Here is a 57,207-nt window from a genome sequence, read left to right as displayed (position 1 = left end):
ATTAGTGGCATTAAAATGCAGCATTTGTAGAGTTTAATCAATCATGATAGGCATGGAATTATTTTTGGAATAATATGAATGCTCATCGTTAAGTCCTGATGCATTTTAGTTTTCTTCTACCCTGTTGGTTCTCACGTTTTAGACTTGGTTCTTCTTCACGGATGGAATGATAAGACTTGAGTCAAAATAATAGTTGGACCATTATTTGCTAATTTACGTGGGTTGTATGGTCACTTGGTCTAATTCAATTGAATAAGTAGTTGTACTACATTTCTAGGCCATGGCATGTTAGTCAAGGCAGTGGAGATGTTTGTTTGTCTTTGAAAATCAGAAATTGGATTAGATAGGAGTATCCGTAGGTGACTTTAGTTGAGTACAATCTTTTGAAATAGTTGGAGGCGTGCCATGTTAAATAAGCTTAGCTATGGCCCACGAATAATAAAATCCTTTGAAATTAGAAATCGAGGTTTGCCATTTAGCGAATTTTCATGGCCCTCACAAAGTTAACAACGTGTTAGTTGCTTTAGGCGCGTTATTTTTAATAATATTAACTTCCTAAACTCAAGTGTGCATTTATGTGACCCAAATCCAAATCTCGACAATGTTATATAAAATGTGTTGAGAACTACGAGTGCATTTATGTGACGCGGTTCAAAACGCATTTTATGTGACATTGAATTTTTCTTAAAATCAAATGAAAGTGGTTTAAAGTTAAAATTGCACTTAGGTTCAAAAATGTTTAAAATCAGATAATTAAGCCAATTATAATAGTTGAGCGACCGTGCTAGAACCACGGAACTCGGGAATGCCTAATACTTTCTCCCGGGTTAACAGAATTCCTTACTCGGATTTTTGGTTCGCGGACTGTTAAACAGAGTCAAGCTTTTCCTCGATTCGGGAGTCAACCGGTGACTTGGGACACCATAAAATTATCCCAAGTGGCGACTCTGGATTTTTTAAAACAATAAATTCCGTTTCGATTGTCCTTTAATTGGAAAAACTCCTTTATTTATACTCTTCCGGTGTGTAAGGAAAAAAGGAGGTGTGACAATCATAAGACTAACTTTTTCCTCACTCTTAGTCTCTTTTCTCTCACTAAAGTTTTTTTTTCTACACTCAAACCCTCCTGTTTTCCTCTCTCTACCTCACTGACTTTTAGTATCTCATTGATTTCTCTCTTTTCTTTTCCCTCAAGCTCATTCTTTTTCTCACTTGACATCCATTTCTCTTCACTTAACACACCCTCTCTTTTTTCCTCTCTTGGGATGTCGACCAGCACTCCCTTACTCCTCTCATTTTTTTTCTCTCCCAAATTTTTCCATATTCTCTTTAACAGTCGTTTCATCTTCACAAATTTGTGAGGGAACCAAAGGTCCAAGAATGAATTTCTTCTCATTAACCTCAAAATAGTATCTATTTTTTCCATGTTATATGAAGCTCTTACGTAGACATACTATGGCTTTCCCAACAAGATGTAATAATTATTCATGGGAATCACATCACACCAGATCACATCCTCATACCTTCCAATAGAGAATAGTAATAACACTCTTTTATCTACCTTTACTCCTCTCAACATGTAGGGTTCAATATGCTCAACACAAGGCAAGTTCAATTTTTCAACCATATAAGTGCTAATTGAGTTATAGCCAAACTCTTTGTCAATTCTAAGGGCACAAATCGCAGACATCACTTTACCTCTTGTTTAAAAAATAACTGTACCATTGTCTTCCTTCCATTAGGTATATTGTAAGTTTGACTTTTCAAGTCGTTGAGTCATAGCTTGCCTCTTTTCACTATAACTACCTGTTTGAAACATCTTGAAAAAGGATGAGAAGAATTATGTATCTCTCAAATTTGGCTTTTTCCTTCTAATACTCTCACCGCTCTTGCCTTTTTTTAATCAAAGCAACTCTTGGTCGTTAATCTTCAGATTTATTAATAAACCTAACAAGTCATAACCTTTTAGTGATAAGAATAAGGAGTTAGAAAAAGATAAGGAAAGTAGAAGACCAAACCTAGAAAGAATATTCGATGTGCCGTTGTATATCGCATATTGTAAATAAAGTATATTGTACTAGTAAAAGAATCTTTACGGTACAAGTGCTTATACACCTTTTCAGTTGAACAAGACAATGCGTGAATTTAATTTGTGCCATTTCTGAAATATGCACATTAAAATTTGTGGTGTCGTTGCATAGTACATCTTGTACATGCACCATGTTGTACAAGTAAAAGAATATTTATGGTACAAGTGCTTATACACCATTTCAATTAGACAAGACTAGGCACAAATTTAATTTGTACCGTTTTTGAAGTACGTACGATAATATTTGTGCTACCATTGAATAGTGCATCTTGTACATGTGCCATGTCATACTATCTATATTTTTTATCTTGATAAATAGAACCAAATTATTTTTGAAGTTATTCGTTTAACTAAGCCTTTCCAAAATGCAACTTACCTTTAATGAATATTTTAAGAAGAGACAAAAGGGTTAAGGTAGCTCAAAAGATCCACATGCCATGGGTGAGAAAGTGAACACAATGATCGCTTTCTTAGAAAATAAGTTAGGTTGCTATCTTGTTTTTTTAGATGATAAGTGGTTTACATCTCTTAGAAAATAAACTCATTCATATACATATAGATCTAAAAATTGCATAACACATTATGGGGGGGAGGCGCATTCTACTATGACGACCCGCCCAGTTGTCTCATGAGTTACTGCTTCGTTTCTCCCATTTCTGCTTCTTATTGCTTTGTCTATCGGTTCTATGAGTGATCGGGTTGGTTGACTCGGGTTCAAAAAGGATATGGTAAGGTTTGAGACACTTGATCTCCTTTGAGAAAGCTTAAGTTGGAAAAGTCAACCGAATGTTGACTTATGTGTTAGAGGGCTCGGATGTGAGTTTCGATGGTTTGGATAGCTATGGGAGGTGATTTGAGACTTAGGAGCGTGATCGGAATGTATTTTGGAGGTCCGAAGTAGATTTAGGCTTGAATTGACGAAGTTGGTATTTTGGCGATTTCCGATTGATGGGTGAGATTTTGATATAGGGATCAAAATGGAATTATGAGAGTTGCAGTAGTTCCGTTGTGTCATTTGGGATGTGTGTGCAAAATTTTAGGTCATTCGGATATGGTTTGGTTGAGTTTTTTATCAAAAGCATAATTTAGAAGATTTTGGAATTCTTAGGCTTGAATCCGATGCGAATTTGGTATTTTGATGTTGTTTTGAGCATTCCGAAGGTTGGAACAAGTTTGAATGAGGTTATGGGATATGTTGGCATGTTTGGTTGAGGTCCCGGGGGCCTCGGGTGAGTTTCGGGTGGCCAATCAGACCATTTCATAATGTTTAGAATTGTAGAAAATTGCAGATCAGTGTTGCAGAGAAATGACCTTCGCATTCACGAGTAGGTCCTCGCGTTCGCAAAGGGTCAATTGGTGAAGGCTGGGATTTAAGCCTTCGCATTGGCGAGGAAGGCTCCGCATTCACGAAGGGCTGGGTGTACATTCGCATGAAGTGGACCGCGTTCGCATAGAGGAATTTGGTCACCTGGACTTGATGTATTTTATTCATCGCGTTCGCGAGAGGGGTAACGTGATCGCAAAGAGTGGTCTGAGGAAAGCATCGCATTCGTGATGGGAAGGTCGCGATCATGAAGAGTAATTTTTGGTCAAAGTTGATTTGTGTTTCGCGAATGCGAGGCGTTGACCGCGTTCACGAAGAAGGATTTTAGGCCTGAGCAGAATGTTTAAATAGTTATCTTGTCCGCGATTTTGGGGTTTATTTTCACCATTGTTGAGAGTTTTTAGAGATTTTTGAAGAGGATTGAAGAGTGATTCAAGGGGAATCACTTGGAGGTAAGATTCATGGACTTATAACTCGATTCTAATGTGAAATCTACCTAATTAATCATGAAAATTAAGCCTAAAATGGAAGAACTAGAGCTTGAAATTGGAGACCTAGAAATGGGTATTTGAGGGGACATTTGTGGTTGGATTTTGATGCTTTTGGTATGTATGAACTCGGGGAGTGATAAGAAATCCATTGATGTAATTTTTATCGGGATCCGAGACGTGGGCCCAGGGGTCAGATTTTGGTAATTTCGGGATATATGTTGTAAAGTGCATATTTTTGCTTGGGCTTCGTTCCCTTAGAATATTTTGATACCGTGATTCTTATTTTGGATAGATTCCACACGAGTGGAGGCCGATTCGAGGGGCAAAGGCATCGTGGGCTAGAGATTTGACCGGATTGAGGTGAGTAATGATTGTAAATAATATCCTGAGGGTATGAAACCCCGGATTTGCGCAACGTTGTGCTATATTGAGATGATGCACATGCTAGATGATGAGTGTGGGGTCGTTCACTATTGGGGATTGTGACTTAGTCCTTCCCGAATGATTGTTTTACCGCGTATTTGGCTGAAAACTATTTGTTATCATCATGTTTTAGGCTGAATGTCATATTTGGGCTTCGTGCCAACTATTTGAACCCTTAGGGGATTTTTATTGATATTTCCTCACTGTTTTGACTTTATACTTGAACTCAGTCATGCTATATTCTACTATTTTTCATAATTCAGCCATGTTTACTCTGCTTTAACACTTAAATGATGTTTTAAATGATATTTTGGGCTGAGCACTATGTTTTACTGTTGCCCGAGTGGTTGTGAGGTTCTGACTGAGTAAGGTCGAGGGCCTATGTTGTGAGGAAACATTGATTATGATTATGAGGCCGAGGGCCTGAGATTTATACGCCACGAGATGGCTTGTTGATATGAGGCTGAGGGCCTAGTGATGATACCACGAGATGACTTAATATTGCACTTGGGCCATAAGGGGGCCCTCCAAGAGTCTGCACACCCCTAGTGAGCGCGGGTAACCATTGTGATGTTAGATAAAACTCGAGGGGCTGGTATTGTTCTGAGATATTGCCCGAGTGGTGGATTTGTTGATACTGTGCCCGAGGGGCAAACCTTTATGTGTTTATTTTCCTTAATTACCTATCATTTACCTGCTTAAATTGTTGAAAAAGGTTTTCGTGAAGTTTAATTCGAGTTAAATGACTTTCACATATCTTTCACTTGTTTTACTGCTTCATTATAGTCTGCAAATGTGCTTTACGTGATTTCCTACTTTCAGTCCTTATTTATGATTATTACTCCATGAGTTGGAGTACTCACTCTACTCCATGCACCCCGTGTGCAGATTCAGGCGCATCTGGCCCCGCTCCCGAGTGCTGATCTTTCCAGCTTAGGCAGATCCTAGGAGTCTCTAGGTAACTGTCGGCGTTCGCAGCTCGGAGCTTCTTCCCTATCTTATTCTCCATGTTATTAGTTACTGTATTAAACTCTGTAGATTTCTCTGAGTATTTCAGATTGTTTAGATGCTCATGACTAGTGACACCCCAGCATCAGGCTATGTTGGGTTTATCTTCCATAACTGTACTGTTAATTGTTCACTCTTGGATCAATTATCATGTTTTAGACTTAATTTTTAATGTTTGATTGCTTTAAAACTGAAGGAAGTGTCGGCTGGCCTTGTCTTCACGAGAGGTGCCATCACGACCGAGTTCGGGTTTAAGGTCGTGACAAATTGGTATCAGAGCCTAGGTTACATAGGTCTCACAAGTCATGAGAAGGTTTAGTAGAGTCTCACGAATCGGTACGGAGACGTCTGTATTTATCCTCGAGAGGTTGCAGAACCTTTAGGAAACAACTTCATATTCTTGAAATTCTTGTCGTGCGACTTTGTTGATCCGAGTACTAAACTTCTGTTATTCTATTCTATCACAGATGGTGAGGACACGCACTACCGGCCAGGATGGACGACCACCAGTACCACCAGCTATGGCCACTAGAGGCCGATGACGCGGTCATGGTTGCGGTAGGGGCAGAGGTGTGGCCCGCACAGTAGCTAGGGTAGCAGCTGCAGATCCACCAGCCACCCCAGTTCACGATCAGGTCCCAGCTGTGGATGCTCCAGCAACACCAGCTCAGGTACCAGTTGTGCCCATTGTGATTCTGGGTCTTTAAGAGGCCTTGGATAAGATTCTATCAGTTTGCACTAGCCTAGCTCAGGCGGTTTCAGTCACTACAGCCGCAACTACTTCTCAGGCCGGGGGAGGTAATCAGACTCCCGCCACTCGCACACTTGAGCAGGTCGTGCAGGAACTTCAGACACCGAGGGCACATCTAGCCCAGCTGGTTGTAGCTGCTCAGGACTATGTAGTTCCTGCCATGCCAGAGGACGAGCAGCGTAGGTTGGAGAGGTTTGGTAGACTTCAGCCTCCGACCTTCAGTGGTGCAAAGGGCGAGGATGCCCATGGCTTCTTGGATAAGTGTCAGAGGATGCTTCATACAATGGGTATTTTGGCGACCAGCGGGGTCGCTTTCGCTACTTATCAGTTTTCTGGAGCTTCCTTCACTTAGTGGGAGGCTTTTGAGAGACGTAGGTCTGTTGGTGCAACACCCCTTACCTAGCAGCGGTTCTCCGTTCTCTTTCTGGAGAAGTATGTGCCACAGTCCCGCAGAGAGGAGCTGCGTAGGGAGTTTGAGTGATTGCATCAGGGAGAGATGATTATGACGCAGTATGAGATAAAGTTCTCCGAGTTAGATCATCATGCTATTTGGTTGGTTCCGATAGATAGAGAGAGGATTAGGAGGTTTGTTGATGGCCTCACTTATCAGCTTTGTATTCTCATGACCAGGGAGAGGGTGATTGGTGCTACCTTTGAGGAGGTTGTAGACATTGCTCGGGAGATCGAGTCTATTTGTCGCCAGGAGCACGAGGAGAGGGAGGCCAAGAGGCCTTAAGGATCTGCTAGTTATAGTAGTACTCCTTTGAGAGGTCAGTTTCAGCACGGCAGAGGCCATCCATTCAAGCATGCTCAGCCAGCTCGCCCAGGTTATCATGGGGCATCATCGGGTCATGGTTCTCACAATTCTCATCAGGGTCAGTCATCACTTAGTGCCTTTCCAGCTCAGAGTTTGTCCCGTGCTACATCAGTTTAGGGCTCTTCTATGCTAGGTGCATCTGCTAGTCACTTCGTGCGAGGGGTTCCCTTTAGTCCCCTTTTCCAGCACCTGAGAGTTGTTATGAGTGTGGTGAGATAGGTCATATATGGAGGTAGTGCCCTCATCGTCCTGTGAGTTCGTCTCAGCAGAGGGGTTAGTTATCGACTTCAGCGCCAGTTACTTCACCACCACCCGCCCAACCAGCTAAGGGTGGAGGATAGTTAGCTAGGGGTCGTCCCGGAGGGGGAGGTCGATCAGGTGGCGGTCAGGCCCATTTCTATGCACTTCTAACTAGTCCCGATGCTATTGCTTCTGATGCTGTCATTACAGGTATTGTTTTAGTCTACCACAGAGATACCTCTGTATTATTGATCCTGGTTCCACCTTTTCTTATGTGTCATCATACTTTGGTCATTATTTGGGTACGCCCCGTGAGTCTTTTGCTTCACTTGTTCATGTATCTACCCTGGTGGGCGATACTGTTGTTGTAAACCGTGTTTACCGGTCATGTGTGGTGACTATTAGGGGTCTGGAGACCTGAGTGGATCTTTTATTATTGTATATGGTGGATTTCGATGTCATTTTGGGCATGGATTGGCTATCTCCATGTCGTGCTATTCTAGATTGTCATGCTAAGACAGTCACATTGGCTATACCGGATGTGCCACGGATTGAGTGGTGAGGTGTGACTGATTATGTTCCTAGTAGAGTGATCTCATTCTTGAAAGCCCGGCGTATAGTTGGGAAGGGTTGTCTGTCATATCTAGCCTTTGTAAGGGATGTCGGTGCAGAGACTCCCAGTATTGATTCTATTCCAGTTGTGAGGGATTTTCCTGATGTATTTCCTATAGACCTACAGGGCATGCCACCGGACAGGGATATCGATTTTGGTATTGACCTGGTGTCGGGCACTCAGCCCATTTATATTCCGCCATATCGTATGGCACCAACGGAATTGAAAGAGTTAAAAGAGCAACTTCAGGAACTCCTTGATAAAGGGTTCATTCGGCCTAGTGTGTCACCTTGGGGTGCGCCGGTTCTATTTGTGAAGAAAAAGGATGGCACTATGAGGATGTGCATTGATTATAGGCAATTGAACAAGGTAACAATTAAGAACAAGTATCCTTTGCCTCACATTAATGATTTATTCGACCAGCTTCAGGGAGCGAGAGTGTTCTCCAATATTGATCTCCGTTCAGGTTATCACCAGTTGAAGATCAGGGACTCGGATATTCTTAAGACAGCTTTCAGGACCCGATATGGTCATTATGAGTTCATGGGGATGTCTTTTAGGCTGACCAATGCCCCAGTAGTGTTCATGCATCTGATGAACAATGTATTTCGGCCTTATCTCGACTCGTTTGTCATAGTTTTCATTGATGATATTCTGGTGTACTCACGTAGCCAGGAGGAGCACGCGGAGCATTTGAGAGTTGTGTTGCAGAGATTGAGGGAGGAGAAGCTTTATGCAAAATTCTCCAAGTGTGAGTTTTGGCTAAGTTCAGTGGCTTTCTTGGGCCACGTGGTGTCTAGCGAGGGTATTCAAGTTGATCCGAAGAAGATAGAGGCGGTTCAGAGTTGGCCCAGACCATCCTCAGCCATAATGATTTGCAGCTTTCTTGGTATGGCAGGCTATTATCGTCGGTTTGTTCAGGGATTCTCATCTATCGCATCGCCCTTGACCAAGTTGACTCAGAAGGGTGTTTCATTTGTATGGTCGGACGAGTGTGAGGAGAGCTTTCCGAAGCTCAAGACTGCCTTGACCACAGCTCCAGTGTTGGTTTTGCCATCAGCTTCAGGTTCATATACCGTGTATTATGATGCTTCGAGAGTTGGTATTGGTTGTGTTTTGATGTAGGAGGGTAGAGTTATTGCTTATGCTTCCCGTCAGTTAAAGCCTCATGAGAAGAACTACCCCGTTCATGATTTGGAGTTGGCTTCCATAGTTCACGCGTTGAAGATTTGGAGGCATTACTTGTATGGTGTGTCTTGTGAGGTGTTTACTGCTCATCGTAGCTTCCAACACTTGTACAAACAGAAGTATCTCAATTTGAGGTAGTGGAGGTGGTTGTAGTTGCTTAAGGATTATTATATCACTATATTATGCCATCCAGGAAAGGCCAATGTGGTTGTCGATGCCTTGAGCCGAAAGGCAATGAGTATGGGGAGTTTGGTATATATTCCAGTTTAGGAGAGACCTCTTGTAGTTAATGTTCAGGCCTTGGCCAATCGGTTCGTCAGGTTAGATATTTCGGAGCCCGATCGGGTATTGGCTTGTGTGGTTTCTCGGTCTTCCTTATATAATTGCATCAGAAAGCGCTAGTATGATGATCCATATTTGCTTTGAAGGACAGAGTTTAGCACGATGATGCTAGAGATATGACTATTGGTGATGATGGGGTGTTGAGGATGTATGGCTGGATTTATGTGCCCAATGTGGATAGGCTTCGGGAGTTGATTCTAGAGGAGGCTCATAGCTCGCGGTATTCCATTCATCCGGGTGACGCGAAGATGTATCAGGATTTGAGGAAGCACTATTGGTTGAGGAGAATGAAGAAAGACATTGTGGGATTTGTAGCTCGGTGTCTCGATTCTCAACAGGTGAAATATGAGCATCAAAGACCGGGTGGCTTGCTTTAGAGGATGGATATTCCAGAGTGGAAGTGGGAGGGGATCACTATGAACTTTGTAGTTGGACTTCCACGGACTTTGAAGAAGTTCGATGCTATTTGGGTGATTGTGGATCGGCTGACCAAGTTCGCACACTTCATTCCTGTGTGTACTACCTATTCTTCAGAGCGGTTGGCAGAGATCTATATCCGAGAGATTGTTCATTTGTATGGTGTCCCAGTTTCTATCATTTCGGATAGGGGCACTCAGTTTACTTTGCAGTTTTAGAGGTCTATGCAGCGAGAGTTAGGTACTCAGGTTGAGTTGAGCATAACTTTTCATCCTCAGATGGACGGGCAGACCGAGCACACTATTCAGATATTGGAGGACATGTTGCATGTTTGTGTCATTGACTTTGTAAGGTCATGAGATCAGTTTCTACCGCTTGCAGAGTTTGCTTATAACAACAGCTACCAGTCAAGTATTCAGATGGCTACATATGAGGCTTTGTATGAGAGGCGGTGTAGATTTCTAGTTGGTTAGTTTGAGCCGGGTGAGGCTAGGCTATTGGGGACAGACTTGGTGCAGGATGCTTTAGAAAAGGTGAAGGTAATTCAGGAGAGGCTTCATACGGCGCAATCGAGGCAAAAGAGTTATGTTGGTAGGAAGGTTCGGGATGTGTCCTACATGGTTGGTAAGAAGGTTCTATTGAAGGTTTTGCCCATGAAGGGTGTTATGAGATTTGGGAAGAAAGGTAAATTGAGTCCTCGGTTCATTGGGCCTTTTGAGGTGCTTCAGAGGATTGGGGAGGTAGCTTATGAGCTTGTTTTGCCACCCAGCTTGTCGAGTGTGCATCCGGTATTTCATATTTCTATGCTTCGGAAGTATATTGGGGATCCATCTCATGTTCTGGATCTCAGCACGGTGCAATTAGATGGTGATTTCACTTATGATGTAGAGCCAGTAGCTATTTTGGAGCGTCAGGTTATAAAGTTAAGGTCAAAGGATATAGCTTTAGTAAAAGTGCAGCGGAGAGGTCGGCCCATGGAGGAGGCTACCTGGGAGACCGAGCAGGAGATGCGGAGCAGATATCCTCACTTGTTTGAGGCTTCAGGTATGTTTCTTGACTCGTTCGAGGACGAACGTTTGTTAAAGTTGGGGAGGATGTGACGACCCGGCCAGTCATCTCATGAGTTACTGCTCCGTTTCCCCCATTTCTGCTTCTTATTGCTTTGTATATCGATTTTATGAGTGATCGGGTTGGTTGGCTCGGGTTCGGAAAGGATATGGTAAGGTTTGAGACACTTAGTCTCTTTTGAGGAAGCTTAAGTTGGAAAAGTCAACCAGATGTTGACTTATGTGTTAGATGGATCGGATGTGAGTTTCGATAGTACGAATAGCTTCGGGAGGTGATTTGGGACTTAGGAGCGTGATCGGAATGTATTTTGTAGGTCCGGAGCAGATTTTGGCCTGAATTGGCAAAGTTGGTATTTTGGCGATTTCCGATTGATGGATGAGATTTTGATATAGGGATCAGAATGGAATTTCGAGAGTTGCAGTAGTTCTGTTGTATCATTTGGGATGTGTGTGCAAAATTTCAGGTCATTCGGATATGGTTTGGTTGGGTTTTTGATCAAAAGCGTAATTTAGAAGATTTTGGAATTCTTAGGCTTGAATCCGATGCGAATTTGGTGTTTTGATGTTGTTTTGAGCATTCCGAAGGTTGGAACAAGTTTGAATGAGGTTATGGGATATGTTGTCATGTTTGGTTGAGGTCTCGGGGGCCTCGGGTGGTCAATTGGACCATTTCATGATGTTTGGAATTGCAGAAAATTGCAGATCAGTGTTGCAGAGAAATGACCTTCGCATTCGCGAGTAGGTCCTCGCGTTCGCAAAGGGTCAGTTGATAAAGGCTGGGATTTAAGCCTTCGCATTGGCGAGGAAGGATCCGCGTTCACGAAGGCTGGGTGTTTGGTCATCGCGTTCGTGTGAAGTGGACCGCGTTCGCATAGAGGAATTTGGTCAGCTGGACTTGATGTATTTTATTCATCACGTTCACGAGAGGGATAACATGATCGCAAAGAGTGGTCTGAGGAAAGCATCGTGTTCGCGATGGGAAGGTCGCGATTGCGAAGAGTAATTTTTGGTCAAAGTTTATTTGTGCTTCGCGAACGCGAGGCGTTGACCGCATTCGTGAAGAAGGATTTCAGGCCTGGGCAGAATATTTAAATTGTCGTCTTGTCCGGGATTTTAGGGTTTATTTTCACCACTGTTGAGCATTTTTGGAGTTTTTCGAAGAGGATTGAAGAGGGATTCAAGGGTAATCACTTGGAGGTAAGATTCATGGACTTATAACTCGATTCTAATGTGAAATCTACCTAATTAATCATGAAAATTAAGCCTAAAATGAAAAAACTAAGGCTTGAAATTGGAGACCTAGAAATGGGTATTTGAGGGGTCATTTGTGGTTGGTTTTTGATGCTTTTGGTATGTATGAACTCGGGGAGTTATAAGGAATCCATTGATGTGATTTTTACCAGGATTCGAGACGTGGGCCCAGGGGTCGGGTTTTGGTAATTTCTGGATTTATGTTGTAAATTGCATAATTTCGCTTGGGCTTTGTTCCCTTAGCATATTTTGACGCCGTGATTCTTATTTTGGGTAAATTCGACACGAGTGGAGGCCGATTCGAGGGGCAAAGGCGTCGGGGGCTAGAGATTTGACCGGATTGAGGTGAGTAATTGTTGTAAATAATGTCTCGAGGGTATGAAACCCCAGATTTGCACATCATTGTGCTATATTGAGGTGACACACACGCTAGATGACGAGCGTGGGGTCGTGCACTATTGGGATTATAATTTAGTCCATCCTGAATGATTGTTTTACCGCGTATTTGGCTGAAAACTATTTGCTATCATCATGTTTGGGGTTGAATGCCATATTTGGGCTTCGTGCCAACTGTAAGCACGTGATTTTTGCCCTATGAAAGAATTACTCCCAAAAATTCAAAATAAAATAATTTTCCTTGTGTGCAATTTTTGTGTTCTTCGTGGCATTTCTGTGTAATTATTTGCATTTTGTCTTTGCATGTTTATTTGTTAGGTTAATAAAAAATATAAAAAATATGTCGCATTTGCGTTTAATATTTAATTAAGTTTGTTTACAAAATGAAAAAATCATAAAAATAATGTACTCTGCATTTTTAGCACTTAATGTCCAAATTGGGTGATTCTCTTGTTAGTCGCTATTTAATTGTGTGTTAACTATTATTAAGATTAATTAGTATTTCCAGATAATTTTGGGTTTTATAATTTAATCTTAGCATTCTAGCTTTATTATTATTTAGGAAATTGAATAAATAGAAAATGATAAAAATAGAAGAGATCGGATTGGGTCTTTTCTTCAATTGTAAGTCACAGGCCCAAAGAGACCCAATCTTCCCAAACGACCCAGTCCATTTCGAACTGGGTCGACCCGGTCCATAACCCAAAAAGACCCAAACCCCATTTTCATTTTTTTTCTTTCATTTTTCACAAAAAACAAAAAAACAAAAAAAACAAAACAAAAACAAAAATCAAAAGAAAAACCTAAGACTACCCGTAACCCCCCCCCCCCCTCTCTTTTCTTCTTCCTCTCTTTCTCTCTTTCTTCTCCAAATATCCTCCCATGGCAGCCCCTCCCCCTCACACCCCTTCTCCCTCACGTCACACACAGCACATATACACACACATACGCGACGCATACACACACAACTCGTCGATCTCCCTCTCTTGTCCGCCATGGTTGCGTCTTTAAGATCTTGCCACTGCATCCATTGCTTTGCTTCTTCTTCCTCGTCACATGCTGCCCGCCATGGCTGCGTTTATAGCTCTTCAAAATGATCAAAAGATCTCATCATTGCTGTCCGCCATGGCTGAGTCTCCAAGCTCTTCAAACGAGCACGAGATCCCGTCGTATTGTTGCCCGTTGTTTCTTCTTCTTCGCCCGTCGCTACTGCTGCTTCTCCTTCTTCATCCGGCGAGTTGCTCCAGCCATGGCTGCTGCCACGCTGCCATGGACAACCACCAAACGACACCTAAACAAGAGGACCATCTAGCTTCGGACTGATGCTGCGTTCTTCACTGTCCATTTGCTGCTGCCCGCGCTCCTTATCCTCCAAGATCACGTTGGATTCTTCTTCTCCAAGATCATGTCATTGTTGCTGTTGCGTTTCTTCATTGTTCGCGTTGCTGCCATGCTTCCTTCTCCGTCCTTTTCCAAACAACCAAACTACTTTCCGTTGGAGTTCGTCGTCGCTTCGATCCGGTTAGTAGATTTGAGTTTCATGTTGCCCATATTTTTGTTTTGATATTCTCGGATCTAAAATCGATAAATGTTCGATTCTTGTTTTGTTCGTGTCTATTGTTGAATTAATTTTCTAGTTTGTTCATATGTTTTGTTGATTTAATTTTCAGATTTAAATGGAACTTTGATTAATTAGTTTTTCAGTTTATTTCATGTGCTTTTATTTATTTTTGTAAAAAGAAATTGTTAGTTTAATTTTAATGTTGTTAGATTCAAAAAGAAAATTGTTAGTTTAATTCTAATGTTGTTAAATTCAAGTTAAAATTGTTAGTATGTAAAAGAATTTGTTAGCTTAATTTTAGTTTAATTTGTAAAAGAAATTGTTAGTTTAATTTTAATGTTGTGAGATTCAAAAAGAAAATTGTTGGTTTAATTTTAATGTTGATAGATTCAAATTGAAATTGATAGTATGTAAAAGAAATTGTTAGCTTAATTTTAGTTTAATTTATAAAAGAAATTGTTAGTTTGATTTTAATGTTGTTAGATTCGATTTGAAATTTAATTAATTATTTTTCAGTTTATTTCATGTGTTTTATTTGTTTTTGTAAAAGAAATTGTTAGTTTAATTTTTAATATTGTTATAATCAATTGAAATTTAATTACTTATTTTGGTTTGTTTCATGTGTTTTTATTTATTTTTGTAAAAGAAATTGTTAGTTTAATTTTAATATGGTTAGATTCAAGTTGAAATTCAATCAATTATTTCTTCTTCGGTTTATTTTATTCGTTTAAAAGAATTAAGTTGTAATATAGAAATATGTTAGTTTAATCGCTTGAATCCGTTCTTTGTTGTTTAATTTAGATTTAATTCGTGTTTATTGATTGTTTGAAGTTCGTTTTAATCTAGTGAATTAATGTGAGTTTATGTTTTGGTTTGTAATTTTTGATTTTGTTTGAATCATGAATCTTTGTTATAATATTGTTGGATTTAATTTGAAGATTAATTGATTAGTTGAGTTTTAGTGATTTGAATCTGTTCATTTATTTTGTTTAATTTGAATATATTTGTTTGTTAATATTGTTGAATATGCAAATATATGTGTTGTTAAAAAATATCGTTCAGTCAAAATAATTCCGATTGTTGATTCGTTGTTCATAGTTTAAGTTGGAATTCGTTGATTGAACTGGATTAAGGATTGGTTATAGCTGGTAATTTAATTTTAGGTTCTTAGATAATTTTGAAGTTAAACAGATTTTGAATCGGGGCGTAACAGTAGTTTTAGGGGTAAAACGGGAATTAACCAATTATGGATTATTTAATTATGGTGAGGACCAGACATAATGATAAAAGCAAAAAGGAAAAGGCGCGTAATGATGTCTACTTTGCAAAAAGAGGGAACATGAGGGCCCACTTTGACTACTTTTCAAAAAGAGAGAACACGGAGGGCCCACGTTGACTACTTTTACTAAAGTAAAAGTGTGAGTAATAATAAAAGTTAAAGGGTGCACATAGTGGAAGGATTGGGTCTTGCTTGGATATATAAGAGACTCATTTGACACTTAATAGAAGGAGAATTTTTTGGGAGAGATAAAAATTTCAGAACTAAAGAGGAGATAAGAATATACTTTTAATCTTGAAGAAGAGGATTTCTAAAATATCTGAATACTATTTTCCGTATATTCCTGAGTGTAATTTCTGCCTACTGTTTGCTTCCGGGATTTTCAATTGGTTTCTTGAGTTAACTGTTGGTCCTTTGTTATTGCTTTATTGGGTGGTTGCTGGAATTTCTGTTCGGTTTTCAAGTCTACTACTGGGTTTTCTGACTGTTGATTGTTTGTTGTTGCCGCGCTGTTGCTACTGCTGCTGATCCTATTCTTCCTTTCTTTGTATTCAAATACCAGGTACACTACTTTGAATCATTTCAACATATGTATTGAAGATGAAATAAAATGGCCGGAAGATTTAAGTTTTTTTTAATAGAATATTCGCATTTTTAGTTAAATATTCATTATGTGTCTCATGTTATGTAGATGGTAGAAGTATTTATTATGTGAAGTATTAAACTGCGGGACTAGTGGATGGGTGTCAGTATGAACACCATAAGTATTAGTTTCGGCTTTGTTAAATTTTTAGCTTAAAATCGCATTCAAATCGTTAGTAAATATTCAATACGGGAAACCGACTTAATTTGAGGGAAGGTTAGTAACTCTAGATTTAAATTTGCAAATTTTGAAATAGAAGCAATTTGAGTTTTCTTTCTATCTTTAAATTTTGTTAATAACAAAGGCTCGCAAATATTAGGCAAACATAATAGGCCAATAATTTTGTAGAATCTGCAGGCTTACAAATATTTTCGTTTTTTTATTATTATTATTTTATTTTTTTCGTCATTTATTCAGTTTTTTTTTTGAAAAAAAAACTTGAAAAAAAAAATTTGTAAAAAATAAAAAAAATATTTTTTTTTACAAAATATTTTCATTTTTTAAGAAAACAAACTGAGTGATGTTTTAATGGGTGATTCAACGTTGCAAGGCTAAGAGCATTAATCCATTAGGCGCGAGTTTGAGCAAGATGAGTCAACATTTAAGTTTAATAAACTTTTTAATAAGCTTTAGTAATTATGGTTAAATCTAGTTTTAAATGGTTTTGAAAAACTAATTTCAATAGTTTTTTTTATAACAATGTAAGCTTTAAGTTAGCTATAATCAGGATCTTTTGATTTTTAATTGTCGAACTTCGTAAATTTTTTACAATTTCGAAATATTTTTAATTTATTTTTAGTAAAATTCCTTTCTATTAATATTTGTCTTAATCTAGTAATTAGTATGTTATGTGTTATTATTTTTAAGCTCGTAATTAATTAGGATTTTCCTTCTTTATTTTAGAGACTAATTTTAATAGAAAAATGTAGTCGCTTTAGGATTTGTCCACTTAAAATAAATGAGATGAGCCTCGCCTAGTAAAATGTATAGATTGTGGGGCCCTCACAAATGTATGCATTAAATACTTAGAACATCGGAGTTGGCCGTCTAGAGAAATTTTACGGCCTTTCCCAAAACAACAATACGCTAGTCGTTCTAGGCGTGTCTTTAACAAATCATTTTCTTAAATATGGGTGTGCATTTATGTAACCCAAATCCAAATCTCAACGGAGTCGAAATGTGTCGATAACCATGGGTGCATTGATTGCGACGTGGTCTGAAATACATTTTCACAATGTTGCAATTCTCCGTAAAATAATAATAATAAATAATAATAATAAAAGCGGCTAAGGGTTAAAATTTGCACATAAGTTCATAATTGTATAAAATCAGATAATCAAGTCGAATATGATTGTTGAGCGACCGTGCTAGAACCACGGAACTCGGGAATGCCTAACACCTTCTCCCGGGTTAACAGAATTCCTTATCCAGATTTTTGGTGCGCAGACTGTTAAATAGAGTCATTCTTTTCCTCGATTCGGGATTAAATCGGTGACTTGGGACACCCTAAATCTCCCAAGTGGCGACTCTGAAATAAATAAACAAATCCCGTTTCGATTGTCCTTTAATTGGAAAAACTCCCTCTGCGCCCCTGCGGGTGCCGGAAAAAGGAGGTGTGACAGCTCTGGCGACTCTGCTGGGGAATTTTACCCAGAACCACTGGTTCAGGGTTAGAAATTCGAGCCTTTGATAAACTGTTATAATGTTGCTTTATTATCTGATATTTTCATATGATACATGCTTAATGTGCAAAATGATGTCTTGTTACCGCTTTGATATTATCTGACTGTATATATAAATTGTGTTGAACCCTTCTCTCCTCACCACTGGGGATGTGCTTACTGGTTGAGACTCCCTATTCTGTTAGTGTCATACCCTAAAATAAAAAAGAGGCTCGGACAAGTTACTAAGCCGGATGGCCTTTTGGTTCCCAGAAAGTTGCCCCCTCCTCGACTCGAGTTGTCCGCTCAGGTAAGCCAGGTTTAGAACAAAAAACCCAGGTTTGAAACTTAATATAACAAAACTTCATGTCGGATCCCTAGTAGGAACGATTATTTGCATCATGTTGCATTTGACTTAGGGGACTCAACACAGGGGTTGGGTCCGTCTAGGATTAGCAACCCGAAATGAAAAGACCATCCTGATGTATCCTATTTATGTTGTGCATTTATTTGTTCCAAACCCGCATGTTGACCGGCTTTAATCTTGGGAACGTTGGAAAATTGAAAAAAAAGGGAGAAAAGAGAGAAATAACAAATAGGGAGTTAATTGATTCTTTTAGAAAACCGAGTGTCCAAGTACTATCAGAACTCTCCCGAATTTTTAAAAAAAATATTTTACTTTTTAATTTTTTATTTACCCATAATAAAAAAAATAGAGAGAAATAAAAGCATTCAGTGTAGGAAAGAATCCTTTATTTTAGTTTGCTTTGTTTTCAAAAAACAAACAGGAAGGAAAAATAGTGTCTTTTGCTAAAAAATGGAAAATATATTTGTTTTCAAAATTAATTGGTTTATTGGCCCGAACTACGCTGGTTTGATTCTCACTGGGTGTGAGATACGTAGGCAACCCTCATCGGGTCCAACCTTCCTTTTTGTAAAAAATATCCAAAAAGACTATTTTAATTTTCGTTATAAATAAGTCGGATGATGCCGTTTTTTGCAAAAATAGCCGAATGTTCCTAAACAGGACGCCGGAAGGCTGACATTGCATAAACGGACATCTTTGGTCATCATTTTTGATTTTTGACCAGTTGACTCTCGCAACCTTAAATGCTTCGTTCTCGAAGTGCTAAAAGGCCGCATTTGAAAACCGAGCCCATCGTTTTGAAAAAAAAATCTTGGAAAAGAATATAGATAGTTTTATTTTGAGTCAAATAAAAGTTTTTCGTTGGCATAATCACCTTAATAAATGCGCAGGATGAGCACAATACAAAACGAACCCTTTTCAATAATGACCAAGATCCCTTTTGAGTTGCGATTATGGTGGAATGACCTAGGCAAGGAAGGGCAAGACAAAGTAAAGAAGTATCTGAAAGATCTCCCGGATTTGCTAAACATCCAGCCTCGGGGTGATATTATCAGATCATTGGTCACTTGCTGGGATTCAGCACATAATGTATTCCACTTCTCGGACTTTGAGCTCACCCCGACATTGGAAGAAATAGCGGGATACATCGGAAATGATGAAGCTCCGTTAAGGTTCAAGTACTTGATTGCACCCAGGGCCGTCACTGTACACCGGTTTTTGGATTCCATAAAAATACCCCGAACATTTCACCATCCAGATTTTGCAAAAGGTTTCTGCAGTCTCCGCCTCATATATGCTAGATTCGGCCACGTGGGCGGGTTCAATAAGCCAGACTTCAAACTATGCAGTAGAGATAACCGACAAAAGTGGGATGAACACAGGCTAGTAGCTTTTATGATAGCTTTTTGGGTCTTATAGTATTCCCAAGGAAAGACGAAAACATTGATTTGAAAGTAGCTGGGGTCGTCAGTACCTTGCTCACCCAAGATAAAAGCACTCTGGCGCCTATGATTATGGCTGACATATTCCGGGCTCTCACTGCTTGCCGAGCCGGGGGCAACTTTTTCGAGGGATGTAACCTATTGTTGCAAATGTGGATGACCGATCATTTATGCCACCGCTCCCAGCTCTTGGGTTACGGTTCGCCCGAGAAGACTTGCATTGGAGAATTTTACACAAGAATCAAAGGGGTTAGTCTACCCGAGGGAGTCACAGCTTGGACGTCATTCTTCCGAACTCTCACTGCCAACCAAATCCAGTGGACGCTCGGATGGTTGCCTGTTGAGGAAATCCTATACATGTCGGCAACCAGGCCCCACTTTTTGTTAATGGGACTCAAAAGCATCCAACCCTATGCACCGTATCGGGTTTTGAGGCAACTTGGGAGATATCAAGTAGTTCCGAAAGATGAAGACTTGAGTACCCAGGTGGTTGAAATCAGTCATGACGGTCGGTTCCCCGAAAAAGAAGTTCGCCAGACCTGGAGTGAGTGTCAACATTTGACGGCAAATACTTGCGTGTTGGATACGGCTAAAGGAGAAGTTTCCCCGGGGTATCACGCTTGGTTCAGAGGTGACACGTCCTGCGAAAGACCAGCTAAAAGACCTCATCTCATAGATTTTGCTGAGTCATCCCAGGAGCAATGGAACTGGTTAGCAAAGGAAAAAGGGTTATCGGGTGGAGATCGGTGAGTTGAAGCAACAGGTTGAAAGTCTGAAATTCAATAACAGTGTGCAAGTTGCTGCGGATCGAGGTGAAAGGAATAGATTGACCCAAGAAAATGAAGAACTTAGGGCCCAAATCCAGAAATTGAGAATGGCTCCTGATAAACAACCAAGGAGTCGATCAGATGAGCAGTTGATAAAAGGGCTGAAAAATGAAGTCAGGGAATGGCGGGATGGTTTAGAAAAATCTGAGAACATAATGGCAAAACTCAAAGCACAGTGGGGTACAAGAGCAGATAAGCGTCGCCGATACTTGAATCAATTGAAACACGACCACGAGAAAGCTCTTGCCAACATGAAGAGAAATGTGGCTACACTTGAGGGTAAAGCAGTTAAGCAGGCTGAGGATTTCCAAATTGAAAGCGGACACTGTTACGACTTGTTGGCCCAAATGGAGGTAGAAGTGCGGCAACTGAAAAATCAGCATATGCAGGATTCTCAGGCATTGAAAACATGCAGTGATCAGATAAAACGCCTGATTCTAGAAAAGAAGCGAGCAAGGGACAGGATTAGAGCCATTGCCCGCGCCATTTTTAGAAGATGTCGCGCTTGTGAAGACATGACCCATGCTACTTTTGTCTCAGCAGTGCTGATCTATGTGAAACGGACCATGAATGAATTAGAGCAACTCAAAAGGGACTTGGAACCTAGGCCCGCGGCGAGGCCGAACGATGCCCCGCGGGCATCCATATTTGAAGCTTTAGAGTATGCGTAGTTCGTGTCTGTATTTCTTTATATATTTTTTTAGCCTATGGTTTGTCTGTCCATTGTCTTTTCACATCAAAGTGTTTCCGTAGTATTGGAACTTGTATCTGACCTTAGTTTGCGTTTGTCATTTTCTTTCTGCAAAAAGGATTTTAGTTTGTAATGTTTGTTTTAAGTAGTGAAAAATTGAAAATCTTTCTGCATGAACTACGCTTGGTCTGATTCGTGCGGGGTCACGATGCGTAGGCAATCTCTATAGGATTCTACCGTAATTGTTAAATAAAAAAAAATGGGAGAGAGAGAGGGAGAAGAAGAAAAAGGAGATTCTGGAACACTCGAAAGAGGTAAATAAAATAAGCCGGGATGATGCGTGCAGTCAGAGCAAAAACATGTTAGAAATGGTTAACTGCCTAGGAACATTGCATCCCAATGTGCAATTACAATATTTGTTAAGACGCTAACACTGACAAGTTTGTTGTTTTTCAATCCAATACCAGTTAGTTTGTTAGGGCGTGCTGGCATAGTACCATTATCAAACAAGATCGAAAGGTCCTATACCAGAAAGCATGACTGGGTCAGACAACAGCGTTGAGTCAGAAAAGACGGCCAATCAGATGCTGAAGGATGCCTTGGAGAAAATGGAAAAAATGAGGCTAGAAATGAATAAAATGCGGATAGCCTTATCTAGAGCCCAGAAGGGGTAGGAACTACCCGTTACTCCTACCCTCCAACCAATAAACATGCCGGAATACCTTTCCACCGGCCCTTCAACGAGTTTCCCAAGCCATCACTACTATCAGGGAAGAGAGGCCTATGATCACCAAGCCCCACCACCCAGTCAAAACCCTCCTCCACCAAATGTTCCCGTCTTTGTAGCACCTCCCCCAGCCCCATTGCACAGATCATCTAGCGAGCCGATGTTTCAGGCTCACGACACACAATATTACCCTCCTGAACTCACATTCAAAGCACCCGAGCCACATACCTATAATCCCCACTTTGAGGTCCCGGCGGAGATTGAAAAGCCGGCAAAGAGCCCAGAGCAGGATGAGGTGATGCGGAAATTTAAAAGCCTGGAGCAGTCCTTCAGGAACATACACGGGTTAGGCAACCAGGTCAGCGTGGCCTACAAGGATCTATGCCCTTTCCCTGACGTCCAATTACCAGCAGGGTTCAAGATGCCCAAGTTCGATTTGTACGAAGGGCATGGCGATCCTATGGCACATCTACGGGGCTTTTGCAGCAGTCGAGCATGCCCGCCCTTTAGCACTTCCCTTCCCGAAGTGGGAGTAGGAGTCGCTCAAAAATGATTTGGCAAATTCCAAAACATGACTTATAATAAATGGGGGGAGCAGGGGGAAAAGATGAGCTACTGATAGCTTACTTTGGCCAGAGTTTGAGTGGGTCGGCACTGGAGTGGTACACAAGACAAGATCCGAGCAGGTGGTACACCTGGGATAACTTGGCACAGGCTTTCGCAGGACATTTCCAGTACAGCCTTGAGATAGTCCCAGACCGTCTCACATTGCTAAAGCTCGAAAAGAAATCTGGGGAGAGCTTCCGGGAATTTGGTTTCCGATAGAGGGAACAGGCAGCCAGAGTTGATCCTCCGATGAGAGAGGGGGAAATGGTAGATTACTTTCTACAAACTCTAGAGCCAACTTACTTCGGTCACTTGGTAACGTCAGTTGGCAAATCCTTCAATGAAGTGGTGAAAATGGGAAGCAAGATAGAAGAGGGACTTAAGTCCAATAAGATCGTAAGTTACTCGGCAATTAAGGTAACGACTCAAGCCATTCAGAGCGGCACGGGAGGTGCGCTCGGAAAGAAAAGGAGAGAAGAGGTAACGACAACAGAAGTCGGCAATTGGTCCAGATCTAGAGGTCCTTCCCCTCATTACCAACCCAGACCCCATCATCTAAACTACCCACACATTCCAAATTACCCACCACAACCCTACTACCCACCACAAGAACAACACTTCTCCGTCCATCAAGCCCAGACATACACCCAACTTCCGGTTCGCCCACAATGGCGCGCGCCGGCTCCCCACAATACATACCCACCTCCACATAACACCTACCCCCACCACAAAACCCCTATCCACCGCCAAGAGCCTATAGGAACCCTCCAGGGATAGGTTTCAGGGGAAATCCGGCCTCCAGAAATGAAAGATTGCAGAGGCAAAGAACTTTTACTGAGTTGGGGGAAACTTATATTGCCTTGTTCCACAAATTGAGGCAGTTGGGTTTATTAAATCCTGTGGAGCCTAGATTGCCAAATCCCTTACCCCAAAATATGGATCACTCGGTAAGATATGAATATTGTTCGGGAGCTCCCGGACATGATACCGAGAAATGTTGGAGGCTGAAACATGCGATACAAGATCTTATTGATACCAACAAGATCGAGGTACAGGCACCGGAGGCACCCAACATTAACCAGAACCCATTGCCAAAGCACCCCGAAGCCCACATGATCGAGCTTGTGCACGAAGGAGGGGAGCCGAAGAAACCCTCACAGACAGTGATGATGATCCGTGCCACTCCGAAAGAAAAATCGATCGATGAGGAAGCAGGGGTACAGTTGAAGGGGGAAGATGCCAAGCCAGTGGTGATATTGGGGAAGAATCCATCTGTCGCTACAAGGAAACCAGAACCAGCCAAGTTGGTAATAACGGGAGCATCATCTACACCCGTGGTTGTTGTGAAGGGGGTCTGCAGCGAACCAGTCATCATAAAGATAGTAGTCCAAACACCAGTGATTGATAGCAAGGCCGTGCCTTGGAAGTACGAGAAGGCAGTGGTGATGTACAAGGGACAAAAAGTGGAGGAGAATAGTTGTGAGGTGCATGGACTGACTCGATCAGGACGGTGTTTTGCTCCGGCGGAGTTGAGAAGACCCAATCCAGCTGCAACAAAGAAACCTGTGTCAGAAGAAAAAGCTGAGGAATTCTTAAAGAAGATGAAAGTGCAGGATTACTCCGTGGTCGAACAGTTGAAGAAAACACCGGCCCAGATCTTGCTGCTATCATTACTCATCCATTCGGATGAACATCGTCGGGCCCTGATGAAGATACTAAATGAAGCTCATGTGCCAAATGAGATTTTTGTAAATCACCTGGAAATGATTGCCAACAAAATTTTCGAGGTGAACAGGGTAACATTTTCAAATGATGATCTGCCAGTGGAGGGCACGGAGCATAATAAAGCTCTCTACCTAACTGTCAAATGTGAAGATTCGGCAGTTACTCGGGCATTGGTGGATAATGGCTCAAGCGCCAATATTTGTCCATTATCCACCCTGAACCAGTTGAAGATCGACCACGGAAGAATCCACAAGAATAGCATTTGCGTCCGAGGATTTGACGGAAATGGAACAGCCACCGTGGGGGATATTGTACTTGAGTTGACCATCGGTCCAGTCGAGTTTACTATGGAGTTCCAGGTATTGGATGTCGCGGTATCTTATAACCTTTTGTTGGGACGACCGTGGATCCACGCGGCCAAAGCAGTGCCATCCACATTGCATCAAATGGTCAAGTTTGAATGGGACAGACAAGATGTGGTGCTGCATGGGGAAGACGTTGCATGCACTATAGGAGGTGCCATTGTGCCATTCATAGAAACCAACGATGACAAAGGCCCTTGGGTTTACCAGATTTTTGATGCAGTGTCAGCAAACAAGATCCCCGAGGGTACAAGCATTCCACACCCCAGAATAGCTTCTGCCACCGTCATGATAGTTTCAGAGATGCTGAGTAACGGGTTCGTGCCAGGAAAAGGTCTGGGGGCTGAACTTCAAGGTATTGTCCAACCTGTCTCTTTACCCAAGAATGTAGAGACCTTTGGGCTGGGATTCAAGCCCACATCAGCAGATGTCAGACATGCCCGTAAGATGAAGAAGAAAGTGTGGGTTCTTCCCTAGCCAGTCCCGTGCCTGTCTAGATCCTTTGTCAGAGCAGGTACTAGAAAGTTGTCGGTCCCGAAAGTTCTCGGACCAATGATTGGGCCAGATGGAGATTTAGATGAGGGCTTTGAAAGGTTGTTCGCCGGTGTCAACATGGTAGAAGCTGGAGAAGGTTCCAGTAGGGTGGATATACAATTTGTGGGGCCTAGGGCCAAGATCAACAGTTGGACAGCTACTCCTCTTCCTACCCGGAGGGAGTCTTGGTAGTAGGCTTTGGATTTTCTTTCTTGTTTCCTGGATTATTCCAGAGTTGTAATCCAGTTTTGATTTTTATTCAGTAAAAGTGTGAAACTCTGTTATCCTGCATTTTAATAAAGAGTGAAAGTTTCCTTTTCTTGTTTTGTTTTAATTTTGTTTCTTTTTCTTTTATTTCTGAACAGTTCTCTTTGCACTGGTACTAACTATGTGGCATGCACAACGGATCTTCAACCCAGTCTAAATAATCAATCTGATTCTGAATTAATCGTACAAGAGATTGATTACGATGATGAATCGGAATACAAGGAGGATGATGCCTTCGAAGAGATAAACAGAGAGTTGAGCCAGTTCGAAGAGAAACCTAAGCCCAATTTGAGTGACATTGAAGCAGTCAATTTGGGGGATGTCGACATTGTCAGGGAAACCAAAATCAGCATCCACATTGAGCCTAGCATCAGGGAAGAACTAATCAAAGCACTCACTGAGTTTAAAGACGTTTTTGCGTGGTCGTATGATGACATGCCTGGTTTAAGCACTAAGCTAGTGGTTCACAAATTACCCACTGACCCGGGATGCCCTCCCGTCAAGCAGAAATTGAGGAATTTCAAGACAGATGTGAGTGTGAAGATTAAAGAAGAAGTAACCAAGCAGTTGCAAGCAAAGGTTATTCGGGTCACTCGATATCCTGATTGGTTAGCTAAAGTTGTGCCAGTATCAAAGAAAGATGGGAAGATCAGGGTATGCGTCGACTACCGCAATCTGAACAGGGCCAGCCTAAAAGATAACTTTCCCTTACCCAATATCCATATCTTGATCGACAATTGCGCCGGACGAGAAATCGGATCTTTTATGGATTGCTATGCCGGGTATCATCAGATTCTGATGGATAAAGAAGATGCAGAGAAGACAACTTTTATTACGCCATGGGGGACTTATTGCTATCGGGTAATGCCATTCGGTTTAAAGAACGCTGGGGCAACGTACATGAGAGCAATGACTACTGTGTTCCATGATATGATGTACAAAGAGATTGAGGTGTACGTAGATGATGTGATCATCAAATCCAAGCGTCAGGAAGACCACGTAACAGATCTTAGGAAGTTTTTTGAAAGACTTCGAAGGTACGACATTAAGCTCAACCCAGCCAAATGTGCGTTTGGTGTTCCATCTAGAAAGCTGTTGGGATTCATCGTCAGTCGGCGAGGCATTGAGTTGGACCCGTCAAAGATCAAATCCATCTAGGAATTGCCGCCCCCGAGGAATAAAACAGAAGTAATGAGTCTGTTGGGAAGGTTGAACTATATCAGTAGGTTCATCGCTCAGCTCACAGCGACTTGTGAACCCATTTTTCGGCTACTGAGGAAAGATGCTGCAATAGAGTGGACGACAGAATGTCAGGAAGCCTTCGACCAAATCAAGGGGTATCTGTCAAACCCACCTGTGTTGGTTCCACCTGAACCAGGAAGACCGTTGATTCTCTATCTAACGGTACTGGAGAATTCATTTGGGTGCGTACTGGGGCAACATGACATCACAGGAAGGAAAGAGCAAGCCATCTATTATCTCAGCAAGAAGTTTACAGTCTATGAGGTCAAGTACACTCAGCTTGAGAAGACATGTTGTGCCCTAACTTGGGTAGCACAGAAGTTCAAGCATTATCTGTCGTCATACACCACTTACCTTATTTTATGCCTGGATCCATTGAAGTATATTTTCCAGAAGCCTATGCCCACAGGGAGATTGGCAAAATGGCAGATATTACTCACAGAGTTCGACATTGTCTATGTGACGAGGACGGCCATGAAAGCCCAAGCATTGGTTGATCACTTGGCTAAGAATCCTATTGATGAAGAATACGAGCCTTTAAGGACGTATTTTCCAGATGAAGAAGTGATGCATATAAAGGAGTTAGAACTGACTGAGGAACCAGGATGGAAGCTTTACTTTGATGGGGCTGCGAATGCGAAAGGGGTTGGAATAGGAGCGGTACTTATTTCTGAAACAGGACATCACTATCCTGTTACAGCTCGGCTACGTTTCTATTGTACCAACAACATGGCTGAATATGAGGCATGCATTTTGGGCCTACGATTGGCTGCAGACATGGATGTTCAGGACGTCTTGGTCTTGGGAGACTCGGACCTCCTAGTACATCAGATTCAGGGTGAATGGGAAACACATGATTTAAAGCTTATACCTTATCGACAATGTTTGCACGATCTGAGCAAGCAATTTCGATCAGTGGAGTTCAGACACATCCCGAGAGTTCACAATGAGGTGGCCGATGCTTTAGCCACTTTGGCATCGATGTTGCACCATCCAGACAAAATCCATGTTGACCCGTTGCATATTCAGGTTCGTGATCAGCATGCCTACTGCAATGTGATAGAAGAAGAAATGGATGGAGAACCATGGTTTTATGATGTCAAGGAATATCTCAGGATGGGGATATATCCGGAGCAGGCAACCGGAGATCAAAAGAGAGCCATTCGACAACTGGCAAATGGATTTTTCCTCAGCGGAGGAATGTTGTACTAAAGAACCCCAGATCTGGGATTGCTGAGATGTATTGATGCGGGTCAAGCCACGATAGTGATGACAGATGTACATGTTGGAGTCTGTGGGGCCCATATGAGCGGATATGTATTGGCAAAGAAGATTCTGCGAGCGGGATATTATTGGCTCACTATGGAGCATGATTGTATCAGTTTCGTGCGAAAGTGCCATCAGTGTCAAATCCACAGAGATCTGATTCATTCTCCACCAACGGAATTCCACACAATGTCAACACCATGGCTATTTGTGGCATGGGGCATGGATTTCATTGGGCCTATTGAGCCGGCAGCTTCGAACGGTCACAGGTTCATTTTGGTAACCATCGATTATTTCACTAAGTGGGTTGAAGCCAAAACTTTCAAGTCAGTAACCAAGAAGGCAGTGGTGGATTTTGTCCATTCCCATATCATCTGTAGATTTGGGATCCCGAAAGTGATAATCACGGACAATGGTGCTAATCTTAACAGCAACTTGATGAGAGAAGTATGTGAACAGTTTAAGATTACACACCGTAATTCCACCCCGTATAGGCCCAAGGCGAATGGAGCGGTTGAGGCAGCCAACAAAAACATAAAGAAGATATTGAGGAAAATGGTTGAAGGATCCAGACAATGGCATGAAAAGCTACCATTTGCATTGTTGGGATACCGCACTACTGTTCGTACTTCAATAGGTGCGACTCCTTATTTGTTGGTATACGGAACTGAAGCAGTAATACCAGCAGAAGTTGAAATTCCATCCCTTCGAATTGTCGCTGAGGCCGGGATTGATGATGATGAATGGGTCAAAGCCCGACTAGAGCAGTTGAGCTTAATTGATGAAAAAAGATTGGCAGCAGTATGCCATGGCCAATTATATCAGAATAGAATGGCAAGAGCATACAATAAGAAGGTGCGCCCCAGGAAATTTGAAGTGGGGCAGCAGGTATTGAAACGGATCCTCCCACATCAGATTGAGGCAAAAGGCAAGTTCGCCCCGAATTGGCAAGGGCCGTATGTCGTGACCAGAGTATTATCCAACGGCGCTTTATGTCTGACAGATGTCGAAGGAAGATGCATCGACATGGCTATCAATTCTGATGCAGTCAAGAGATATTACGTGTAATTCTCTTTTGTTGTTTATTTGTTTGTCTATACTTGGTGTTTATCGGATAATGAAATGACAGAGGCAATTCTTTCTTCTATCCAAACACTGTTACCCTTGTTTTACCCCTTTGAGCCTTACTTATTCTTTCATACCCCTCTCTTGAAACCATTAACAAAAATGAAAAATAATGAAAAAAAAGAAAAGAAGGAAAATAATAACAAAAAAAAGGAAGTTCGCAAAAGAAAAATAATGGAACCGAGTGAACTACGTTCGGCCTGATTCCTCAAAGAGGATACGTAGGCGCCTCACGAATCGGTCGTAATGTAACAAAAGTCAAAAATTCCCCGAGAAAAACTGGGGCAGAAGTTATGTTTAAAATTTTTTTTTTAAAAAAAAGAGAAGGTTTTGATTCCAAGAGTTATAATGTTTCACCCATCAAAGTTATTTTGAATTATTATATCCTTTATTTTAAGTCCCACATAAAACCCATACTGATATCCCAAAAAAGACCTCCCGATCAGTATTTGAGAGGTGCCAAGACAGTCAAGTGAAAGTCGAGGATAACACGTTGGTCCCCGACCGAATAAGAATCATGAGCTGAAAGAATTGATAGCCATAAGAATTCCCAGCAGAGAGAATCTTACCGGCAATACTCCAATCCCCGGCTGAGAGAAGCAAAATGAGAGAGTCTTATCGGTGAAAATCTTCACAGGCACCATAAGGCGACGGGAGATGTGAGAACAGAGAGAGTCTTATTAGTGAAAACCCCTCGAAGGGCACTATGAGGCGACAAGATAGATTAGCGGAAGGAATCTGCATTTTGCGAAGAATTGGGACACCTATTTATCCCTAGGAAGTGAGGACAACAGAAAGATTGATCGACACAAATAGACTGGGTTGATTAATCCGGAATGCACGACATGATCGTTGGAATCAGTTATACCACCCAGATAAGTTCATTTCTTTTCTTTTCTCCAGCATTTGTTTAGAAAGATTTTCTCTTTTTCTATCCTTTCATTTCTTTGTTTAAAAGACTTTCTCCAAAAATTTATTTTTTAGAAAGGTCTTTCAAAGCTTACTACCAGTTGCCAAAATGGTACAATGCAAAATGAGAAGAGGACAGGCCAGAGACAAGGCAATAAGACAAAAGACGTTGGTTGCAAGGCCGAATAATATTTGTCTAAAATGGCAAGGAAAGTACGGGAAAGAACCGGAAAAACAGCATGTTGAAGAAATCGTGGGCTAAGTTCCAAGAGGATCCCCAACAGAACTCCAACCGATTATCGACCAAAGTTCCGAGGTAGTAGGACAACACAGAGTGGGAAGGGAAGAAAGGAAAATGCATTTTCAGCAAAATAACCCCCAGCAAGTTTCAAGACACAGAACGGAGAAGTAATAAATGGAAGAACCATCCCTAGCAGAATGTTATCCCCAGCAAATAATAGCATCCCCAACAAGTTTTGGGAACGCCAAACAGGAATAAGGGAGAAAGGGAAGAACCATCCCCAGCAGGAGCGGCACGACCACTCACCATGTTTTAAAACTAACAAATTTTCTTTGATTTGAAGCAGGAAAAGGAAATCTTATTAATGGCGAAAAACATGTCACAAAGAAAGGCACCAGAACTGGGGCAGAAAATTTTCTGCCACCGTTGAAAATTTTCTCGGAGACACGAGGAAACAAATTCAAGTTATTACTTAGAATTAGGCGCCCACCTGTATAATGCGGGCATACCTTTCAGTTTTTCATTTCCTGTTCTAGGCGCCCACCAGTATAATTCGGGAATACATTTATGTCTTTTCATTTCATGTCCTCGGTCGCCCACCAGTATAATGCGGGCATACCTTTCAGTTTTTCATTTCCTGTCCTCGGCCGCCCACCAGTATAATGCGGGCATACCTTTCAATTTTTCATTCCATGTCCTCGGTCGCCCACTAGTATAATGCGGGCATACATTTCAGTTTTTCATTTCATGTCCTTAGGCGCCCACCTGTATAATGCGGGCATACCTTTCAGTTTTTCATTTCCTGTTCTAGGCGCCCACCAGTATAATGCGGGAATACATTTATGTCTTTTCATTTCATGTCCTCGGTCGCCCACCAGTATAATGCGGGCATACCTTTCAGTTTTTCATTTCATGTCCTCGGTCGCCCACCAGTATAATGCGGGCATACCTTTCAGTTTTTCATTTCCTGTCCTCGGTCACCCACCAGTATAATGCAAGAATACATTTATGTCTTTTCATTTCGTGTCCTTGGTCGCCCACCAGTATAATGCGGGCATACCTTTCAGTTTTTCATTTCCTGTCCTCGGTCGCCCACCAGTATAATGCGGGCATACCTTTCAGTTTTTCATTTCATGTCCTCGGTCGCCCACCAGTATAATGCGGGCATACCTTTCAGTTTTTCATTTCATGTCCTCGGTCGCCCACCAGTATAATGCGGGCATACCTTTCAGTTTTTCATTTCCTGTTCTAGGCGCCCACCAGTATAATGCGGGAATACATTTATGTCTTTTCATTTCATGTCCTCGGTCGCCCACCAGTATAATGCGGGCATACCTTTCAGTTTTTCATTTCATGTCCTCGGTCGCCCACCAGTATAATGCGGGCATACCTTTCAGTTTTTCATTTCCTGTCCTCGGTCGCCCACCAGTATAATGCGGGCATACCTTTCAGTTTTTCATTTCCTGTCCTCGGTCGCCCACCAGTATAATGCGGGCATACCTTTCAGTTTTTCATTTCATGTCCTCGGTCGCCCACCAGTATAATGCGGGCATACCTTTCAGTTTTTCATTTCCTGTTCTAGGCGCCCACCAGTATAATGCGGGAATACATTTCTGTCTTTTCATTTCATGTCCTCGGTCGCCCACCAGTATAATGCGGGCATACCTTTCAGTTTTTCATTTCCTGTTCTAGGCGCCCACCAGTATAATGCGGGAATACATTTCTGTCTTTTCATTTTATGTCCTCGGTCGCCCACCAGTATAATGCGGGCATACATTTTTGTTTTCATTTCATCGGTCGTCCACCAGTATAATGCGGGCATACATTTCAGTTTTTCATTTCCATGTCCTAGGCGCCCACCAGTATAATGCGGGAATACATTTCTATCTTTCTCATTTCATGTCCTCGGTCGCCCCACCAGTATAATGCGGGCATACCTTTCAGTTTTTCATTTCATGTTCTAGGCGCCCACCAGTATAATGCGGGCATACATTTCATATTTTCACTCAGGCACCCACCTGTATAACGAGAGGAATACGTTTCAGTCATATACTGCAGATCTTGAAATCAGTAACCCACCGGAATGCAGAAGGTTACAACAGGAATCCCCAGCAGAAAATAATAAAAAATCCTCAGCATCGGAAAACAGAAGGTTGCAACAAGAGGTCCTAGCACAAATTCAAGCACACGAGTCGCGTCTTGAAAGAAGCGGCCTATGAACATCAAATTATGCCCAGCATAACAAATCTGATGAAGAAAGCTGTATCCCCAGAGGAACCACCGAAAAGCTTAATGAAGGAGGCCATATCCCCAGCGGATCGAACAAAATGATGAAAACTGGTATTCAGAAAAGCAAGAGGCCAGTTTCATCCCCAAGTTCTCGGAAGAAAGGCCCCAGAAGAAGCACAAGCCGACAAGAAAGCAGGTCAACAAGAACGAGTTAAAGATAGATGAGATTTTATGATCCGTAGTCTAGCCTAGCCTCTTGTTTTCTTTTAATCACGGTGTAACAAGGAGATCGATAAGCAGTGGTAATAGCGTGCAACAGCAGTAACATCGCAGTCCCATGGTAGTCCCAGCTACCAAAACTTCCCGAACTACATTAACCTAATTCCCCTTTAGCCAGGGATATGTAGGAAACCTTTGAAGCAAAGGTTCGGTTAAACCTTTTTCAAAAAATGCTTCACACGGAGTACTCGGATGGGCAAAAATCGCTCGCTTTATCTTTGCACGAAAACCCTTCGTGTCTCTTCGGGCAAAGAGGGGCAGCTGTAAGCACGTGATTTTTGCCCTATGAAAGAATTACTCCCAAAAATTCAAAATAAAATAATTTTCCTTGTGTGCAATTTTTGTGTTCTTCGTGGCATTTCTGTGTAATTATTTGCATTTTGTCTTTGCATGTTTATTTGTTAGGTTAATAAAAAATATAAAAAATATGTTGCATTTGAGTTTAATATTTAATTAAGTTTGTTTACAAAATGAAAAAATCATAAAAATAATGTACTCTGCATTTTTAGCATTTAATGTCCAAATTGGGTGATTTTCTCGTTAGTCGCTATTTAATTGTGTGTTAACTGTTATTAAGAGTTAATTAGTATTTCCAGATAATTTTGGATTTTATAATTTAATCTTAGCATTCTAGCTTTATTATTATTTAGGAAATTGAATAAATAGAAAAGGATAAAAATAGAAGAGATCGGATTGGGCCTTTTCTTCAATTGTAAGTCACAGGCCCAAAGAGACCCAATCTTCCCAAACGACCCAGTCCATTTCGAACTGGGTCGACCCAGTCCATAACCCAAAAAGACCCAAACCCCATTTTCATTTTTTTTCTTTCATTTTTCACAAAAAAACAAAACAAAAACAAAAATCAAAAGAAAAACCTAAGACTACCCGTAACCCCCCCCCCCTCTCTTTTCTTCTTCCTCTCTTTCTCTCTTTCTTCTCCAAATATCCTCCCATGGCAGCCCCTCCCCCTCACACCCCTTCTCCCTCACGTCACACACAGCACATATACACACACATACGCGACGCATACACACACAACTCGTCGATCTCCCTCTCTTGTCCGCCATGGTTGCGTCTTTAAGATCTTGCCACTGCATCCATTGCTTTGCTTCTTCTTCCTCGTCACATGCTGCCCGCCATGGCTGCGTTTATAGCTCTTCAAAATGATCAAAAGATCTCATCATTGCTGTCCGCCATGGCTGCGTCTCCAAGCTCTTCAAACGAGCACGAGATCCCGTCGTATTGTTGCTCGTTGTTTCTTCTTCTTCGCCCGTCGCTACTGCTGCTTCTCCTTCTTCATCCGGCAAGTTGCTCCAGCCATGGCTGCTGCCACGCTGCCATGGACAACCACCAAACGACACCTGAACAAGAGGACCATCTAGCTTCGGACTGCTGCTGCGTTCTTCACTGTCCATTTGCTGCTGCCCGCGCTCCTTATCCTCCAAGATCACGTTGGATTCTCCTTCTCCAAGATCATGTCATTGTTGCTGTTGCGTTTCTTCATTGTTCGCGCTGCTTCCATGCTTCCTTTTCCGTCCTTTTCCAAACAACCAAACTACTTTCCGTTCGAGTTCGTCGTCGCTTCGATCTGGTTAGTAGATTTGAGTTTCATGTTGCCCGTATTTTTGTTTTGATATTCTCGGATCTAAAATCGATAAATGTTCGATTCTTATTTTGTTCGTGTCTATTGTTGAATTAATTTTCTAGTTTGTTCATATGTTTTGTTGATTTAATTTTCAGATTTAAATGGAACTTTGATTAATTAGTTTTTCAGTTTATTTCATGTGCTTTTATTTATTTATGTAAAAAGAAATTGTTAGTTTAATTTTAATGTTGTTAGATTCAAAAAGAAAATTGTTAGTTTAATTCTAATGTTGTTAAATTCAAGTTGAAATTGTTAGTATGTAAAAGAATTTGTTAGCTTAATTTTAGTTTAATTTGTAAAAGAAATTGTTAGTTTAATTTTAATGTTGTGAGATTCAAAAAGAAAATTGTTGGTTTAATTTTAATGTTGATAGATTCAAATTGAAATTGATAGTATGTAAAAGAAATTGTTAGCTTAATTTTAGTTTAATTTATAAAAGAAATTGTTAGTTTGATTTTAATGTTGTTAGATTCGATTTGAAATTTAATTAATTGTTTTTCAGTTTATTTCATGTGTTTTATTTGTTTTTGTAAAAGAAATTGTTAGTTTAATTTTTAATGTTGTTATAATCAATTGAAATTTAATTACTTATTTTGGTTTGTTTCATGTGTTTTTATTTATTTTTGTAAAAGAAATTGTTAGTTTAATTTTAATATGGTTAGATTCAAGTTGAAATTCAATCAATTATTTCTTCTTCGGTTTATTTTATTCGTTTAAAAGAATTAAGTTGTAATATAGAAATATGTTAGTTTAATCGCTTGAATCCGTTCTTTGTTGTTTAATTTAGATTTAATTCGTGTTTATTGATTGTTAGAAGTTCGTTTTAATCTAGTGAATTAATGTGAGTTTATGTTTTGGTTTGTAATTTTTGATTTTGTTTGAATCATGAATCTTTGTTATAATATTGTTGGATTTAATTTGAAGATTAATTGATTAGTTGAGTTTTAGTGATTTGAATCTGTTCATTTATTTTGTTTAATTTGAATATATTTGTTTGTTAATATTGTTGAATATGCAAATATATGTGTTGTTAAAAAATATCGTTCAGTCAAAATAATTTCGATTGTTGATTTGTTGTTCATAGTTTAAGTTGGAATTCGTTGATTGAACTGGATTAAGGATTGGTTATAGCTGGTAATTTAATTTTAGGTTCTTAGATAATTTTGAAGTTAAACAGATTTTGAATCGGGGCGTAACAGTAGTTTTAGGGGTAAAACGGGAATTAACCAATTACGGATTATTTAATTATGGTGGGGACCAGACATAATGATAAAAGCAAAAAGGAAAAAGCGCGTAATGATGTCTACTTTGCAAAAAGAGGGAACATGAGGGCCCACTTTGACTACTTTTCAAAAAGAGAGAACACGGAGGGCCCACGTTGATTACTTTTACTAAAGTAAAAGTGTGAGTAATAATAAAAGTTAAAGGGTGCACATAGTGGAAGGATTGGGTCTTGCTTGGATATATAAGAGACTCATTTGACACTTAATAGGAGGAGAATTTTTTGGGAGAGATAAAAAATTTCAGAACTAAAGAGGAGATAAGAATATACTTTTAATCTTGAAGAAGAGGATTTCTAAAATATCTTAATACTATATTCCGTATATTCCTGAGTGTGATTTCTGCCTACTGTTTGCTTCCGGGATTTTCAATTGGTTTCTTGAGTTAACTGTTGGTCCTTTGTTATTGCTTTATTGGGTGGTTGCTGGAATTTCTGTTCGGTTTTCAAGTCTACTACTGGGTTTTCTGACTGTTGATTGTTTGTTGTTGTCGCGCTGTTGCTACTGCTGCTGATCCTATTCTTCCTTTCTTTGTATTCAAATACCAGGTACACTACTCTGAATCATTTCAACATATGTATTGAAGATGAAATGAAATGGCCGGAAGATTTAAGTTTTTTTTAATTATAGAATATTCGCATTTTAGTTAAATATTCATTATGCGTCTCATGTTATGTAAATGGTAGAAGTATTTATTATGTGAAATATTAAACTGCGGGACTAGTGGATGGGTGTCAGTATGAACACCATAAGTATTAGTTTCGGCTTTGTTAATTTTTTAGCTTAAAATCGCATTCAAATCGTTAGTAAATATTCAATACGGGAAACCGACTTAATTTGAGGGAAGGTTAGTAAACTCTAGATTTGAATTTGCAAATTTTGAAATAGAAGCAATTTGAGTTTTCTTTCTATCTTTAAATTTTGTTAATAACAAAGGCTCGCAAATATTAGGCAAACATAATAGGCCAATAATTTTGTAGAATCTGCAGGCATACAAATATTTTCGTTTTTTTAATTATTATTATTTTATTTTTTTCGTCATTTATTCAGTTTTTTTTTGAAAAAAAAAAGTTGAAAAAGAAATTTGTAAAAAATAAAAAAAATATTTTTTTTTACAAAATATTTTCATATAATAGGCCAATAACTGAGTGATGTTTTAATGGGTGATTCAACGTTGCAAGGCTAAGAGCATTAATCCATTAGGCGCGAGTTTGAGCAAGATGAGTCAACATTTAAGTTTAATAAACTTTTTAATAAGCTTTAGTAATTATGGTTAAATCTAGTTTTAAATGGTTTTGAATAACTAATTTCAATAGTTTTTTTTATAACAATGTAAGCTTTAAGTTAGCTATAATCAGGATCTTTTGATTTTTAATTGTCGAACTTCGTAAATTTTTTACAATTTCGAAATTTTTTTTAATTTATTTTTAGTAAAATTCCTTTCTATTGATATTTGTCTTAATCTAGTAATTAGTATGTTATGTGTTATTATTTTTAAGCTCGTAATTAATTAGGATTTTCTTTCTTTATTTTAGAGACTAATTTTAATAGAAAAATGTAGTCGCTTTAGGATTTGTCCACTTAAAATAAATGAGATGAGCCTCGCCTAGTAAAATGTATAGATTGCGGGGCCCTCACAAATGTATGCATTAAATACTTAGAACATCGGAGTTGGCCGTCTAGAAAAATTTTACGGCCTTTCCCAAAACAACAATACGCTAGTCGTTCTAGGCGTGTCTTTAACAAATTATTTTCTTAAATATGGGTGTGCATTTATGTAACCCAAATCCAAATCTCAACGGAGTCGAAATGTGTCGATAACCATGGGTGCATTGATTGCGACGTGGTCTGAAATACGTTTTCACAATGTTGCAATTCTCCGTAAAATAATAACAATAAATAAATAATAATAATAAAAGAGGCTAAGGGTTAAAATTTGCACATAAGTTCATAATTGTATAAAATCAGATAATCAAGTCGAATATGACAGTTGAGCGACCGTGCTAGAACCACGAAACTCGGGAATGCCTAACACCTTCTCCCGGGTTAAAAGAATTCCTTATCCGGATTTTTGGTGCGCAGACTGTTAAATAGAGTCATTCTTTTCCTCGATTCGGGATTAAATTGGTGACTTGGGACACCCTAAATCTCCCAAGTGGAAACTCTGAAATAAATAAACAAATCCCATTTCGGTTGTCCTTTAATTGGAAAAACTCCCTCTGCGCCCCTGCGGGTGCCGGAAAAAGGAGGTGTGACAGCTCTGGCGACTCTGCTGGGGTATTTTACCCAGAACCACTGGTTCAGGGTTAGAAATTCGAGCCTTTGATAAATTGTTATAATGTTGCTTTATTATCTGATATTTTCATATGATACATGCTTAATGTGCAAAATGATGTCTTGTTACCGCTTTGATATTATCTGACTGTATATATAAACTGTGTTGAACCCTTCTCTCCTCACCTCTGGGATGTGCTTACTGGTTGAGACTCCCTATTCTGTTAGTGTCATACCCTGAAATAAAAAAGAGGCTCGGACAAGTTACTAAGCCGGATGGCCTTTTGGTTCCCAGAAAGTTGCCCCCTCCTCGACTCGAGTTGTCCGCTCAGGTAAGCCAGGTTTAGAACAAAAAACCCAGGTTTGAAACTTAATATAACAAAACTTCATGTCGGATCCCTAGTAGGAACGATTATTTGCATCATGTTGCATTTGACTTAGGGGACTCAACACAGGGGTTGGGTCCGTCTAGGATTAGCAACCTGAAATGAAAAGACCATCCTGATGCATCCTATTTATGTTGTGCATTTATTTGTTCCAAACCCGCATGTTGACCGGCTTTAATCTTGGGAACGTTGGAAAATTGAAAAAAAAGGGAGAGAAAGAGAGAAATAACAAATAAGGAGTTAATTGATTCTTTTAGAAAACCGAGTGTCCAAGTACTATCAGAACTCTCCCGAATTTTTTAAAAAAATATTTTACTTTTTAATTTTTTATTTATTTACCCATAATAAAAAAAAATAGAGAGAAATAAAAACATTCAGTGTAGGAAAGAATCCTTTATTTTAGTTTGCTTTGTTTTCAAAAAACAAACAGGAAGGAAAAATAGTGTCTTTTGCTAAAAAATGGAAAATATATTTGTTTTCAAAATTAATTGGTTTATTGGCCCGAACTACGATGGTTTGATTCTCACTGGGTGTGAGATACGTAGGCAACCCTCATCGGGTCCAACCTCCCTTTTGTAAAAAAATATCCAAAAAGTCTATTTTAATTTTCGTTATAAATAAGTCGGATGATGCCGTTTTTTGCAAAAATAGCCGAATGTTCCTAAACAGGACGCCGGAAGGCTGACATTGCATAAACGGCCATCTTTGGTCATCATTTTTGATTTTTGACCAGTTGACTCTCGCAACCTTAAATGCTTCGTTCTCGAAGTGCTAAAAGGCCGCATTTGAAAACCGAGCCCATCGTTTTGAAAAAAAAATCTTGGAAAAGAATATAGATAGTTTTATTTTGAGTCAAATAAAAGTTTTTCGTTGGCATAATCACCTTAATAAATGCGCAGGATGAGCACAATACAAAACGAACCCTTTTCAATAATGACCAAGATCCCTTTTGAGTTGCGATTATGGTGGAATGACCTAGGAAAGGAAGGGCAAGACAAAGTAAAGAAGTATCTGAAAGATCTCCCAGATTTGCTTAACATCCAGCCTCGGGGTGATATTATCAGATCATTGGTCACTTGCTGGGATTCAGCACATAATGTATTCCACTTCTCGGACTTTGAGCTCACCCCGACATTGGAAGAAATAGCGGGATACATCGGAAATGATGAAGCTACGTTAAGGTTCAAGTACTTGATTGCACCCAGGGCCGTCACTATACACCGGTTTCTGGATTCCCTAAAAATACCCCGAACATTTCACCATCCAGATTTTGCAAAAGGTTTCTGCAGTCTCCGCCTCATATATGCTAGATACGGCCACGTGGGCGGGTTCAATAAGCCAGACTTCAAACTATGCAGTAGAGATAACCGACAAAAGTGGGATGAACACAGGCTGGTAGCTTTTATGATAGCTTTTTTGGGTCTTATAGTATTCCCAAGGAAAGACGGAAACATTGATTTGAAAGTAGCTGGGGTCGTCAGTACCTTGCTCACCCAAGATAAAAGCACTCTGGCGCCTATGATTATGGCTGACATATTCCGGGCTCTCACTGCTTGCCGAGCCGGGGGCAACTTTTTCGAGGGATGTAACCTATTGTTGCAAATGTGGATGATCGATCATTTATGCCACCGCTCCCAGCTCTTGGGTTACGGTTCGCCCGAGAAGACTTGCATTGGAGAATTTTACACAAGAATCAAAGGGGTTAGTCTACCCGAGGGAGTCACAGCTTGGACGTCATTCTTCCGAACTCTCACTGCCAACCAAATCCAGTGGACGCTCGGATGGTTTCCTGTTGAGGAAATCCTATACATGCCGGCAACCAGGCCCCACTTTCTGTTAATGGGACTCAAAAGCATCCAATCCTATGCACCGTATCGGGTTTTGAGGCAACTTGGGAGGTATCAAGTAGTTCCGAAAGATGAAGACTTGAGTACCCAGGTGGTTGAAATCAGTCCTGACGGTCGGTTCCCCGAAAAAGAAGTTCGCCAGATCTGGAGTGAGTGTCAACATTTGACGGCAAATACTTGCGTGTTGGATACGGCTAAAGGAGAAGTTTCCCCGGGGTATCACGCTTGGTTCAGAGGTGACACGTCCTGCGAGAGACCAGCTAAAAGACCTCATCTCATAGATTTTGCTGAGTCATCCCAGGAGCAATGGAACTGGTTAGCAAAGGAAAATGGTTATCGGGTGGAGATCGGTGAGTTGAAGCAACAGGTTGAAAGTCTGAAATTCAATAACAGTGTGCAAGTTGCTGCGGATCGAGGTGAAAGGAATAGATTGACCCAAGAAAATAAAGAACTTAGGGCCCAAATCCAGAAATTGAGAATGGCTCCTGATAAACAACCAAGGTGTCGATCAGATGAGCAGTTGATAAAAGGGCTGAAAAATGAAGTCAGGGAATGGCGGGATGGTTTAGAAAAATTTGAGAACATCATGGCAAAACTCAAAGCACAGTGGGGTACAAGAGCAGATAAGCGTTGCCGATACTTGAATCAATTGAAACACGACCACGAGAAAGCTCTTGCCAACATGAAGAGAAATGTGGCTACACTTGAGGGTAAAACAGTTAAGCAGGCTGAGGATTTCCAAATTGAAAGCGGACACTGTTACGACTTGTTGGCCTAAATGGAGGTAGAAGTGCGGCAACTGAAAAATCAGCATATGCAGGATTCTCAGGCATTGAAAACATGCAGTGATCAGATAAAACGCCTGATTCTAGAAAAGAAGCAAGCAAGGGACAGGATTAGAGCCATTGCCCGCGCCATTTTTAGAAGATGTCGAGCTTGTGAAGACATGACCCATGCTACTTTTGTCTCAGCAGTGCTGATCTATGTGAAACGGACCATGAATGAATTAGAGCAACTCAAAAGGGACTTGGAACCTAGGCCCGCGGCGAGGCCGAACGATGCCCCGCGGGCACCCATATTTGAAGCTTTAGAGTATGCGTAGTTCGTGTCTATATTTCTTTATATATTTTTTTAGCCTATGGTTTGTCTGTCCATTGTCTTTTCACATCAAAGTGTTTCTGTAGTATTGGAACTTGTATCTGACCTTAGTTTGTGTTTGTCATTTTCTTTCTGCAAAAAGGATTTTAGTTTGTAATGTTTGTTTTAAGTAGTGAAAAATTGAAAATCTTTATGCATGAACTATGCTTGGTCTTATTCGTGCGGGGTCACGATGCCTAGGCAATCTCTATAGGATTCCACCGTAATTGTTAAATAAAAAAAAAGGGAGAGAGAGAGGGAGAAGAAGAAAAAGGAGATTCTGGAACACTCGAAAGAGGTAAATAAAATAAGCCAGGATGATGTGTGCGGTCAGAGCAAAAGCATGTTAGAAATGGTTAACTGCCTAGGAACATTGCATCCCAATGTGCAATTACAATATTTGTTAAGATGCTAACACTGACAAGTTTGTTGTTTTTCAATCCAATACCAGTTAGTTTGTTAGGGCGTGCTGGCACAGTACCATTATCAAACAAGATCGAAAGGTCCTATACCAGAAAGCATGACTGGGTTAGACAACAGCGTTGAGTCAGAAAAGACGGCCAATCAGATGCTGAAGGATGCCTTGGAGAAAAGGGAAAAAATGAGGCTAGAAATGAATGAAATGCGAATAGCCTTATCTAGAGCCTAGAAGGGGAAGGAACTACCCGTTACTCCTACCCTCCAACCAATAAACACGCCGGAATACCTTTCCACCGGCCCTTCAACGAGTTTCCCAAGCCATCACTACTATCAGGGAAGAGAGGCCTATGATCACCAAGCCCCACCACCCAGTCAAAACCCTCCTCCACCAAATGTTCCCGTCTTTGTAGCACCTCCCCCAGCCCCATTGCACAGATCATCTAGCGAGCTGATGTTTCAGGCTCACGACACACAATATTACCCTCCTGAACTCACATTCAAAGCACCCGAGCCACATACCTATAATCCCCACTTTGAGGTCCCGGCGGAGATTGAAAAGCCGACCACTTTGAGGGGGAAAAGATGAGCTACTAATAGCTTACTTTGGCCAGAGTTTGAGTGGGTCGGCACTGGAGTGGTACACGAGACAAGATCCGAGCAGGTGGTACACCTGGGATGACTTGGCACAGGCTTTCACAGTACATTTCCAGTACAACCTTGAGATAGTCCCAGACCGTCTCACATTGCTAAAGCTAGAAAAGAAATCTGGGGAGAGCTTCCGGGAATTTGGTTTCCGATAGAGGGAACACGCAGCCAGAGTTGATCCTCCGATGAGAGAGGGGGAAATGGTAGATTACTTTCTACAAACTCTAGAGCCAACTTACTTCGGTCACTTGATAACGTCAGTTGGCAAATCCTTCAATGAAGTGGTGAAAATGGGAAGCATGATAGAAGAGGGACTTAAGTCCAATAAGATCCTAAGTTACTCGGCAATTAAGGCAACGACTCAGGCCATTCAGAGCGGCACGGGAGGTGCGCTCGGAAAGAAAAGGAGAGAAGAGGTAACGACAACAGAAGTCGGCAATTGGTCCAGATCTAGAGGTCCTTCCCCTCATTACCAACCCAGACCCCATCATCTAAACTACCCACACATTCCAAATTACCCACCACAACCCTACTACCCACCACAAGAACAATACTTCTCCGTCCATCAAGCCCAGACATACACCCAACATCCGGTTCGCCCACAATGGCGCGCGCCGGCTCCCCACAATACATACCCACCTCCACATAACACCTACCCCCCACCACAAAACCCCTATCCACTGCCAAGAGCCTACAGGAACCCTCCAGGGATGGGTTTCAGGGGAAATCCGGCCTCCAGAAATGAAAGATTGCAGAGGCAAAGAACTTTTACTGAGTTGGGGGAAACTTATATTGCCTTGTTCCACAAATTGAGGCAGTTGGGTTTATTAAATCCCGTGGAGCCTAGATTGCCAAATACCTTACCCCAAAATATGGATCACTCGGTAAGATATGAATATTGTTCGGGAGCTACCGGACATGATACCGAGAAATGTTAGAGGCTGAAACATGCGATACAAGATCTTATTGATACCAGCAAGATCGAGGTACAGGCACCGGAGGCACCCAACATTAACCAGAACCCATTGCTAAAGCACCCCGAAGCCCACATGATCGAGCTTGTGCACGAAGGAGGGGAGCCGAAGAAACCCTCACAGACAGTGATGATGATCTGTGCCACTCTGAAAGAAAAATCGATCGATGAGGAAGCAGGGGTACAGTTGAAGTGGGAAGATGTCAAGCCAGTGGTGATATTGGGGAAGAATCCATCTGCCGCTACAAGGAAACCAGAACCAGCCAAGTTGGTAATAACGGGAGCATCATCTGCAACCGTGGTTGTTGTGAAGGGGGTCTGCAGGGAACCAGTCATCATAAAGCCAGTAGTCCAAACACCAGTGATTGATAGCAAGGCCGTGCCTTGGAAGTACGAGAAGGCAGTGGTGATGTACAAGGGACAACAAGTGGAGGAGAATAGTTGTGAGGCGCATGGACTGACTCGATCAGGACGGTGTTTTGCTCCGGCGGAGTTGAGAAGACCCAATCCAGCTGCAACAAAGAAACCTGTGTCAGAAGAAAAAGCTGAGGAATTCTTAAAGAAGATGAAAGTGCAGGATTACTCCGTGGTCGAACAGTTGAAGAAAACACCGGCCCAGATCTTGCTGCTATCATTACTCATCCATTCGGATGAACATCGTCGGGCCCTGATGAAGATACTAAATGAAGCTCATGTGCCAAATGAGATTTCTGTAAATCACCTGGAAATGATTGCCAACAAAATTTTCGAGGTGAACAGGGTAACATTTTCAGATGATGATCTGCCAGTGGAGGGCATGGAGCATAATAAAGCTCTCTACCTAACTGTCAAATGTGAAGATTCGGCAGTTACTCGGGCATTGGTGGATAATGGCTCAAGCTCCAATATTTGTCCATTATCCACCCTGAACCAGTTGAAGATCGACCACGGAAGAATCCACAAGAATAGCATTTGCATCCGAGGATTTGACGGAAATGGAACAGCCACCGTGGGGGATATTGTACTTGAGTTGACCATCGGTCCAGTCGAGTTTACTATGGAGTTCCAGGTATTGGATGTCGCGGTATCTTATAACCTTTTGTTGGGACGACCGTGGATCCACGCGGCCAAAGCAGTGCCATCCACATTGCATCAAATGGTCAAGTTTGAATGGGACAGACAAGATGTGGTGCTGCATGGGGAAGACTTTGCATGCACTATAGGAGGTGCCATTGTGCCATTCATAGAAACCAACGATGACAAAGGCCCTTGGGTTTACCAGATTTTTGATGCAGTGTCAGCAAACAAGATCCCTGAGGGTACAAGCATTCCACACCCCAGAATAGCTTCTGCCACCGTCATGATAGTTTCAGAGATGCTGAGTAACGGGTTCGTGCCAGGAAAAGGTCTGGGGGCTGAACTTCAAGGTATTGTCCAACCTGTCTCTTTACCCAAGAATGTAGAGACCTTTGGGATGGGATTCAAGCCCACATCAGCAGATGTCAGACATGCCCGTAAGATGAAGAAGAAAGTGTGGGTTCTTCCCAAGCCAGTCACGTGCCTGTCTAGATCCTTTGTCATAGCAGGTACTAGAAAGTTGTCGGTCCCGAAAGTTCTCGGACCAATGATTGGGCCAGATGGAGATTTAGATGAGGGCTTTGAAAGGTTGTTCGCCGGTGTCAACATGGTAGAAGCTGGAGAAGGTTCCAGTAGGGTGGATATACAATTTGTGGGGCCTAGGGCCAAGATCAACAGTTGGACAGCTACTCCTCTTCCTACCCGGAGGGAGTCTTGGTAGTAGGCTTTGGATTTTCTTTCTTGTTTCCTGGATTATTCCAGAGTTGTAATCCAGTTTTGATTTTTATTCAGTAAAAGTGTGAAACTCTGTTATCCTGCATTTTAATAAAGAGTGAAAGTTTCCTTTTCTTGTTTTGTTTTAATTTTGTTTCTTCTTCTTTTATTTCTGAACAATTCTCTTTGCACTGGTACTAACTATGTGGCATGCACAACGGATCTTCAACCCAGTCTAAATAATCAATCTGATTCTGAATTAATCGCACAAGAGATTGATTACGATGATGAATCGGAATACAAGGAGGATGATGCCTTCGAAGAGATAAACAGAGAGTTGAGCCAGTTCGAAGAGAAACCTAAGCCCAATTTGAGTGACACTGAAGCAGTCAATTTGGGGGATGTCGACAATGTCAGGGAAACCAAAATCAGCATCCACATTGAGCCTAGCATCAGGGAAGAACTAATCAAAGCACTCATTAAGTTTAAAGACGTTTTTGCGGGGACGTATGATGACATGCCTGGTTTAAGCACCAAGCTAGTGGTTCACAAATTACCCACTGACCCGGCATGCCCTCCCGTCAAGCAGAAATTGAGGAAGTTCAAGACAGATATGAGTGTGAAGATTAAAGAAGAAGTAACCAAGCAGTTGCAAGCAAAGGTTATTCGGGTCACTCGATATCCTGATTGGTTAGCTAATGTGGTGCCAGTACCAAAGAAAGATGGGAAGATCAGGGTATGCGTCGACTACCGCAATCTGAACAGGGCCAGCCCAAAAGATAACTTTCCCTTACCCAATATCCATATCTTGATCGACAATTGCGTCGGACGAGAAATCGGATCTTTTGTGGATTGCTATGCCGGGTATCATCAGATTCTGATGGATAAAGAAGATGCAGAGAAGACAGCTTTCATTACGCCATAGGGGACTTATTGCTATCAGGTAATGCCATTCGGTTTAAAGAACGCTGGGGCAACGTACATGAGAGCAATGACTACTGTGTTCCATGATATGATGCACAAAGAGATTGAGGTGTACGTAGATGATGTGATCATCAAATCCAAGTGTCAGGAAGACCACGTAACAGATCTTAGGAAGTTTTTTGAAAGACTTCGAAGGTACGACATTAAGCTCAACCCAGCCAAATGTGCGTTTGGTGTTCCATCTGGAAAGCTGTTGGGATTCATCATCAGTCGGCGAGGCATTGAGTTGGACCCGTCAAAGATCAAATCCATCCAGGAATTTCCGCCCTCGAGGAATAATACAGAAGTAATGAGTCTGTTGGGAAGGTTGAACTATATCAGCAGGTTCATCGCTCAGCTCACAGCGACTTGTGAACCCATTTTTCGGCTACTGAGGAAAGATGCTGCAATAGAGTGGACGACAGAATGTCAGGAAGCCTTCGACCAAATCAAGGGGTATCTGTCAAACCCACCTGTGTTGGTTCCACCTGAACCAGGAAGACCGTTGATTCTCTATCTAACGGTACTGGAGAATTCATTTGGGTGCGTACTGGGGCAACATGACATCACAGGAAGGAAAGAGCAAGCCATCTATTATCTCAGCAAGAAGTTTACAGTCTATGAGGTCAAGTACACTCAGCTTGAGAAGACATGTTGTGCCCTAACTTGGGTAGCACAGAAGTTCAAGCATTATCTGTCGTCATACACCACTTACCTTATTTTATGCCTGGATCCATTGAAGTATATTTTCCAGAAGCCTATGCCCACAGGGAGATTGGCAAAATGGCAGATATTACTCACAGAGTTCGACATTGTCTATGTGACGAGGACGGCCATGAAAGCCCAAGCATTGGCTGATCACTTGGCTAAGAATCCTATTGATGAAGAATACGAGCCTTTAAGGACGTATTTTCCAGATGAAGAAGTGATGCATATAAAGGAGTTAGAACTGACTGAGGAACCAGGATGGAAGCTTTACTTTGATGGGGCTGCGAATGCGAAAGGGGTTGGAATAGGAGCGGTACTTATTTCTGAAACAGGACATCACTATCCTGTTACAGCTCGGCTACGTTTCTATTGTACCAACAACATGGCTGAATATGAGGCATGCATTTTGGGCCTACGATTGGCTGCAGACATAGATGTTCAGGACGTCTTGGTCTTGGGAGACTCGGACCTCCTAGTACATCAGATTCAGGGTGAATGGGAAATACGTGATTTAAAGCTTATACCTTATCGACAATGTTTGCACGATCTGATCAAGCAATTTCGATCAGTGGAGTTCAGACACATCCCGAGAGTTCACAATGAGGTGGCCGATGCTTTAGCCACTTTGGCATCGATGTTGCACCATCCAGACAAAATCCATGTTGACCCGTTGCATATTCAGGTTCGTGATCAGCATGCCTACTGCAATGTGATAGAAGAAGAAATGGATGGCGAACCATGGTTTTATGATGTCAAGGAATATCTCAGGATGGGGATATATCTGGAGCAGGCAACCGGAGATCAAAAGAGAGCCATTCGACGACTGGCAAATGGATTTTTCCTCAGCGGAGGAATGTTGTACTAAAGAACCCCAGATCTGGGATTGCTGAGATGTATTGATGCGGGTCAAGCCACGATAGTGATGACAGATGTACATGCTGGAGTCTGTGGGCCCCATATGAGCGGATATGTATTGGCAAAGAAGATTCTGCGAGCGGGATATTATTGGCTCACTATGGAGCATGATTGTATCAGTTTCGTGCGAAAGTGCCATCAGTGTCAAATCCACAGAGATCTGATTCATTCTCCACTAACGGAATTCCACACAATGTCAACACCATGGCCATTTGTGGCATGGGGCATGGATGTCATTGGGCCTATTGAGCCGGCAGCTTCGAACGGTCACAGGTTCATTTTGGTAACCATCGATTATTTCACTAAGTGGGTTGAAGCCAAAACTTTCAAGTCAGTAACCAAGAAGGCAGTGGTGGATTTTGTCCATTCCCATATCATCTGTAGATTTGGGATCCCGAAAGTGATAATCACGGACAATGGTGCTAATCTTAACAGCAACTTGATGAGAGAAGTATGTGAACAGTTTAAGATTACACACCGTAATTCCACCCCGTATAGGCCCAAGGCGAATGGAGCGGTTGAGGCAGCCAACAAAAACATAAAGAAGATATTGAGGAAAATGGTTGAAGGATCCAGACAATGGCATGAAAAGCTACCATTTGCATTGTTGGGATACCGCACTACTGTTCGTACTTCAATAGGTGCGACTCCTTATTTGTTGGTATACGGAACTGAAGCAGTAATACCAGCAGAAGTTGAAATTCCATCCCTTCGAATTGTCGCTGAGGCCGGGATTGATGATGATGAATGGGTCAAAGCCCGACTAGAGCAGTTGAGCTTAATTGATGAAAAAAGATTGGCAGCAGTATGCCATGGCCAATTATATCAGAAGAGAATGGCAAGAGCATACAATAATAAGGTGCGCCCCAGGAAATTTGAAGTGGGGCAGCAGGTATTGAAACGGATCCTCCCACATCAGATTGAGGCAAAAGGCAAGTTCGCCCCGAATTGGCAAGGGCCGTATGTCGTGACCAGAGTATTATCCAACGGCGCTTTATGTCTGACAGATGTCGAAGGAAGATGCATCGACATGGCTATCAATTCTGATGCAGTCAAGAGATATTACGTGTAATTCTCTTTTGTTGTTTATTTGTTTGTCTATACTTGGTGTTTATCGGATAATGAAATGACAGAGGCAATTCTTTCTTCTATCCAAACACTGTTACCCTTGTTTTACCCCTTTGAGCCTTACTTATTCTTTCATACCCCTCTCTTGAAATCATTAACAAAAATGAAAAATAATGAAAAAAAAGAAAAGAAGGAAAATAATAACAAAAAAAAGGAAGTTCGCAAAAGAAAAATAATGGAACCGAGTGAACTACGTTCGGCCTGATTCCTCAAAGAGGATACGTAGGCGCCTCACGAATCGGTCGTAATGTAACAAAAGTCAAAAATTCCCCGAGAAAAACTGGGGCAGAAGTTATGTTTAAAATTTAAAAAAAAAAAGAGAAGGTTTTGATTCCAAGAGTTGTAATGTTTCACCCATCAAAGTTATTTTGAATTATTATATCCTTTCTGTTAAGTCCCACATAAAACCCATACTGATATCCCAAAAAAGACCTCCCGATCAGTATTTGAGAGGTGCCAAGACAGTCAAGTGAAAGTCGAGGATAACACGTTGGTCCCCGACCGAATAAGAATCATGAGCTGAAAGAATTGATAGCCATAAGAATTCCCAGCAGAGAGAATACTACCGGCAATACTCCAATCCCCGGCTGAGAGAAGCAAAATGAGAGAGTCTTATCGGTGAAAACCTTCACAGGCACCATAAGGCGACGGGAGCTGTGAGAACTGAGAGAGTCTTATAAGTGAAAACCCCTCGAAGGGCACTATGAGGCAACAAGATAGATTGGCGGAAGGAATCCGCATTTTGCGAAGAATTGGGACACCTATTTATCCCTAGGAAGTGAGGACAGCAGAAAGATTGATCGACACAAATAGACTGGGTTGATTAATCCGGAATGCACGACATGATCGTTGGAATCAGTTATACCACCCAGATAAGTTCATTTCTTTTCTTTTCTCTAGCATTTGTTCAGAAAGATTTTCTCTTTTTCTATCCTTTCATTTCTTTGTTTAAAAGACTTTCTCCAAAAATTTATTTTTTAGAAAGGTCTTTCAAAGCTTACTACCAGTTGCCAAAATGGTACAATGCAAAATGAGAAGAGGACATGCCAGAGACAAGGCAATAAGACAAAAGACGTTGGTTGCAAGGCCGAATAATATTTGTCTAAAATGGCAAGGAAAGTACGGGAAAGAACCGGAAAAATAGCATGTTGAAGAAATCGTGGGCTAAGTTCCATGAGGATCCCCAGCAGAACTCCGACCGATTATCGACCAAAGTTCCGAGGTAGTCGGACAACACAGAGTGGGAAGGGAGGAAAGGAAAATGCATTTTCAGCAAAATAACCCCCAGCAAGTTTCAAGACACAGAACAGAGAAGTAATAAATGGAAGAACCATCCCTAGCAGAATGTTATCCCCAGCAAATAATAGCATCCCCAACAAGTTTTGGGAACGCCAAACAGGAATAAGGGAGAAAGGGAAGAACCATCCCCAGCAGGAGCGGCACGACCACTCACCATGTTTTAAAACTAACAAATTTTCTTTGATTTGAAGCAGGAAAAGGAAACCTTATTAATGGCGAAAAACATGTCACAAGGAAAGGCACCAGAACTGGGGCAGAAAATTTTCTGCCACCGTTGAAAATTTTCTCGGAGACACGAGGAAACAAATTCAAGTTATTACTTAGAATTAGGCGCCCACCTGTATAATGCGGGCATACCTTTCAGTTATTCATTACCTGTTCTAGGCGCCCACCAGTATAATGCGGGAATACATTTATGTCTTTTCATTTCATGTCCTCGGTCGCCCACCAGTATAATGCGGGCATACCTTTCAGTTTTTCATTTCCTATCCTCGGTCGCCCACCAGTATAATGCGGGCATACCTTTCAGTTTTTCATTTCATGTCCTCGGTCGCCCACTAGTATAATGCGGGCATACATTTCAGTTTTTCATTTCATGTCCTTAGGCGCCCACCTGTATAATGCGGGCATACCTTTCAGTTTTTCATTTCCTGTTCTAGGCGCCCACCAGTATAATGCGGGAATACATTTATGTCTTTTCATTTCATGTCCTCGGTCGCCCACCAGTATAATGCGGGCATACCTTTCAGTTTTTCATTTCATGTCCTCGGTCGCCCACCAGTATAATGCGGGCATACCTTTTAGTTTTTCATTTCCTGTCCTCGGTCGCCCACCAGTATAATGCGGGAATACATTTATGTCTTTTCATTTCGTGTCCTTGGTCGCCCACCAGTATAATGCGGGCATACCTTTCAATTTTTCATTTCCTGTCCTCGGTCGTCCACCAGTATAATGCGGGCATACCTTTCAGTTTTTCATTTCATGTCCTCGGTCGCCACCAGTATAATGCGGGCATACCTTTCAGTTTTTCATTTCTTAGAATTAGTCGCCCACCAGTATAATGCGGGCATACCTTTCAGTTTTTCATTTCCTGTTCTAGGCGCCCACCAGTATAATGCGGGAATACATTTATGTCTTTTCATTTCATGTCCTCGGTCGCCCACCAGTATAATGCGGGCATACCTTTCAGTTTTTCATTTCATGTCCTCGGTCGCCCACCAGTATAATGCGGGCATACCTTTCAGTTTTTCATTTCATGTCCTCGGTCGCCCACCAGTATAATGCAGGCATACCTTTCAATTTTTCATTTCATGTCCTAGGCGACCACCAGTATAATGCGGGAATACATTTCTGTTTTCATTTCTGTCCTCGGTCGCCCACCAGTATAATGCGGGCATACCTTTCAGTTTTTCATTTCCTATCCTCGGTCGCCCACCAGTATAATGCGGGCATACCTTTCAGTTTTTCATTTCCTGTTCTAGGCGCCCACCAGTATAATGCGGGAATACATTTTTGTCTTTTCATTTCATGTCCTCGGTCGCCCACAAGTATAATGCGGGCATACCTTTCAGTTTTTCATTTCCTGTTCTAAGCGCCCACCAGTATAATGCGGGAATACATTTCTATCTTTTCATTTCATGTCCTCGGTCGCCCACCAGTATAATGCGGGCATATATTTTTGTTTTCATTTCATCGGTCGCCCACCAGTATAATGCGGCATACATTTCAGTTTTTCATTTCCATGTCCTAGGCGCCCACCAGTATATTGCGGGAATACATTTTTATCTTTCTCATTTCATGTCCTCGGTCGCCCCACCAGTATAATGCGGGCATACCTTTCAGTTTTTCATTTCATGTCCTAGGCGCCCACCAGTATAATGCGGGCATACATTTCATATTTTTCACTCAGTCACCCACCTGTATAACGAGAGGAATACTTTTCAGTCATATACTGCAGATCTTGAAATCAGTAACCCACCTGAATGCAGAAGGTTACAACAAGAATCCCCAGCAGAAAATAATAAAAAATCCTCAGCACCGAAAAATAGAAGGTTGCAACAAGAGGTCCCAGCACAAATTCAAGCGCATGAGTCAAAAGGAAGAAAGACGCGTCTTGAAAGAAGCGGCCTATGTACATCAAACTATGCCCAGCATAACAAATATGATGAAGAAAGTTGTATCTCCAGAGGAACCACCGAAAAGCTTATTGAAGGAGGCCATATCCCCAGCGGACCAAACAAAATGATGAAAACTGGTATTCAGAAAAGCAAGAGGCCAGTTTCATCCCCAAGTTCTCGGAAGAAAGGCACCAGAAGAAGCACAAGCCGACAAGAAAGCAGGGCAACAAGAACGAGTTAAAGATAGATGAGATTTTATGATCCGTAGTCTAGCCTAGCCTCTTGTTTTCTTTTAATCACGGTGTAACAAGGAGATCGATAAGCAGTGGTAATAGCGTGCAACAGCAGTAACATCGCAGTCCCATGGTAGTCCCAGCTACCAAAACTTCCCGAACTACATTAACCTGATTCCCCTTTAGCCAGGGATATGTAGGAAACCTTTGAAGCAAAGGTTCGGTTAAACCTTTTTCAAAAAATGCTTCACACGGAGTACTCGGATGGGCAAAAATCGTTCGCTTTATCTTTGCACGAAAACCCTTCGTGTCTCTTCGGGCAAAGAGGGGCAGCTGTAAGCACGTGATTTTTGCCCTATGAAAGAATTACTCCCAAAAATTTAAAATAAAATAATTTTCCTTGTGTGCAATTTTTGTGTTCTTCGTGGCATTTCTGTGTAATTATTTGCATTTTGTCTTTGCATGTTTATTTGTTAGGTTAATAAAAAATATAAAAAATATGTCGCATTTGCGTTTAATATTTAATTAAGTTTGTTTACAAAATGAAAAAATCATAAAAATAATGTACTCTGCATTTTTAGCATTTAATGTCCAAATTGGGTGATTTTCTCGTTAGTCGCTATTTAATTGTGTGTTAACTGTTATTAAGAGTTAATTAGTATTTCCAGATAATTTTGGATTTTATAATTTAATCTTAGCATTCTAGCTTTATTATTATTTAGGAAATTGAATAAATAGAAAAGGATAAAAATAGAAGAGATCGGATTGGGCCTTTTCTTCAATTGTAAGTCACAGGCCCAAAGAGACCCAATCTTCCCAAACGACCCAGTCCATTTCGAACTGGGTCGACCCAGTCCATAACCCAAAAAGACCCAAACCCCATTTTTATTTTTTTTCTTTCATTTTTCACAAAAAAAAACAAAAAAACAAAACAAAAACAAAAATCAAAAGAAAAACCTAAGACTACCCGTAACCCCCCCCCCCTCTCTTTTCTTCTTCCTCTCTTTCTCTCTTTCTTCTCCAAATATCCTCCCATGGCAGCCCCTCCCCCTCACACCCCTTCTCCCTCACGTCACACACAGCACATATACACACACATACGCGACGCATACACACACAACTCGTCGATCTCCCTCTCTTGTCCGCCATGGTTGCGTCTTTAAGATCTTGCCACTGCATCCATTGCTTTGCTTCTTCTTCCTCGTCACATGCTGCCCGCCATGGATGCGTTTATAGCTCTTCAAAATGATCAAAAGATCTCATCATTGCTGTCCGCCATGGCTGCGTCTCCAAGCTCTTCAAACGAGCACGAGATCCCGTCGTATTGTTGCTCGTTGTTTCTTCTTCTTCGCCCGTCGCTACTGCTGCTTCTCCTTCTTCATCCGGCGAGTTGCTCCAGCCATGGCTGCTGCCACGCTGCCATGGACAACCACCAAACGACACCTGAACAAGACGACCATCTAGCTTCGGACTGCTGTTGTGTTCTTCACTGTCCATTTGCTGCTGCCCGCGCTCCTTATCCTCCAAGATCACGTTGGATTCTTCTTCTCCAAGATCATGTCATTGTTGCTGTTGCGTTTCTTCATTGTTCGCGCTGCTGCCATGCTTCCTTCTCCGTCCTTTTCCAAACAACCAAACTACTTTCCGTTCGAGTTCGTCGTCGCTTCGATCCGGTTAGTAGATTTGAGTTTCATGTTGCCCGTATTTTTGTTTTGATATTCTCGGATCTAAAATCGATAAATGTTCGATTCTTATTTTGTTCGTGTCTATTGTTGAATTAATTTTCTAGTTTGTTCATATGTTTTGTTGATTTAATTTTCAGATTTAAATGGAACTTTGATTAATTAGTTTTTCAGTTTATTTCATGTGCTTTTATTTATTTTTGTAAAAAGAAATTGTTAGTTTAATTTTAATGTTGTTAGATTCAAAAAGAAAATTGTTAGTTTAATTCTAATGTTGTTAAATTCAAGTTGAAATTGTTAGTATGTAAAAGAATTTGTTAGCTTAATTTTAGTTTAATTTGTAAAAGAAATTGTTAGTTTAATTTTAATGTTGTGAGATTCAAAAAGAAAATTGTTGGTTTAATTTTAATGTTGATAGATTCAAATTGAAATTGATAGTATGTAAAAGAAATTGTTAGCTTAATTTTAGTTTAATTTATAAAAAAAATTGTTAGTTTGATTTTAATGTTGTTAGATTCGATTTGAAATTTAATTAATTGTTTTTCAGTTTATTTCATGTGTTTTATTTGTTTTTGTAAAAGAAATTGTTAGTTTAATTTTTAATGTTGTTATAATCAATTGAAATTTAATTACTTATTTTGGTTTGTTTCATGTGTTTTTATTTATTTTTGTAAAAGAAATTGTTAGTTTAATTTTAATATGGTTAGATTCAAGTTGAAATTCAATCAATTATTTCTTCTTCGGTTTATTTTATTCGTTTAAAAGAATTAAGTTGTAATATAGAAATATGTTAGTTTAATCGCTTGAATCCGTTCTTTGTTGTTTAATTTAGATTTAATTCGTGTTCATTGATTGTTTGAAGTTCGTTTTAATCTAGTGAATTAATGTGAGTTTATGTTTTGGTTTGTAATTTTTGATTTTGTTTGAATCATGAATCTTTGTTATAATATTGTTGGATTTAATTTGAAGATTAATTGATTAGTTGAGTTTTAGTGATTTGAATCTGTTCATTTATTTTGTTTAATTTGAATATATTTGTTTGTTAATATTGTTGAATATGCAAATATATGTGTTGTTAAAAAATATCGTTCAGTCAAAATAATTTCGATTGTTGATTTGTTGTTCATAGTTTAAGTTGGAATTCGTTGATTGAACTGGATTAAGGATTGGTTATAGCTGGTAATTTAATTTTAGGTTCTTAGATAATTTTGAAGTTAAACAGATTTTGAATCGGGGCGTAACAGTAGTTTTAGGGGTAAAACGGGAATTAACCAATTACGGATTATTTAATTATGGTGGGGACCAGACATAATGATAAAAGCAAAAAGGAAAAGGCGCGTAATAATGTCTACTTTGCAAAAAGAGGGAACATGAGGGCCCACTTTGACTACTTTTCAAAAAGAGAGAACACAAAGGGCCCATGTTGACTACTTTTACTAAAGTAAAAGTGTGAGTAATAATAAAAGTTAAAGGGTGCACATAGTGGAAGGATTGGGTCTTGCTTGGATATATAAGAGACTCATTTGACACTTAATAGGAGGAGAATTTTTTGGGAGAGATAAAAAATTTCAAAACTAAAGAGGAGATAAGAATATACTTTTAATCTTGAAGAAGAGGATTTCTAAAATATCTGAATACTATTTTCCGTATATTTCTGAGTGTGATTTCTGCCTACTGTTTGCTTCCGGGATTTTCTATTGGTTTCTTGAGTTAACTGTTGGTCCTTTGTTATTGCTTTATTGGGTGGTTGCTGGAATTTCTGTTCGGTTTTCAAGTCTACTACTGGGTTTTCTGACTGTTGATTGTTTGTTGTTGTCGCGCTGTTGCTACTGCTGCTGATCCTATTCTTCCTTTCTTTGTATTCAAATACCAGGTACACTACTCTGAATCATTTCAACATATGTATTGAAGATGAAATGAAATGGCCGGAAGATTTAAGTTTTTTTTAATTATAGAATATTCGCATTTTAGTTAAATATTCATTATGCGTCTCATGTTATGTAGATGGTAGAAGTATTTATTATGTGAAGTATTAAACTGCGGGACTAGTGGATGGGTGTCAGTATGAACGCCATAAGTATTAGTTTCGGCTTTGTTAATTTTTTAGCTTAAAATCGCATTCAAATCGTTAGTAAATATTCAATACGGGAAACCGACTTAATTTGAGGGAAGGTTAGTAAACTCTAGATTTGAATTTGCAAATTTTGAAATAGAAGCAATTTGAGTTTTCTTTCTATCTTTAAATTTTGTTAATAACAAAGGCTCGCAAATATTAGGCAAACATAATAGGCCAATAACTGAGTGATGTTTTAATGGGTGATTCAACGTTGCAAGGCTAAGAGCATTAATCCATTAGGCGCGAGTTTGAGCAAGATGAGTCAACATTTAAGTTTAATAAACTTTTTAATAAGCTTTAGTAATTATGGTTAAATCTAGTTTTAAATAACTAATTTCAATAGTTTTTTTTTATAACAATGTAAGCTTTAAGTTAGCTATAATCAGGATCTTTTGATTTTTAATTGTCGAACTTCGTAAATTTTTTACAATTTCGAATTTTTTTTTAATTTATTTTTAATAAAATTCCTTCCTATTAATATTGTCTTAATCTAGTAATTAGTATGTTATGTATTATTATTTTTAAGCTCGTAATTAATTAGGATTTTTTTTCTTTATTTTAGAGACTAATTTTAATAGAAAAATGTAGTCGCTTTAGGATTTGTCCACTTAAAATAAATGAGATGAGCCTCGCCTAGTAAAATGTATAGATTGTGGGGCCCTCACAAATGTATGCATTAAATACTTAGAACATCGGAGTTGGCCGTCTAGAGAAATTTTACGGCCTTTCCCAAAACAACAATACGCTAGTCGTTCTAGGCGTGTCTTTAACAAATCATTTTCTTAAATATGGGTGTGCATTTATGTAACCCAAATCCAAATCTCAACGGAGTCGAAATGTGTCGATAACCATGGGTGCATTGATTGCGACGTGGTCTGAAATACGTTTTCACAATGTTGCAATTCTCCGTAAAATAATAACAATAAATAAATAATAATAATAATAATAATAAAAGCGGCTAAGGGTTAAAATTTGCACATAAGTTCATAATTGTATAAAATCAGATAATCAAGTCGAATATGACAGTTGAGCGACCGTGCTAGAACCACGGAACTCGGGAATGCCTAACACCTTCTCCCGGGTTAACAGAATTCCTTATCCGGATTTTTGGTGCGCAGACTGTTAAATAGAGTCATTCTTTTCCTCGATTCGGGATTAAATTGGTGACTTGGGACACCCTAAATCTCCCAAGTGGCGACTCTGAAATAAATAAACAAATCTCGTTTCGATTGTCCTTTAATTGGAAAAAACTCCCTCTGCGCCCCTGCG

The 57,207-nt window shown here is 40.7% G+C and overlaps 3 protein-coding genes across 4 annotated transcripts; all 3 read left to right on the top strand.

The window, feature by feature from the left end:
• The first annotated feature begins 14,616 nt into the window (after positions 1-14,616).
• On the top strand, positions 14,617-21,027 carry LOC142172930 (uncharacterized). The gene is made up of 2 exons (XM_075237016.1): positions 14,617-15,819; positions 18,819-21,027. Exon 2 carries the CDS (start codon positions 20,245-20,247, stop codon positions 20,866-20,868), a length of 624 nt encoding a protein of 207 aa, XP_075093117.1. The 5' UTR covers positions 14,617-15,819; positions 18,819-20,244; the 3' UTR covers positions 20,869-21,027.
• A 4,188-nt stretch (positions 21,028-25,215) lies between these two features.
• On the top strand, positions 25,216-36,311 carry LOC142172929 (uncharacterized). The gene is made up of 2 exons (XM_075237015.1): positions 25,216-33,991; positions 35,874-36,311. The coding sequence occupies exon 1, from the start codon at positions 26,301-26,303 to the stop codon at positions 27,561-27,563; it is 1,263 nt and encodes a 420-aa protein (XP_075093116.1). The 5' UTR covers positions 25,216-26,300; the 3' UTR covers positions 27,564-33,991; positions 35,874-36,311.
• LOC142172928 (uncharacterized) lies at positions 34,569-44,784 on the top strand. Of its 2 annotated transcripts, none has more exons than XM_075237014.1 (2): positions 34,569-35,873; positions 38,885-44,784. In XM_075237014.1, the coding sequence occupies exon 2, from the start codon at positions 43,084-43,086 to the stop codon at positions 44,782-44,784; it is 1,701 nt and encodes a 566-aa protein (XP_075093115.1). In that variant the 5' UTR covers positions 34,569-35,873; positions 38,885-43,083. The 2 variants fall into 2 exon arrangements, with proteins under 2 accessions (XP_075093115.1, XP_075093114.1); XM_075237013.1 differs by having other exon boundaries at positions 34,584-35,873; positions 38,885-43,077.
• Positions 44,785-57,207: the final 12,423 nt, after the last annotated feature.

Source organism: Nicotiana tabacum, chromosome 18 (assembly GCF_000715075.1).
Source record: "Nicotiana tabacum cultivar K326 chromosome 18, ASM71507v2, whole genome shotgun sequence".
Lineage (NCBI taxonomy): Eukaryota > Viridiplantae > Streptophyta > Magnoliopsida > Solanales > Solanaceae > Nicotiana > Nicotiana tabacum.
The sequence above is the reverse complement of the archived record's forward strand: the minus strand, read 5'-3'. Positions and strand labels throughout refer to the sequence as shown.

Coding starts and splice junctions, on each gene's coding strand:
- LOC142172929 (XM_075237015.1), top strand. CDS start 26,301: ATGAGTCTGTTGGGAAGGTTGAACTATATCAGTAGGTTCATCGCTCAG.
- LOC142172928 (XM_075237013.1), top strand. CDS start 38,886: ATGAGCACAATACAAAACGAACCCTTTTCAATAATGACCAAGATCCCT.
- LOC142172930 (XM_075237016.1), top strand. CDS start 20,245: ATGGCTCCTGATAAACAACCAAGGAGTCGATCAGATGAGCAGTTGATA.